The sequence below is a fragment of the Lampris incognitus genome, chromosome 8 (assembly GCF_029633865.1).
Source record: "Lampris incognitus isolate fLamInc1 chromosome 8, fLamInc1.hap2, whole genome shotgun sequence".
In the NCBI taxonomy this organism is placed as follows: domain Eukaryota; kingdom Metazoa; phylum Chordata; class Actinopteri; order Lampriformes; family Lampridae; genus Lampris; species Lampris incognitus.
Window position 1 is genome coordinate 51,489,131 of NC_079218.1, and position 71,543 is coordinate 51,560,673.

The 71,543-nt window shown below is 42.7% G+C and overlaps 3 protein-coding genes across 5 annotated transcripts; 2 read left to right on the plus strand and 1 right to left on the minus strand.

The window, feature by feature from the left end:
* The first annotated feature begins 589 nt into the window (after nucleotides 1-589).
* On the plus strand, nucleotides 590-19,877 carry taf6 (TAF6 RNA polymerase II, TATA box binding protein (TBP)-associated factor). Of its 2 annotated transcripts, XM_056285064.1 has the most exons (15): nucleotides 590-761; nucleotides 1,440-1,597; nucleotides 1,738-1,824; nucleotides 1,984-2,137; nucleotides 2,238-2,294; nucleotides 2,394-2,513; nucleotides 2,635-2,756; nucleotides 3,617-3,694; nucleotides 4,216-4,317; nucleotides 4,413-4,595; nucleotides 11,882-11,956; nucleotides 12,047-12,172; nucleotides 12,377-12,550; nucleotides 18,474-18,665; nucleotides 19,330-19,877. In XM_056285064.1, the coding sequence occupies exons 2-15, from the start codon at nucleotides 1,442-1,444 to the stop codon at nucleotides 19,618-19,620; spliced, it is 1,917 nt and encodes a 638-aa protein (XP_056141039.1). In that variant the 5' UTR covers nucleotides 590-761; nucleotides 1,440-1,441; the 3' UTR covers nucleotides 19,621-19,877. The 2 variants fall into 2 exon arrangements, with proteins under 2 accessions (XP_056141039.1, XP_056141040.1); XM_056285065.1 differs by lacking the exons at nucleotides 18,474-18,665; nucleotides 19,330-19,877 and adding an exon at nucleotides 15,921-16,208.
* Nucleotides 19,878-25,159: 5,282 nt separating this feature from the next.
* sat2b (spermidine/spermine N1-acetyltransferase family member 2b) lies at nucleotides 25,160-36,746 on the plus strand. 2 transcript variants are annotated; one of them, XM_056285302.1, is made up of 6 exons: nucleotides 25,160-25,301; nucleotides 25,426-25,477; nucleotides 30,245-30,328; nucleotides 35,508-35,609; nucleotides 35,699-35,739; nucleotides 36,049-36,746. In XM_056285302.1, the coding sequence occupies exons 1-6, from the start codon at nucleotides 25,239-25,241 to the stop codon at nucleotides 36,226-36,228; spliced, it is 522 nt and encodes a 173-aa protein (XP_056141277.1). In that variant the 5' UTR covers nucleotides 25,160-25,238; the 3' UTR covers nucleotides 36,229-36,746. The 2 variants fall into 2 exon arrangements, with proteins under 2 accessions (XP_056141277.1, XP_056141278.1); XM_056285303.1 differs by having other exon boundaries at nucleotides 25,429-25,477.
* Nucleotides 36,747-55,172: 18,426 nt separating this feature from the next.
* Nucleotides 55,173-59,724, minus strand: LOC130117108 (claudin-15-like). The gene is made up of 5 exons (XM_056285255.1): nucleotides 59,508-59,724; nucleotides 57,614-57,778; nucleotides 55,678-55,759; nucleotides 55,390-55,500; nucleotides 55,173-55,272 (listed from the first exon to the last, which is right to left on the minus strand). Exons 1-5 carry the CDS (start codon nucleotides 59,722-59,724, stop codon nucleotides 55,173-55,175), a joined length of 675 nt encoding a protein of 224 aa, XP_056141230.1.
* Nucleotides 59,725-71,543: the final 11,819 nt, after the last annotated feature.

Genomic DNA, 71,543 nt, shown 5'->3' on the forward strand with positions numbered 1-71,543 from the left:
TATATATATATATATATATATATATATATATATATACTATATATGTGTGTGTGTGTGTGCTTATATATATATATATATGTATGTATATATATATGTGTGTGTGTGTGTATATATATATATATATATATATATATGTGTGTGTGTGTGTGTGTGTGTGTGTATATATATATATGTATATAAAATCCAGTGAGTCAAGTAAATTCTTTAAGAGACAGTACAACTGTTTCATAAAGAATTTAATTGACTCACTGGATTATTTTGCTCCTTATTTGTTGAGCAATTTCCCTACCGTTCAGTGTTTCTTTTAACAAAGTTTTTACATACGTATTTTATATAGTTTTTTTCATATATAGTTTTTCACTTTTTTCAGTATCTTAAGAGAAAAAGGTTGATTGATGTAACATGGGGGTGTTTGGAAACTTTAAGGAACACTACGCACAATACACTCAGTACCAGTTGGTGGCGGTAACGTGCCGTTTTGTTTGATAACCACCACAGAAATATAAGGAAGAACGAAGAAGAAAGGCGCTTGATTGTAAAGCTCGCGATAGTCTACGCTAACGTTAATCAAAATGGCGTTAGTTTGGAGAGGGAGGTTGGAGCTGCAGTCAATTAAGTAGTTATTTCAAGAAATGGATAAAGATCGTGCTATGCTACCTGGGCCGAATAATTTTCGATGTAGAAAATAATACTTGGTTTGTTTTAGGTATTATAAATTCTTGACTTCGTAAAGGATATAACGGTAGAACAAGTTTACACAGGTAGGTGAACGTTAACGCTAGCTACATTACTAGCATACTTGCTAACGAGCTAACTTACCTCCCAATAATGTAAAATGTGTATATATGGGCTATGAAGTGGGATAATATCTGTTTATTTTTTGTGTGTGAAATTGATGCGTGTACGTGGATACTTTGGCCGTTCTTTTATTGACGTTTCTTGTGTTTTAGCCGATTAATTTTCCTCAGACACTTCGTGTTTACACCTGGACAAACTACCACGTCAGAATTTGAAGCATAACTTGGGGAAAGAGCGGGTCGCTTGTCACGTTGCATATAATTTAGCGTTTAGTCAGATGTTGATGGATGTATTGCAAATAATTCTATGTATAATAAACGCGTAGCGAATCAAGAGTTAAGTCCACATTTTCCTCAGACCTTGGGCACATTTTTTTCCCCATTACGATAATGAATTTCGTGGTATGATTTTTTAAATTATACTATAAAACCGACAGACATTGTACATTAACATAGCTGATGTGCGTCACCCGCAGTCATCAGTTTTTCATTCCTCAGAAATTGTTTTAGCAGAAAGAATTGTCACAGTAGAAGAGTACATAAAAGTCTGTTGAGTAGGTGGAAGTGTGGTATTTGTTGTAAGTGTACATGCTGATAGTAAGGGGTACGTCTTGGTAATCACAAACCTGTATGTTGTGACAGTCATGGCAGAGGAGCGACGGCAAAAGCAGTGCTCCGTGGTTCTGCCCACAGAATCTATGAAGGCGATGGCAGAGTCTGTGGGAGTGGGGCAGCTGCAGGAGGAGAGCTGTGTAGCCCTTAGTGAAGAGGTTAGCTACAGAATAAAGGAAATTGCTCAGGTAAGAGTCAGTGAATTTAAGTAGTGTTTACATCTGTAAAATCTTGCATGTTTTTATCTGTTTTAAATCACAGTAAAATTGTAATTAGAATTGTTGGTGACAAGCTTTTAACTGTATTTTCCTTTTTCCCTTTGCCACAGGATGCTCTGAAGTTCATGCACCATGGGAAGAGACGTAAATTAACTACAAGTGACATAGATAATGCTCTTAAGCTAAAAAATGTAGAGGTGAGGGACAACCATCGTAACTTGAAAGAGTCAACACAAAGTGCTTATACGTGGTAATTGTTTGCACTTGACAGGTGTTAGCTGTTAAAGAAATAAATGGGTCCTCTGCCACAGATGTCACCTAAATCATGCATTCAAAACTGTTTCCTTCCCTTGCAGCCCCTGTATGGGTTCCAGTCACAGGAGTTCATCCCCTTTCGCTTTGCGAGTGGGGGTGGGCGGGAGCTTCATTTCTATGAAGAGAAAGAAGTGGACCTTAGTGACATCATTAACACGCCCCTCCCCAGAGTTCCCCTAGATGTTTCTCTTAAAGGTACCCATGTCATTACTAGCTGAGAAATGTTAATGTCTTGGTTTCAAAAGGATTAAGCTTGATTTAAGACATCCTACTTTGTTTTTTGTTTTTTTCATAGCCCATTGGTTAAGTATTGAGGGTGTACAACCTTCTATACCTGAAAATCCACCACCAGGTAAGACCTCAGCCTGTTTTGTCTCTTGGAGATACATATTGAGAAAAACACTTTAATTGAGTTGCCAATAACTAATCATTTTCATTTACTCTATCATAGCTCCAAAAGAGCAACAGAAGGCTGAATCCACAGAGCCCCTCAAAGTTGTAAAGCCTGGTCAAGAGGAGGATGGTGCCATCAAGGGTAAGAGTCAGGGGGCAGCATCTGCAGATGGCAAAGGTAAGTGTCTTTTTTTGTATGACATCAAATGGGAGCTTTTTGTTCATTATCAGTCTTCCTCCTTCTTTCTTTGTGGTGGTGTATGTCTTATTAATATGTTGGTTGTACTTGACCCAATCAGGAAAGGAGAAGGGTCTGATGAGAATGAAGCCCCGCAGCACTCATGAACTTTCAGTTGAACAACAGCTGTACTACAAGGAAATCACAGAGGCTTGTGTTGGCTCTTGTGAAGCTAAGAGAGCTGTAAGTCACTTCTTTCTCCCTGAGCACATGATGTGCCTGACATCCACAGAAACAATGCTGAAAATAATTTTATACCTGCCTGGACAAGTCATTGTTTGTCATTACATTGCTCATACGTAATACAAATAAAGCACCTAGGCCCATATATGTCATATTTAAAGGTATTTTCTGTATGTATATTTAAATACGGTAATGCTCTTAAGATATGGAATTTATGGCTAAAGTGAGTACCCACATGTCACTATGTGGCGCTTTTTCACAAAATATGCAAAACCTACTCACGTGATGAATGTTTCCGGCCTTAGTTATCAAGTAAGATATCCATAGAAATACATTCATGGTAGCTGCAGTATGTAGACCATATTTGCATATTAAAAATTTTAGGATCAGTATCTTATGTAAATGTGATCAACTACTGTCCTATTTTCTGTTGTTGGTGTGGTTAAAATTTGACTGTAACCTTGTTGTCATGAAGTTCTCTATTGATTTCAAAATAAGTGCGTTATTAAAATCACCCATTATTATTTTGGCCTCATGAAAGTTGATCAAAATGACAAACTACAATAGTCAGTTTTTTTTTTGTTTTTTTTTTTGAATAGGCCAATTTTTTATGATAGAAGTCTATACAGCACAATAAAATTGTGGCTCGTAGGCTGAACATTAAACATTATGGGTTCCAAGTCACTACATGGCACATCTAGAATGATACAAATGATGTGGTTTTTGTGATAGAAGTAATGCTCTAAGATATGGAATTTGTGGGTACAACTGATATGGAATTTGTGGGTACAACCAAGAAAAAGTGGGGTACAACTGCAGCTACAGAAAATTTGTTTTTGTTTTATGTTTTTCTCTTCCAGGAAGCTTTACAGAGTATTGCTACAGACCCTGGATTGTACCAGATGCTTCCTAGATTCAGTACTTTTATTTCAGAGGGGGTGAGCATATCATCCTGTTCTTCTCACTTCATCTCTTCTGACATTTTTATTGCCTTGTTATATAACATGACCCAAGTTCAGCCTGGACATTTGTAGACTAATTTCCTAGCTATGGAAAGCGCCTGGAAAATGCTAATCTTAAACAAATGTTCTTGGAAATATTGAGGTAATTGAAAATTGTAAACTTGGGTTATAAAATCGTATTTGTACGTGGTCGGATTGCAAATTTTAGCTCAATTCTTAGCCATAATCTTTGCTGCTGAGATTGCACATTAGTGTTTGAAGTCTGGGTGGTATTTTTAGTAGTCAGCTAAATGAGAGAGTCCATTTAGAGACCATTGAGGCTTCCACTAATTTGTACTGAAAGATATGATCTTCTGTTAGTAATGACTGTCATGAATATCCAGGCAAAAGTACTGAAAAATGGACTTGAAAAGTCCTGGAAAGGGATTTCCTCAAAAGAGTGGGAACCTGCAAGCTGTTCACTGCCACAGGTGCTAACTTTATGCTCTTCTCAAAAGGTGCGAGTAAATGTGGTGCAAAACAACCTGGCTCTGTTGATTTACCTCATGCGGATGGTCAAAGCTCTAATGGACAACCCGACCCTCTACTTGGAGAAATACGTGAGTGAAAAAACAGCATATTAAGCTTCGTTGTTTCACGCTAAGAGCAAAATCTCAGCTAATATTCCTGTGTTCTCCCTCTGATCCTTTTGCAGTTGCATGAGCTGATCCCGGCTGTGGTGACATGCATTGTAAGCAAGCAGCTGTGCTTGCGGCCAGACGTTGACAACCACTGGGCATTGCGGGACTTTGCTGCTCGCCTCATGGCCCAGAGTTGTAAAACCTTCAGCACTACAACCAACAACATTCAGTCACGCATCACCAAGACCTTTACTAAGGTGTGTATTGTATATGGTCTGTTTTTTAGGGGTCCAAGCCGCAGGAGCTGGGAGCAACATGGTGCAAAGCAGTGTGGCTTCCAGTACCAGTGATGATGGGCTCGTTATTGTAACTGCTCAGAATTTTATTATTCTTCCATCAGTAAATGTGGTATTATGGTAAATGTGGTATTGCAGCATACATTGTAAAAGTTATGTACGTAAAGTTTTCAGGGGAGGTATAGAATGGTGTACACGTCAGACACCAAAAATGACACAGACAGTCTAAGGACAGAATGTTGTGTTGCTGTTAAGCCCACTGAGGCAAATTTGTAATTTGTGATATTGGACTATATAAGTAAAATTGATTTGATTTGATTTCCACCAGCAGGTGGCAATGTAATCAAGGCAAGTGCATTTTGGCCATTAACTCCCACATTGTACGTCCTACATTCAAAAACCCTACATCTCTACAGGCCATGCCCATTTCCACCTTTTTTTCCCCCCACAAAATTGTGACATAGGCGAAACCTACTTTTTTGAACTCCTCCTAGGCTGTAAGTCCAATCTGACTTTGCACCTAGAATCTATGTACCCTTATGATAAAGTTATCGAAAGAATTTTGATAATCTAAAAAATGCAAAAATTACAAAGGAACAATTTCCTCTAGGTTGCAGTCAAAAAAGGAAGTGTTGCCTATCTCAGCAACAATCTGTGCTGTTAACATGAAACTTGACTCAGTAATTTCCCATGTCCCACCGAGGCGTTGTGCAAAATTTGGCACCAATTGGCCAATGCTTTTTTTTTTCTACAAAATTGCAAATTGTGCAAAACCTACTTTTTCGAATTCCTCCTAGGCTGTAAGTCCAATCTGCACAAAACTTTGCACCTATAATCTATGGACCCTCATGGTGAAAACTGATTAAAAGAATTTTGATAATCCAGAAAATGGAAACGTTATAAAGGAACAACTTCCTCTAGGTTGTAATCAAAATAGGAAGTGTTGCATATCTCAGCAAGACTCAGTTCTATTAACACACAGCTCAGTAGTTTCCCATGTCTCACTGAGGCTCTGTCTAAAATTTGGCACCGGTCGGCTGCTAAGTGGTGCTTTTTCATAATATTTTTCAAAACTCATCTTAGTTTACATGCACACGTTTCCTTAACTAAGCTGACTCTTGAGCAGGGTTCGAAATTTGTTGTTTTTAGGGCAAAGCAACTTTGCCTTGGATGACACCTAATTTTACCAGGGCACCAAGGCAAATAGCCAGGGCATCAAAGGCAACTGAGAAATCCAAGCCCACAAACACCATTGCGCAAATAAATACAAGAAAATATTACAAGATTGAAAAAAATTGACAATTATTCTTACCAATTCGTTTAAACACACCATATTATGGTAGCTATGTGGTGTTTCCATCAGTCTGTTCCATTTTAAATACTTCTCAATAAATTGCTAGTTTGGTTAGCTAGCTAGCAGCATATAGCAGTTGGAGACATAACAAAAGCATTAAGGCAAGGGAATTACAGCGGGAAAACACATTTGGCGGAGGTAATGTTATAAAGGAATATTTGCGGAGGCTGAGTTTATTCAGAGCATGTAATCAGTTTATTCGGAATATAGGCTTAAGTACCCGAATATGGACCTAATATAGTCACATATTATGATTGATCGGAATATGGTAACGTTATGCATGTAACTCATCTTCAAACTCACCTGTTAGAGCTGCTTAGCTAGCTAGCTAACGTAACGTTAGACCATGCATTACACCCTACACCGCCGCTTGCCAGCCCAGCAGTGGCGCTGGGCAATCGTAAATGAGCGCACAGGGTCAGGGGTTGCGAGTGACGTAAATGAAATGGGAGGAATGTGGGGGCACATTACAATACAGTCATTTAGCGAACGCTTTTATCCAAAGCGACTTACAATAAGTGCATTTAACATAAGAAATCAGGAGAACTACTAGTCATCAGAGGTCATAAGTGCATCTAAACAAGCATCTAAGAGCAAAACCAGTGCTAAAGTAAAAGTGCAAGAAAGAGATTTTTTTTTTAAATGAGTGAATACAATTAGTGCTAAGAACAAGTAACAGGGTAGTAGTTCTTAAAGAGGTGAGTTTTCAACCTGTGCCGAAAGATGGGCAGCGACTCCGCTGTCCTGACATCAGTGGGGAGTTCATTCCACCACTGTGGGGCCAGGACAGAAAAGAGCCTTGACCGGGTCGATCGGCAGCAAGGGCCTCTGAGTGACGGGGCAACCAGGTATCCGGAGGCAGCAGAGCGAAGTCGTCGGGCGGGGTGTAGGGCTTGACCATGGCCTGGAGATAGGAAGGAGCTGTTCCTTTCACTGCCCTGTAGGCTAGCACCAGAGTCTTAACCTGGATGCGAGCAGCTACTGGGAGCCAGTGTAAGGACATGAGAAGGGGAGTTGTGTGAGAGAACTTAGGGCGGTTGAACACCAGACGAGCTGCAGCTTTCTGAACAAGTTCCAGAGTTCTGATGGCCAATGCTGGGGCACCAGCAAGGAGGGAGTTGCCGTAGTCCAGCCAGGAGATGACCAGAGCCTGGATGAGCACCTGTGCCATCTCGTCGGTGAAGAATGGGCGACTCCTCCTGATGTAATAGAGGAGAAATCTGCAGGAGCGAGCAACCAATGCAACGTTTTCAGCAAACGACAGTTGGTTGTCCAGGATCACACCCAGATTCCTCACAGTCCGAGTTGGCGTCACCACAGTGTTGTCAATGGTGATGGCCAGGTGTCGGTGCGGGCAGCCTTTCCCCGGGAGGAACATCAGCTCTCTCTTGTCCAGATTGAGCTTCAGGTGGTGTGTCGCCATCCAGTCCGAGATGTCAGTCAAGCACGCAGCAATGCGTGTCTCTACTTGTGTGTCAGAGGGAAGAAAGAACAAGATCAGCTGGGTGTCATCGGCATAACAATGGTAAGAGAAGTCATGCGAGTGAATAACAGAACCCAGGGATGTCGTGTACAGGGAGAAAAGGAGAGGACCCAGATCCGAACCCTGTGGAACCCCTGTAGTCAGTCTGTGAGGCTCCGACACAGATCCCCTCCATGTCACCTGGTAGGTTGCAAACATTGAGAGTGCCGAGCCTGTGACACCCAGCCCCTCGAGGGTAGAGAGGAGGATCTGGTGGTTCAGAGTGTCTAACGCAGCTGACAGGTCCAGAAGTATCAGGACAGAGGAGAGAGAGTTTGCTCTCGCAGAGTGCAGCGATTCTGTCATTGCAAGGAGGACCCTCTCTGTCGAGTGACCCACCCTAAACCCAGACTGGTTGGGGTCCAGCAGGTTGTTCTGGTGGAGGTACAAAGAAAGTTGGTTAAAGACGGCACGTTCAAAAGTTTTGGATAGAAAGGGTAGAAGGGAAACTGGTCTGTAGTTTTTGATGCTAGAGGGGTTAAGTGATGGTTTCTTGAGAAGGGGGGTGACTAGCAGTCTTGAAGGCAGATGGAAAACATCCTGCCTGGAGGGAGGTGTTGATGAGGTGGGTTAGATAGAGGAGGAGTTCAGGTGCTATAGACTGAAGAAGAGAGGAGGGGACTGGATCAAGGGAGCATGTGGTGGGGCGACTGGATGTGATGAGGTTTAGAACCTCGTCGGGGGAGAGGGGATCGAAGTGGGATAGGGTGGGACGTGGAGAGGTGAGGGAGGGTGCAGAGGGTGGGATAGTGCAAGCAACACTAACCGGGTGGTGAGAAAAGAAGGATCTGATGTCGTTTACCTTCTTGTCAAAGAAGTTGGCGAAGTCGTCAGGGAGAAGGGAGGAAGTAGGTGGAGGAGGTGGGGGTTGAAGAAGTGTAGAGAAGGTTTCAAATAGTTTCTTAGGATTAGAGGCAGAGGATAGGATTTTGGAGTGATAGAAGGCAGCCTTAGTAGCAGAAAGGAAGGAGGAGAAAGTGGAAAGAAGAGACTGGAAGTTGAGAAGGTCCTCTGGGAGTTTGCCTTTTCTCCATTTGCACTCTGCCACTCTCAGGCTCCGTCTGTTAGTACGTGCTGAGTTGGTCAGCCAAGGGGCAGGTGGAGTTGGGCGTGCAGGCGTGGAGGTGAGGGGACAGAGATTGTCCAATGAAGAGAAGAGGGTAGAGTGAAGAAGATCAGTCACAGTGTCAGGGGGTAGGAGAGAGAAGGATCCAGGTGTAGGGGGGATAGAAGTAACAGAGGAAGAAAGATCAGTGGCAGAGAGAGAGGGGAGGTGTCTATGGGTGGAAACCCTGTGGGTAGGGGAAGGGGCTGAGGGGGGTGAAGAGAGAGTAGGACATGAAATAGTGGTCAGAGAGCTGGAGGGGAGTAACAGAGAGATTGGAAATAGGTCAATGTCTAGTAAAGATAAGGTCCGGCTGGTTGCCGGCCTTGTGGGTAGGGGGAGAGGGTGAGAGGTGAAGGTCAAAGGAGGAGAGGAAAGAGAGAAGAGGATCTAGCTTGTTAGTCTGGATGTTGAAGTCACCGAGAAGGATAAGTGCAAAGTCTTGACAAGTGTGTCAAGCTCCTCCAGAAACTCACCAAGGGGGCCTGGTGGGCGGTACACAACCACGATGGTGAGTTTGACTGGATAAGAGACAGTAACAGCATGAAATTCTAAAGAGGGCGGAGAAAATTGTGGAATGGAAACGAGAGTATTTCCATTTCAGGGAGATTAGCAGGCCAGTACCACCACCTCGCCTCCCAGCTCTGGGAGTGCGAGTAAAAGAGTACACATCAGACAGAGCTGCAGGTGTGGTAGTGTTTTCTGGCATGATCCAGGTCTCCGTTAGAGCAAGAAAGTTGAGGGAGAGCAAGGATGCGTAGCCTGAGATAAAATCAGCTTTCGGCACTGCAGACTGGCAATTCCAGAGCCCTCCAGTCACCACTTGCTCAACGTGAGTGGAGAGACTGGGATAGATGAGATTGGTAGGGTCACAGCTCCTAGGAGTGACCCAACCTCTATGCCAGCCCCGGGAAGAGGAAAGGACAGGAATGCGAAGGAAACACATAGTCTATACTAGGTACACAAGATACAGATTACTGACCGGATCTAAAAGAGCAGTCCGTGCTTGACGAAGTCTTGGCTTGAAAAAGTTGCGCTTGCCTTTGTTCACTCTAGCCTTCGTTCAACCTAGGCTTGTTTGCCTGACGCTTGGAAGCTAATGCTTCCAAGTAGCAGCAGCAATTTAAAGAACACTGATTGCTAATTGTCTGCCAGGAGTGCAAGCCATACCCTGACCACTTAACACCCAATTGGCCAAAGACGTACATTGAAAATAGGCTCATTGCCCAGAAACTGGACACTTATGTAAAACTCTGTCAAACCTCACACAATACTATTAAAACTGCAAACAGCAAATTACCAAGGAATATATTTATAAGCTAAAAGGATAACTAAGTCTAAACAGCTAGGCAACAAGAAATATTTAAGGACACACTAGGTGAAAAACAGCTACAGCTAGAATAAGTAAATAAGACAAGTAAGTAAATAGAATAAGACAGCTACAGCTAGAATAAGATCCCACTAGGAACCAGCAGCAGATGTGTAGAGAAAAAGACCAATACTCAAGCAGTTGGAATAAGACTAATAGCAGCTTGTTAAGCAAGAAAGATGATACTTACTCTATTCTAGATGAATCAGCAATTCAGAATCACTCCAGAAGTTAAAATGCACACTGGATTGAAACTGAATCAGGTCAGACTTGTAAATCCCTGTGATGTTCTGGCCACACCCTGGTCACTTAACACCCAGTTGGCCAAAGAGGTACACTGAAAATAGGCCTGTTGCCCAGAAACTGGTCACTTATGTAAAACTCTATCAAACCTCACACAATACTATTAAAACTGCAAACAGCAAGTTACCAAGGAATATATTTATAAACTAAAAGGATAACTAAGTCAAAACAGCTGGGCAACAAATATTTAAGGACACACTAGGTGAAAAACAGCTAACAGCTACAGCTGGAATAAGTAAATAAGACAAGTAAGTAAATAGAATAAGACAGCTACAGCTAGAATAAGATCCCACTAGGAACCAGCAGCAGATGTATAGACAAAAGGACTAATACTCAAGCAGCTGGAATAAGACTAGTAGCAACTTGTTAAGCAAGAAAGATGATGCTTACTCTATTCTAGATGAACCAGCAATTCAGAATCACTCCAGAAGTTAAAATTTAGACTTTCGCACAGACAGACAGCAGAAAATAGGCTTGAAACTGGTTACAATGAGGAAAACGACTGCTACGAAGGGCACAGCGGCAACGTTGCCTTTACAACTAGTGCTTTTTACAAGGGCATTGATGCTAAACGGGAGGGCTTCCACGGCAACTGCCGTGGATGCCGTGGGGAATTTCGAACGCTGCTCTTGAGACATAGGCCATGTCAATTTCCGCTTGCAAATCTTTTTCACAAAATTGCGAAATATGTGAAACCTTACTCAAACTCCTCTTAGGCTGTAAGTCCGATCTGAATGAAACGTTGCACCTAGAATGTATGGACGCTCATGATCAAAAATTATTAAAAGAATTTTGATCTTTAATTTTGATAATCCAAAAAAAAAAGCCCAATTGTAAAGGAGCAACTTCCTCCGGGTTGCAGTCAAAACAGGAAGTGTTGCATATCTTGGCAACAATCAGTTCTATTAACACTAAACTCGGCTCCGTAGTTTCTCATGACTTGGTGAAGCTTTCTGCAAAACTTGCCGCCAATCGGCCACTAGATGGCGCCTTTTAAAAAAAGAAACGCGTAGTATACAAAAACTTGTTTTTCCAAACTCAACTTAGAGGTTGTAAGTCCAGTCTGCGTAAAACTAACCCTTAAAAAATCACAATGACAGCGTCACCTTCAAACACATGACAATCCACAAACACTATTGGCCTTATTATTGAAACTTGTACTGTGTGACACTTTGCTGCACTTTCACCTAGGGATTTATCGATACCAAAAACTCACAGTATGATAATACTGCAATTAAAAACTCTATGATACGTGAACCTTTTATTGAGTAATAAATCTGATATGTACAGTATTTTTTTATTCATATAAATTTTGTTCATCCTTTTAAACGTAAAGTCTGTAACTTTCCTTTTTTTTTTTTGGCTTTTTCCCCATTTTTCTCCCCAGTTGTTCCAAATATTTCAGTTTACTGCTGATGAAATAGAAAATCAGAATTAGAATATTCATGGAGGCCAGTGAAACCTTTATTGCATATCATTTTTTCTGGCCTCGGGTTAACTGATCCATGTGATCAGTTAACCTTGGTCATTGTTTTTTTTTTTTACATTGATTCCATATGTTTGAGAAGCTAAGTGTGTCACTGCTTTTTCACAGAGCTGGCTAGATGACAAAACTCAGTGGACGACGCGTTACGGCTGCATAGCTGGGCTGTCTGAACTAGGAGCTGACGTAAGAGTGATTCTGTTTCACAAAGCCTTCCATCTTCACCGTCCTCTCTGCCGCGCTGGCATTAACCAAGCGCTTCTTGCTCTTTTGTAGGTGATAAAGACACTGATCCTTCCTCGTCTTAATGTAGAGGGTGCTCGCATCAGAGGCGTGATGGAGGGACCGGTGGTCTCCAATATTGATAAGATAGGAGCTGACCATGTTCAGAGCCTCTTACTGGTAATAAGTACATGTTGTTTAATTAATATTTGTTGATGTTTTAAAATTCTGTGGATCGATACAATTGTAAAATGGTGTTGGCATGTCTCATAGTGTTAGACTACACTGTTTAAGTACTTTTGTGTTCATATTAAAACATAGTGTGATTTACCTCTTGAGTATTAAAAATTGAGATGGTCTTTATTTTCTGTCATATGCTTTCAGAAACATTGTGCCAGCGTTATAGCCAAGACTCGGCCGTTACCTGACAATGTAGAGCAGTATCGAACTGACTACGGTTACCTCGGACCCATGCTTTGTTCTCATGTAGTGAAGGCCAGGACCCAGGCAGCACTGCAAGCTCAGCAAGTCAACAGAACCACATTAACAATCACACAGGTACATGTACATGCGTACACAGTTTTACACTTACAAAGGCCTGCATGTGTATATATGTATGTGTGTCTGTGTATGTGTGTGTGTAGTTTGCTGCCACCGTGACCCAACCCTGGAGAAACGGCTGAAGATGAATGAATGAATGAATAAATACATATATATATATATATATATATATATATATATATATATATATATATATATAGTGAACTCGGAAAGTATTCACACCCCTTCACTTTCCCCACATTTTGTTATGTTACAGCCTTATTCCAAAATGGATTAAATTCCTTTTTTTTCTCATCAATCTACACACAATACCCCATAATGACAAAGTGAAAAAGGTTTTGTAGAAATTTTTGCAAATTTATTAAAAATAAAAAACTGGAATATTGCATGTACATAAGTATTCACACCCTTTGCTATGACACTCAAAATTGAGCTCAGGTTCATCCTGTTTCCACTGATCATCCTTGAGATGTTTCTACATTGATTGGAGTCCACCTGTAGTAAATTCAATGGATTGGACATGATTTGGAAAGGCACACACCTGTCTATATAAGGTCCCACTGTTGACAGTGCATGTCAGAGCAGAAACCAAGCCATGAATTCAAAGGAATTGTCTGTGGGCCTCCGAGACAGGATTGTATCGAGGCACAGATCTGGGGAAGGGTACAAAAAAATGTCTACAGCTTTGAAGGTCCCAAAGAGCACAGTGGTCTCCGTCATTCGTTAATTGAAGAAGTTTGGATCCACCAGGACTCTTTCCTAGAGCTGGCCGCCCAGCCAAACTGAGCAATCGGGGGACAAGGGCCTTGGTCAGGGAGGTGACCAAGAACCCGATGGTCACTCTGACAGAGCTCCAGCGTTCCTCCGTGGAGATGGGAGAACCTTCCAGAAGGACAACCATCTCTGCAGCACTCCACCAATCAGGCCTTTATGGTAGAGTGGCCAGACGGAAGCCTCTGCTCAGTAAAAGGCACATGACAGCCCGCTTGGAGTTTGCCAGAAAGCACCTAAAGGACTCTCAGAGCATGAGAAACAAGATTCTCTGGTCTGATGAAACCAAGATTGAACTCTTTGGCCTGAATGCCAAACGTCACGTCTGGAGGAAACCAGGCACCTCTCATCACCTTGCTTAATACCATCCCTACAGTGAAGCATGGTAGTGGCAGCATCATGTTGTGGGGATGTTTTTCAGTGGCAGGAACTAGGAGACTAGTCAGGATCGAGGGAAAGATGAATGGAGCAAAGTACAGAGAGATCCTTGATGAAAACCAGCTCCAGAGCGCTCAGGACCTCAGACCTGGGCAAAGGTTTATCTTTCAACACGACAACGACCCTAAGCACACAGCCAAGACAACGAAGGAGTGGCTTCGGGACAAGTCTGTGAATGTCCTTGAGTGGCCCAGCCAGAGCCCAGACTTGAACCCCATTGAACATGTCTGGAAAGACCTGAAAATAGCTGTGTAGTGATGCTCCCCGTCTAACCTTACAGAGCTCGAGAGGATCTGCAGAGAAGAATGGGAGAAATACCCAAATATAGGTGTGCCAAGCTTGTAGCATCATACCCCAGAAGACTTGAGGCTGTAATCGCTGCCAAGGGTGCCTCAACCAAGTACTGAGTAAAGGGTGTGAATACTTATGTACATGCAATATTTCAGTTTTTTATTTTTAGTAAATTTGCAAAAATTTCTACAAAACCTCTTTCACTTTGTCATTATGGGGTATTGTGTGTAGATTGATGAGAAAAAAAATGAATTTAATCCATTTTGGAATAAGGCTGTAACATCACAAAATGTGGGGAAAGTGAAGAGGTGTGAATACTTTCCGGATGCACTGTATATATGTGTGTGAGTGTGTGTGTGTGTGTGTGTGTGTGTGTGTATTTTGTGAGGACTGAACACTATTTTTATCCTTAAAGCAGCATTTATTTTTGTGTTCCAAACAGAAATTTTAATGATTGCTCCGATTGGGAAGCTCATTAATCGATCTACACACATGGCAAACATACTTAGGTTAAGCTAGTCATCTGACTACTTCTAAGTTGTACTTAATCCAACTTTTATTTTCTCTACTAGTGTGTCATGATGTTGCTGTTAATCCATCATAAAATACATTTGAAAATAAGATCAGTAGAATAATCCTCTTCACAGCAATTAACTTGAACTGGAAACGAGATTCTATTTACAGCCCCTTTAGCTATGTATCTTGGATTTACATAGGCTTTCCTTTGTAGGGTTTCTGGCAAAATTTAATTTTTAAACCGCAAATTTATAATCTCCAAAATGCCTCCTGTCATTCTTTGAATCTTACTTCTACTTTTGGCTGCTCCCATTTGGGGTCACCACAGTGGATCATCCGTTTCCATTTCTTCCTGTCCTCTGCATCTTCATCTATCACGCCAACCACCTGGGTGCACTAGACTGCCTCCCATGGGTTAAATTTTGTCCCTGCTTTCACCTACAGTGCTGCAGCCTTAACTAGCAAATTCCTAAAATCAGTCATTTTCAGCCTTACCTTGGCATATTTGTCTAGTCAGTGGTAGCTCTAAGATTCCCTTACCACATAAAGCTACACTACTTAGACTCCATTGCAGCCCAAACCATTTCTTCTTCTTTTTCTTCTTCTTGTTGTTCTTGATTTTTTTTTTCTTGTTCTTATTCTTCCCCTTCTCCTCCTCCTCGCTTCCTCTCCTCCTCTTAGGGGTCGCCACAGCGGCTCATCTGTCTCCCGTCTCTTTCTGTCCCCTGCATCTTCCTCTGTCATGCCAACCACCTGCATGTCCTCCCTCACTACATCCATAAACCTCCTTTTTGGCCTTCCTCTTGCCTGGCAGCTGCATCTTCAGCATCCTTCTTCCAATATACCCAGCATCTCTCCTCCACACATGTCCAAACCATGTTAATCTCACCTCTCTTGCTTTGTCTCCAAACAGTCCAACCTGAGCTGTCCCTCTAATATACTCATTCCTAATCCTGTCGATCTTCATCACTCCCAACAAAAATCTTAGCATCTTCATCTCAGCCACCTCCGGCTCCACCTCCTGTCTTTTCATCAGTGCCACTGTCTCCAAACCATATAACATAGCTGGTCTCACAACCATCTTGTAAACCTTTCTTTTAACTCTTGCTGGTACCTTTCTGTCGCAAATCACTGCTGACACTCTTCTCCACCCACTCCACCCTGCCTGCACCCTCTTCTTCACCTCTCTTCTGCACTCCCCATTACTTTGGACAGTTGACCCCAAGTATTTAAACTCATCCACCTTCATCACCTCTACTCTTTGCACCCACACCATTCCACTGTCTTCCCTCTCATTCACACATATGTACTCTGTCTTGTGCCTACTGACTTTCATTCCTCTTCTCTCCAGTGCATACCTCCACCTCTCCAGGCTGTCCTCAACCTGCACCCTACTCTCGCTACAGATCACAATGTCAACCGCGAACATCAGAATCCTTGGAGACTCATGCCTGATCTTGTCTGTCAACCTGTATCACCGTTGCAAACAAGAAAGGGCTCAGAACTGAGCCTTGATGTAATCCCACCTCCACGTTGAACCCACCTGACATTGCAACCACACACCTCACCACTGTCACTCTTCCCTCATACATATCCGGCACCACTCCTAAATACCTCTCTGCCACTCCTGACTTCCTCATACAATACCACACCTCCTCTCTCGGCACCCTGTCATATGCTTTCTTTAAATCCACAAAGACACAATGTAACTCCATCTGGCCTTCTCTAAACTTCTCAATCAACATTCTCAAAGCAAACATTGCATTTGTGGTGCTCTTTCGTGGCATGAAACCATACTGCTGCTCACTAATCGTCACCTCTCTTCTTAACCTAGCTTCTATTACTCTTTCCCATATCTTCATGCTGTGGCTGATCAACTTTATACCTCTGTAGTCGCTACAGCTCTGCATATCACCCTTATTCTTGAAAATCAGTACCAGTATGCGTCTTCTCTGCTCCTCAGGCATCCTCTCACTTTCCAAGATTGTGTTAAACAATCTAGTTAAAAAACCCACTGCCATCTCTCCTAAACATCTCCATGCCTCCACGGGTATGTCATCTGGACCAACTGCCTTTCCAGTCTTCATCCTCTTCATAGCTGCCCTCACTTCATCCTTGCTAATCCACCACACTTCCTGATTCACTATCCCCACATCATCCAACCTTCTCTCTCGCTCTCATTTTCTTCATTCATCAGCCCCTCAAAGTGCTCCTTCCTTCCACCTTCTCAACAGACTCTCCTCGCTTGTCAGTACATTTCCATCTCTATCCTTGATCACCCTGACCTGCTAATATCCTTCCTAGCTCGATCCCTCTGTCTAGCCAATCGGTGCAAGTCCTTTTCTCCTCCTTTATACTACTCGCCACATGCCTTTTCCTTTGCCTTCGCCACCTCTCTCTTTGCCTTATGCTGCATCTCCTTGTACTCCTGTCTACTTTCTTCATCTCTATCCCACTTCTTCACCAACATCTTCTTCTGTATACTTTCCTGTACTTCCTCATTCCGCCAACAAGTCTCTTTGTCGTCCTTCCCCTGTCCAGATGTCTACATACCAAGTACCTTCCTAGCTGTCTCCCTCACTATTTTTGCAGTAGTTGCCCAGCCATCCAGCAACTCTTCACTACCACCCAGTGCCTGTCTTGGCTCCTCCCGGCACTCCCCACATCAGTCTTCCTTCTTCAAGTTCCACCATTTGATCTTTGGCTCTGCCTTCACTCTCTTCTTGTTCTTGGTCTCCAAAGTCATACAGACCACCGTCCAATGCTGCCTATCTACATTCTCCCCTGTCACCACCTTGCAGTCTCCAGTCTCTTTCATATCACATCATCGGCATAAGATATAGTCCACCTGTGTGCACCTTCCTTCCACTCTTGTACATTATCCTGTGTTCCATCCTTTTTGTAAAATTCACCACCATCTGTCCTTCCACATTCATCTGCTTAACAGTCACCTCCTCATCACCTCCATTGCCCTCATTATCATGCCCATTGAAGTCCGCTCCAGTCACCACTCTCTTCTCCTTGGGTACACTCTCCACCGCTTCATCCAGCTCAGTCCAGAATTCTTCTTTCTCTTCCATCTCACACCCAACTTATGGGGCATATATGCTGACAACATTCATCATCAAACCTTCCATTTCTAGCTTCATACTCATCACTCTGTCTGACAGTGTCTTCACCTCCAGTACACTCTTGACATACTCTTCCTTTAGGATTACCTCTACCCATTTCTCCTCCCATCCGCACCATGGTAGAAGAGTTTGAACCCAACTCCGATGCTCCAGGTCTTACTCCCCTACCACCTGGTCTCTTAGACACAGTATATCTACCTGCTCTCTCCCTTTACCAGTCATAGTGACAACATTTAAAGTTCCAACTCTCACCTCCACACTGCTACCCTTCCTTCTCTCTCGCTGCCTCTGGACATGCCTTCCCCCTCTCCTTTTCTTTCGCACAACAGTAGCATAGTTTCCACCGGCACTCTGCTGGCCAACAGTACCGGTGGTGGTCATTGGTAACCCGGGCCTCAACCGATCCAGCATGGAAATCTGATTCATAATCCGCATAAATGATTGGGTAAAGGTTTTGCGCTGGAAGCCCTTCCTGATGCCACCCTTCCCATTTATCCAGGCTTGGGACAGACATTAAGAATGCACTGGCTTGTGCATCCTCAGTGGCTGGGTTTCTGTCATTCATTGTAAATTCATGCATTTTATATGACCCTTTATATGACTGAAATGCACCACTTCTGTTTTTACTTAATATTTTTATTTCTGTGGTAGAAGTTACAAATATCTTGTTCAGGTGTAGGGAGCCACCAACACCTTAAAGTGTTGCCAAGCACAATGTAGACTCTGAAGAGAGCATAGCCAGACACTAAAATGGACTTTTGTGTTTCTTTCAGCCTCGTCCCACTCTTACAGTCTCACAGAGTGGGCTAAGTGGTTCTGGTGGGCCGCGTACTCCCGGCATTATTAAGGTTCCCGGCCCCCTCACCCTAATGTCCCCTCGTCCAGGTACTCCATCACAGCCCTCTCCCCCAGCAACAAAATACATCGTCATGGCAACCAGTGCAGGAGCTGCTTCGACCCAGCAGGTAATTTGAGTAACACTTTGTAGATTAGAACTGCTCAAAAATGACAGTTGTATAACAGATATAAAATTTGTGAAAACACATCACAATATAATTAGGGCTTATCTGGGCCTTGTCAAAATCAAAGGAACTGTTTTCTAGTATTTGTGTGGGACACTCACAGTGCTGGCTCTGCATGGAAGTTTTAACTTAAAACTTTGAGACAGCCACCACACAAACGCCAAGTGAATTCCTCTTCTGTTTTAAATATATTATGTAACATCACATTCCTGCAACAAAAGTGTAATTCTTTCATGATTCTGGATATATATTGGTAGTTCTGGCTATCTAGTCATATTTATGGTTGAATATACCTGGAGATGGAGTACATTCCTAAACTGGTCTTACCTCCTCTACTGCTCCTCTCTTAATCATACACAGCCAGTATGCAGTTCCTGCCTGGTTTGGTTAGTTTGCACAGCTGGTCTAAACTGTGTCTAAGAGCAGGTTTTAATGAAGAATTATTCCAAGACCAGGAAAGCATGAAATTACTGCACCTTCAGGGTGAATGGCAGTTTCTAATGTGCATTCACCTCCCAACAATGAATACTCCAAATGACTAAGTGGACTTGTACAAAAGGCAGAGTGGAATGCGCTGAATAATGTCTGTCCTGTTGTCATGTCTCAGGTCATCACCCTCAGCTCTTCCCAGTCAGCCTCCCCAGTAACAAGCACTGTTCCCAGTGCAACTTCCACCTTGCAACCCCTGGTAAAATTGGAGTCAGGAGGGGGCCCAGGGTTGACGAGTTCACGGCCTCTGCAGAAGTACATAGTGGTGTCGCTGCCCTCGTCTGCCTCTTCCAATCTGGAGACCAAGAGCTCCGTGCTTCCGACTTCCATTTCCTCAACTTCATTAGAAGCGGGGATGAAGATGGAACGCTCTGAATCTCCTGGAGTGAGCACACAATCCCCGCACTGAGACTGCAGTCTCGCAGATTTTGGAGATGCACCTGGCTAGTGCAGCATGGACATACTAAAGGAAGCTTGAGGGTTTGAACTCCATGGACTTGTCCAAAGGGGAATCATACGAACATGAGTGGTTAAGAACAGATGCTACTATAAATTGTAAATATTTTGGTGCTCACTGAAATCTGAGGAGGTCAATCTGTGGCATTTTGAATGGTTCAGCTTATACACTTGATTTCCTTTCTTTTTTTACTCTAAAATAAATCAGATTTTCTAAGAATTTCTTGATGTGGATGTATTTCTTTTTAAATTAATTGGTTGTAATTGATAAAACACTTTTTATTATTCTTAATGTAAGAAGTTTTAACTGTCACATCCACGCTGTCTTCCTGGGAGCCTATTATAGCTAGTACAAGTGCAGGGACTTTTCATGGCAAAATATGCAACTGCTGGCAGCAGTTGTATAGCACACATACTAGCCATCACAGCGCAGCAGGGTAGATTATGTGCAGCTCATCCAGGTAGCAAAGAAGTAAAAACAATGGCAGGTGTAAAGCACCTTGTGCCGCTGTCCCTGTCCGTTGGTAAAACGAAAGGGCTTTAAATGGTAACAACTGTAAAATGAGTATTGGATGATACAAACAGGATGACATGAAGAACACTGCAGTGCCCCAGCTAATGGAGGTCAGGTCACAATCCTCAGCGGTTTGTCAACAGCTTGTGTACTTTAGCTAACTTCAGTCATGATGACCAAATCTGACTTAATCATATGACATGTATGACGAAGACGAGGGATCGGCATCATCTGTTCACAAATATTTTTGTCTAGAACAAAAAAAAAAAAAAAAAAAACACTTGTTAAGAAGGGTTTTGTCAAAGGTCACTGTTTTAAACAGGTTTGAAAAATTGTCTTTACCCTTTGTTCTTCGTGTTTCAGGGCCCAAGTGCAGTGTATGGGGAACTGTGCTTAACCTAAGTGAAATGAGTGAAATAGGTTTTTCAGAATATATATATACACACACACACTACGTGGCCAAAAGTATGTGGACACCCGAATATCACACCTATGTGCTTGAAGAAGCTGACGTTAGAAGGATAGGCATTGCAGAGGCTCCTCAACCTTTTCCCAGCGGAGCAGCGGGACCTCCAGGCCCTGACCACGGAGCTGGAGAAGCGATTCGGGCGGCGACCCTTTGCTGACCAGAGCAGGGAGCAGCTAGCCAGCCGCAGCAGCGGAGGAGCTGGACTCCACGCTTTCCTGCAGGGGCTCATGCTGGAGCGGTTTCGCCAGCATGTTCACCTCGCCATGCACCAGTCCTTCAGCGAGGCTCTCTGCGAAGCTGAATGGGCCGAGGCGGTACTCTCCACGCTGCTTACCCAGCAGAAGGCCCCCGCTCTACGACCGCATGTCAGGTTGGCTGACTAATGATGAGGAGGAGGCAAAAGAGGTCTACCAAGTTTGGCCTTCAACATCCAGGCGACGTTCGCCCTGGCCGACTGACTGCTGTTACCGGTGTGACGAGCCTGGTCACATAGCCCACAACTGCCCTGCACTGAAAGCCAGAGTCACCCAGCCGGTGGAGAAATGGCCTAGTTAGGGGGCCGTCACTCCAGTATCCAGCCCCCCTTCAAGGCCGATGCACGCTGGTTGGCCACATAGGTCACACCAAAGGACTGTATCTGAACTGCCAACTTGACGGTCGACCCCGCCAGGCCCTGGTGGACACAGGATCTATCATTTCCCTGGTGCGACCTGGCATCCTCTTGGGCACCACCGGCCCACGCTGTGGCATGATCACCAACCAACACCCAGCTGATGACGGTGACAGAAGAAAATGCCTGCATGAGAGGGAAGAACTAACTGCAAGTCCGGGCAGGAGACCAGGAGCTGGCACACGAGTTCTGGCTCGCCAACATCCAAGACCTGTGTATCATCAGCCTGGACCTGCTGATCCGCTGGGGAGCCTGTGTTAACATGTTGGGGGCAACTATCACCCTCGTCATGAAGGCTGTGTTGCTCCAGTCCGGTCAGGGGAAGAACAGGCCCAAAGACCAACGAGCCAGTTGCCAAGCAGCTGCCAGCCAGCAGGCACAGAGCCCCCGTGCGGCATTGGAATGCTGCTACTGCCAGCGGTAAGAGGAATGGGACCAGATGATGCCGATGGTGGCAGCTGTCCAGACCGCCAGCAATGAAGAGAGGTGGTTCCCTTTGACCACGCAGCAACTGAGGCAGCAGCAACGGGGTGTTGCCCCGAGTGGACAGAGGTGTCAGCACTGGGGCCTGAAGTAAAGGCCTACCCCTCTCAATGGGACAACTTTGAGCTCCACGATGGGTTGGCGTACCGGAGGTGGCAAGCTCCCAGATGAGGCAACGACCTCTTACAGCTATTGGTGCCCCATGTGCTCCGTCCCCAGGTTCTCCTTATGGTCCACGGCTTGGTGGGAGCGAGGCACTATGGGAACGCCAAGACCCTCCACCGCCTCAGGGAGCGGTTTTACTGGCCTGGCTGTCGACAAGACACGGGGCTACGCATGCACTGCTGCGACTCCTGCACCCTGGGCATTTGAGGGACTATGTGTTGGGTGGTGGGGTTGTCGAGGATGACTGACCTGTCAGATGGGGGCTATGTAGTGACCGGAGGAGGTGGTCGCTCTGACTGTCGACGGTTCTGCGCTGGGGGAGTGCAAGGGCTCATGGGACTGTTAATGTCCGAGTTGGAATTGTTGTTTTAGTGATGTGGTGTTCATGTCTTAATTGTTGTGATTTGTGTTGTTTATTTGGGAGGTTCCCGGACTGGGTAGAGGACTTTTTACTGACTGACTGACCTTAGGATCGTGACTTAGACTGACGTCAGCAGTTGTGACTTGGGGGGGGGGTCATTGTAATGTTGGTTCTGTCAAATGTTAAGAGGTGTCAAAATAAAAGCCACTTCTGTTGATCGTGTGATGAATGGGACGCATGTTTGGCATTAAGAGAAATCTCGTCTCTGTCATCCATTCTGCCGCGCAAGCTCGCCACTATATATATATATACAGTGCATCCGGAAAGTATTCACACCCCTTCACTTTCCCCACATTTTGTTACGTTACAGCCTTATTCCAAAATGGATTAAATTCCTTTTTTTTCTAATCAATGTACACACAATACCCCATAATGACAAAGTGAAAAGGGTTTTGTAGAAATTTTTGCAAATTTATTAAAAATTTAAAACTGAAATATTGCATGTACATAAGTATTCATACCCTTTGCAATGACACTCAAAATTGAGCTCAGGTTCATCCTGTTTCCACTGATCATCCTTGAGATGTTTCTAATTCTTGATTGGAGTCCACCTGTAATAAATTCAATTGATCGGACAAGATTTGGAAAGGCACACACCTGTCTATATAAGGTCCAACTGTTGACAAAGCATTTCAGAGCAGAAACCAAGCCATGAAGTCAAAGGAATTGTCTGTGGACCTCCGAGACAGGATTGTATCGAGGCACAGATCTGGGGAAGGGTACAAATTTTTTTTACAGCTTTGAAGGTCCCGAAGAGCACAGTGGTCTCCATCATTCTTAAATGGAAGAAGTTTGGATCCACCAGGACTCTTCCTAGAGCTGGCTGCCCAGCCAAACTGAGCAATCGGGGGAGAAGGACCTTGGTCAGGGAGGTGACCAAGAACCTGATGGTCACTGACAGAGCTCCAGTGTTCCTCTGTGGAGATGAGAGAACCTTCCAGAAGGACAACCATCTCTGCAGCACTCCACAAATCAGACCTTTACGGTAGCGTGGCCAGACAGAAGCCTCTGCTCAGTAAAAGGCACATGACAGCCCACTTGGAGTTTGCCAGAAAGCACCTAAAGGACTCTTAAGACTATGACAAACAAGATTCTCTGGTCTGATGAAACCAAGATTGAACTCTTTGGCCTGAATGCCAAACGTCACGTCTGGAGGAAACCAGGCACCTCTCATCACCTTGCTAATACCATCCCTACAGTGAAGCATGGTGGTGGCAGCATCATGCTGTGGGGATGTTCTTCAGCGGCAGGAACTGGGAGACTAGTCAGGATCGAGGGAAAGATAAATGGAGCAAAGTACAGAGAGGCCCTTGAGGAAAACCTGCTCCAGAGCGCTCAGGACCTCAGACTGGGGCGAAGGTTTACCCTTCAACACAACAACGACCCTAAGCACACAGCCAAGACAATGAAGGAGTGGCTTCGGGACAAGTCTGTGAATGTCCTTGAGTGGCCCAGCCAGAGCCCAGACTTGAACCCTATTGAACATCTCTGGAAAGACCTGAAAATAGCTGTGCAGCGACGCTCCCCATCTAACCTTACACAGCTCGAGAGGATCTGTAGAGAAGAATGGGAGAAATACCCCAAATATAGGTGTGCCAAGCTTGTAGCTTCGTACCCAAGAAGACTTGAGGCTGTAATCGCTGCCAAGGGTGCCTCAACCAAGTATTGAGTAAAGGGTGTGAATACTTATGTACATGCAATATTTCCGTTTTTTATTTTTAATAAATTTGCAAAAATTTCTACAAAACCTTTTTCGCTTTGTCATTATGGGGTATTGTGTGTAGATTGATGAGAAAAAAAAGGAATTTAATCCATTTTGGAATAAGGCTGTAACATAACAAAAAATGTAGGGAAAGTGAAGGGGTGTGAATACTCTCCGGATGCACTGTATATATATATATATATATACTAGAAGAACGGGTTCTTCATCCTGCCAGCTAACCGCCTTCCCCCTGCCCCTAAACCCCCCCCCCACTCCAACTCCCTCCCCCAAATGCTCATAATCATCTGAAATGCCAAGAAAAGTGGTTTTTAGCCATTTTTAGAAAATGCATATTTTGCATAATTATGCATAATTATTATAATTATTTTAATTTTCTGCCATTTTTCTAGTCCTCTCTGGAACAATACCGACCACCTCCAAAAAATTAGGATCATAAGTGCATTTTTGCAAAAATGCATATATTTTGCATAATGTCAAAACATTTCTAAGTCCCAGAAATTTTTTTTTATATAGGTGAAAAAATCAAGATGCTCAGAATCATCTGAAATGCCGAGAAAGGTGGTTTTTAGCCATTTTTAGAAAAATTCATATTTTGCATATTTATGCATAATTATGCATAATTTTTTTTTTTTTTAGATTTTCCCCTTACTCTCTGGAACAATACCTACCACCTCCAAAAAGAAGTAGGATCATAAGTGCTTTAGTTTTCGGTCCCGCTATCTACACTAACTAACACACACACACACATTCCGAAAATATATGAGTGATATAGTATATGTGCAAACATATCGCCTCTGCCTTTTGACTCCCCCCCCCCCCCCCCAGCGTCATTGCCCAGTGTGTGGACCTGCTTGTGACTCTTATGCATTGCTCGAACCGTAGAACATAAATAATTGCACTCTCGCCTTTCTTACAGTTTCACCGGGTTCGCCGTGGTCTGCACCACATTTCCGAAGCGACAGAGTGCGCGCTTTTATTTTGAAAACCAATTCGATCAGTTGCCCCTCTTACGGACCGGCTTGGCCCGTACTTGGATAGCTCTGCGGGACCTGCCTCCTCCTCTCGCCGCGGCCCCTATCGTCGGTATCCCTGGTGGACCGCGTCACCGTCCGCAGCAGCTGCCAACATGAACTTCAGAATTCGTGCTGCACAGCGAGAGGACTGCAGAGACATTTCCAGAATGATCATGGTGAGTCCGGTGCCGCCGTGAGCGGGACTATATGGGGGCAACTCCTGCAGCTTTGGGGGTCGATGTAAACTCGGAGAGGGCCTACAAAATATCTTAAGTAAAATATCTGTCATCTTTTTTGCAGGAGTTGGCTGTATTTGAAAAAATGGCTGAGCAGGCGACGCTGTCTCACGAGGGTAAAGTTGTTTTGTCTTTGCTCGACACGTGCAGTTTTGTATGCAGTAATGGTCCGAACTGGCGTTTGATTTGCCAGCTTGTTGGGAAGAAAGAAACCCACGAGGGGCGAATCGGAAGCCTCCGAGGTGCTTGTTAGAATCTTGGGACTTCTGGTGTCGTTTGTCGCGGTTTCAACTGAGGGGGCTCAAGGAAGGTTGAATGAGTTCATCCGGACACGACGCTGATTGACAGATGCCTTTCGCCACTCATGTAAGTGACGTTTTCAGTCATCCTATTTCCAGAGGTGAACACCCCGGCTTCAGAAAGTAAAAAATCCTACCGGGTATTTGTTCTAGCCATTCACTGAACCGCCTCACTCCACCTGGCTGGAAAGTTGTGCTACTTAAAATTCCACCGGTGTCGTGCACGGTTGGAACAAATACGTGGCAGGACTTTTACTGTCTGAAGCCGGGGTGTTCACCTCTGTCTAGTCATGCTAGACTGGAGAGGTCACTTAGATGAGTGGTGAGACGTATCTGTCGATCAACGTTGTGTCCAGATGAACTGATTCAACCTTCATTGATTTTCTAACCTGGATTACTGAGCATGCGTCAAGACATTCCGTTGGTTACCCTGCAGGAAAACTGTCACTGAATCAGTGGAAGCAATGGTGTCCGTTTGCTGATGAGTGTGCTTTATCTTGCATCTCTTGACTGGCTGACAAAATCTGTGGTGTGTGCTGCGAGATAGCATGAAATAGATGACAATCCAGCGTACAAAGGACAACAAGATGCATGCCTGGCATTTCATGGCAAGTCAAACGAAGAGTCAGAACGGCTGTGACCTAAAGCTGAATCTCTGTTGACGGTCCAGCCAAACAGGCAGTCTTGCAAACATGCTCATGAAATTAGAATTTGAAGATCTTCATGAGATGAAACAGACTTGGAGGCATTTCAGATGATCTGCCTTTAGTACAGTCCACATAGCGTACTGACCTGCACTCGGGTTGAAGTCATTACAACTCATTTTTAACCACTCCACAGACTTAGTGTTAACAAACTACAGTTTTAGCAAGTTCAAAAATACACAATACAATTGCTGATGTACCATTCACTTACCGCATTAGCTAACTTGTTAGCTAGCCTACTCAGTGAACAAACGTTCAAGTGGTGACGTGAACGTTTTATTTATTTATTTTTTAGTGCGCCGCCGTGCATGGATGGCCCCGGCAGGAATAGACACACATGGTTATTATAGTGGAGACAAATGTTTGGAAATTGGGATTTTGAATAAACACAACACTGGCATGTTTTCAGTTTTATTATTCATTTAAGGAACTTTAATGTACAGAAGAATAGAAATCTGTAACCTGTGACACAAAAATGGACGACGTTTCAGAGCTCCCCTTAAATTTCTCAAAGTAGGGTTTCAGGGGAGCCGAGCTCCCCTTAGCTCCCCCATAATTCGAACCCTGGCTACATCTCATTTCTAAATTCAAACTCCATCAAACTAAACTACATCAGACGAAATTAAACATCGTTCATAAAGTTAACACTTGGAATTCTTATCCCGATAAACATGAAGTTAAACTATCTTCACCCACTGTTTCTCCTCGTCGGTAAAGCCGATACTTCAACTATCGCAGGACAGGAGTGAAGAGAAGATTGTGTATTCGAAACATACAGGAGTTCATGTGATGTGATGGGGCAGGTAGATGCAGGTGCAAGAGGAGATAAGAGTACACAAACAAAACGTATGGCCATGTCAAGTTTTATTTTATCTTTTGCTTGTGGGTAATGGTGGCCACTGGCGACTGATTGAAAAACTACTACTACTACTACTACGTTTGGCTGCTCCCGTTAGGGGTCGCCACAGCGGATCATCCATTTGCATCTCTTCTTGTCCTCTGCATCTTCCTCTGTCACACCAGCCACCTGCATGTCCTCCCTCACCACATCCATAAACCTCCTCTTTGGCCTTCCTCTTCTCTTCCCCGGCAGCTCCATATTCAGCATCCTTCTCCCAATATACCCAGCATCTCTCCTCCACACATGTCCAAACCATGTTAATCTCACCTCTCTTGCTTTTTCTCCAAACCGTCCAACCTGAGCGGTCCCTCTAATATAATAATTCCTAATCCTTTCCTTCTTTGTCACTCTCAGTGAAAATCTTAGCGTCTTCAACTCTGCCACCTCCAGCTCCGCCTCCTGTCTTTTCATCAGTGTCACTGTCTCCAAACCATACAACATATCTGGTCTCACTACCATCTTGTAAACCTTCCCTTTAACTCTTGCTGATACCCTTTTGTCGCAAATCACTCCTGACACTCTTCTCCACCCACTCCACCTGCCTGAACTCTCTTCTTCACCTCTCTTCTGCACTCCCTGTTACTTTGGACAGTTGACCCCAAGTATTTAAACTCATCCACCTTCATCACCTCTACTCGTTGCACCCACATCATTCCACTGTCCTCCCTCTCATTCACGTATATGTACTCCGTCTTGTGCCTACTGACTTTCATTCCTCTTCTCTCAAGTGCATACCTCCAGCTCTTCAGGCTCGCCTCCACCTGCATCCTACTCTCACTACAGATCACAATGTCATCTGCAAACATCATAGTCCACGGAGACTCCTGTCTGATCTTGTCCGTTGAAGTCCGCTCCAATCACCACTCTCTCCTCCTTGGGTAGCCTCTCCACCATGTCATCCAACTCACTGCAGAATTCTTCTTTTCCATCTCACACCCAACTTGTGGGGCATATGCGCTGACAACATTCATCAACACACCTTTGATTTCCAGCTTCATACTCATCACTCTGTCCGACACTCTCTTCACCTCCAGCACACTCTTGACATACTCTTCCTTCAGAATTACCCCCACCCAATTTCTCCTCCCATTCGCACCATGGTAGAAGAGTTTGAACCCACCTCCGATACTCCTGGCCTTACGGTTCTTCCACCTGGTCTCTTGCACATGCAGTATACCTACCTTTCTTCTTTCCATCATATCAGCCAGCTCTCTCCCTTTACCAGTCATAGTGCCCACATTCAAAGTTCCGACTCTCACCTCCACACTCCTACCCTTCCTCCTCTCCCGCTGCCTCTGCACATGCCTTCCCCCTCTCCTTTGCCCAACAGTAGCATAGTTTCCACCAGCACCTGACTGACCAACAGTACCGGTGGTGGTCATTGATAACCCGGGCCTCGAGCGATTCGGTATGGAAATCTGATTTATGATCCGCATATTTGATTTGGCAAAGGTTTTACACCGGCTGCCCTTCCTGACTCATCCATCCTCATTTATCCGGGCTTGGGACCGGCACTAAGAATGCACTCACTTTTGCATCCTCAGTGGCTGCGTTGGTGACTCAGAAAAAATGGTTGCAAAATTAAAAAGTTAGTCGCATTGGCGAACATTTTAGCCTGGAGCTCTGTGACCCCAAGAATACATCCAAAGTATGGACAACAAAGTCAAAGTATTTGAGTGACCATCACAAATCCCTGACTGACCTCGGTCCAATAGAATATGCCTGGGCAGGACTAAAAACAATGTGTGCACAGACCTGACTCAGTTACACCAGCTCTGTCAGGAGGAATGTACCAAAATTCCAGCAACTTATTGTGAGAAGCTCGTATAAGGCTAGCTGAAATGTTTGACCCAAGTTTCAAGGTAATGCTACCAAATACTAAGTGTATGTAAACTTCTGAGCCACTGGGAATGTGATGAAAGAAATAAAAGCTGAAATAAATAAATCATTCTGTCTATTATTCTGACATTTCACATTCTTAAAATAAAGCAGTGATCCTAACTGACCAAACACAGGGAATGTGTGCTAGGATTAAGTGTCAGGAATCGTGAAAAACCAAGTTTAAATGTGATTGGCTAAGGTGTATGTAAACTACCGACTTCAGCTGTACATAACTGAGTAATATGGGTGTGAAAACAATGCAAGTCATATGCCATTGCACTTCCAGACCTCCTCCAGCACTATCACCAGTTTGCAACTCAATGACAGAAAGTCAAGTCAAGTCCATTTTATTTGTATAGCTTTGTATCACAAATTACGAATTTGCCTCAGGGGGCTTTACATCAACACAACATCCTGTCCGTAGACCCTCACACTGGATAAGGGACAACTCCCTAAAAAAAAAAAAACCTTAAACAGGGAGAAAAAATAGGAAGAGCCCTCAGGGAGAGCAACAGAGGAGGATCTCTCTCCCAAGACGCACAACGTGCAATGGATGTTGTGTTTACACAATTTACACAATACAACATTGGAAGAGGATAACACAATGATAATGGAATTATAAAATATATGAAGAATATGATGCGCATGATGCCCCCGGAACAGCCCAGGACCCGAGCCACGCGACCACCATCATCATGTAGACAAAAAAACAAAACATAACACATTAGTCACACATCTGAGTGAGGGAAGGATATAACATTAAAACAGGAGAATTAAATTATATGGATTTATAAGGTATATAAAAAGAACATGTGATGAGGGGGATGGATGTCATGTCGACTGATAATTTCATGCCAGACCACCATCACCCGCCCTTTGTGTGTGTCTCTTGTTGTCTTTGTGTCTGAACAAAGTACCAAATATGCACGGTGTGAGTGGGCCTCTCGCTCTTCAACACAAACAACACAGTGAAACCCTCCTGATGCTCGGCTTTCTTTTAGTTGGTAGCAAAGCCTGGCTTGTCTGTGTGATGGGCTAGTGGATGACAAGTAGCCCTTAATGTTGCTGACAATGTCTTTCTGTCTTGTTACACCTCAGACTTGGAGCGTGATGGCTTCTGTACAAATCCCCTCTTTGAATGCCTTGTAGCAGAAGTCCCAGAAGAAGATGACCCTAAAGTGGGTAAGATCTACATCTGAGAGGGTTTGTCTTATGTAGAACACTTCAACTCTTCATCGGTCATATTGAACATGATGATTTATCATGTTTTGATGAGGCACTGGCAGCCAACATGCTGCATGTAACTGCAGCACATAATTTATTACCTCATGTTATAAAAACAACCAACTATTAAATGTTCACTTCTTCAACCTGGACCTCATCAAAATGTTGTCAGGTGTCATTTAGAGTCAGACAGACTAAGTCTTCACTGTGGCTTCAGGATTGAGACTCTCACCGCTTTGCTGAATCAACAGTGTAATGGGGCAGATGTTTACAGGCCAGTCTGACTTACTGTCTGAGTTGGTCTGAGTTATGAGTTATTGAGTTAGTCTGAGTTATCGAGTTATCTGAGTTAGTCTGAGTTATGGAGTTATCTTAGTTATCTGAATTAGTCTGAGTTATGTAGTTATCTGAGTTATTGAGTTATCAGAGTTAGTCTGAGTTATGGAGTTATCTTAGTTATCTGAGTTATTGAGTTATCTGAGATATTGAGTTATCTTAGTTATCCTAGTTAGTCTGAGTTATGGAGTTATCTTAGTTATCTGACTTATTGAGTTATCTGAGTCATTGAGTTAGTCTGAGTTATTGAGTTAGTCTGAGTTACTGGATCAGAAGACATGGAGGTAGACTTCTATTCAACATTTAAGAGTTTGAGTAATATATTGAAAATGGGCATTTTGTGTTTTTCTCAACCAATCATAATTAAAAGTACGGGTCTGTTGTACTCTTATCTTTACAGTAATTAAAATTTTAACAGCACCAGAGAACATTAGAAAGTCAGATTTAGTTGTTTAGTGCTGATCCGTCTGTTGGTGAGGGAGTGACGGCAGCTTCCAGTCCTGTGTTTTCTGTCATGGCAGCACGGCCACCCTTTTATTTTCATTTAATTCGGAGTTTGGTCAGAATAGGCGACTGTCAACTTTTTTTTTTTTTTTGGATTTAAGATTTTTTTTTTTACAATATTCCAAATGGATCTGACTAGTTTTTTTTTCTTATATTAAAACAATGTAATAGATCAGAAAAATATATGTAGATTAGTTTATGTAAATTTGGCCACATCAGTGTTGAAACACTTGTTTGTAAGGACTGTGTTACTTGCCGTGACGCATTATGAAGCAAATAAAACATAGATGAATGATGTACCAGTTTTTATATATGCATCTTTATTGTGAAAGTGTGTAGGCAAGATAGTGATCATAAGTCTTCATTAAAACAAGCAGATCTGGGGAAAATTGAGCCAAATTAATAGGGCTCCCTTGAGATTGACTAGTCGACTATTTCCTCAGACAACCTCTGGACAACTCGAAAAAAACTGACTTTTGTAAATCCCTTATTTGAAATAACAATTGTACCCTTAAGCCTTTGATAACCATGATATACCTCATTGTCAAAAATAGAAAGCCACAGTACAATCACACCTACCTTAATAGTGATTTAAACAAAGTTCTACTGACAAACCATGCTTTGTTATGACGTTAGAGTGACCTGTTCTGCACCTGTTGTGTTTTCCTGACTGAATCCACGTTGGCAGCAGGACTTCTTGCTCTTGACAAGATAAAAGTGGTAGGATGGATCGCCGGTTCAAATCCCCGCATTACCTCCGGCTTGATTGGGCGTCCCTGCAGACACAATTGGCCGTGTCTGCGGGTGGGAAGCCAGATGTGGGTATGTGTCCTGGTCGCCGCACTAGCGCCTCCTCTGGTTGGTCGGGGCTCCTGTTCGGGGGGAGGGGGAACTGGGGGGAATAGCGTGATCCTCCCACGTGCTATGTCCCCCTGGTGAAACTTCTCACTGTCAGGTGAAACTCCTCACTGTCAGGGGAAAAGAAGCGGCTGGCGATTCCACATGTTTCGAAGGAGACGTGGTAGTCTGCAGCCCTCCCCAGATCAGCAGAGGGGGTAGAGCAGTGACCGGGACTGCTCAGAAGAGTGGGGCAATTGGCCAAGTACAATTGGGTAGAAAAAGGGGGGGGGGGGTCCGGGGAGAAAAAAAGTAGTAGGATGAATCTATAACATCGTTTTAGCCCCATTTGGGGCTAGCAGTGGTGTCAGACAAGGGGGAATTCTGTCTCCAGTTCCCTACAATCTATATATTGATGATTTGTCCAAGCAGTTGAAAGCCTCTAACACTGGGTGCATGATGGGTAATGCCGTGGTAAACCATATTATGTATGCAGATGACCTCGTCCTTCTTAGTCCCTGTAGCGCTGGTCTCAAGCAGCTCCTTAATATATGTTGTGTGTCCTGTGTGGAGCAGGACACTCTATACTACACACTTGTGGTCACACCACATACAGTACACACCTGTGGTCACACTACATACTGCACACCACTTTATACTGCACACCTGTGGTCAAACTACATAGTGTACACCACTTTATACTGCACACCTGTGGTCGAACTACATATTGTACACCACTTTATACTGCACACCTGTGGTCAAACTACATAGTGTACACCACTTTATACTGCACACCTGTGGTCACACTACATACTGTACACCACTTTATACTGCACACCTGTGGTCACACTACATATTGTACACCACTTTGTACTGCACACCTGTGGTCGAACTACATATTGTACACCACTTTATACTGCACACCTGTGGCTAAACTACATAGTGTACACCACTTTATACTGCACACCTGTGGTCACACTACATACTTTACATCACTTTATACTGCACACCTGTGGTCACGCTACATACTTTACATGACTTTATACTGCACACCTGTGGTCACGCTACATACTTTACATGACTTTATACTGCACACCTGTGGTTAAACTACATAGTGTACATCACTTTATACTGCACACCTGTGGTCACGCTACATAGTGTACACCACTTTATACTGCACACCTGTGGTCAAACTATAAAAAAGCAAGCTTACAGAGGCTTCGAGTAGCTTATAATGATGCAGTGAGAATACTACTAAAAAGACCTAGATGGTGTAGTGCAAGTGAAATGTTTGTGGCTGCAGGAGTACAGCCTTTCAGGCTCTTCTAAGAAATCTCATGTATAAATTTATTTGCCGGCTCAGTGACTCTGATAATGTAATCATCAAGGGTTTAACTAATATAAGAGTCAGTGCCACACGCTACCAATCCCGGCAGTGGGACCACTGGTATAGCTGCCTTCTTATAAGACACTGACTTGTTCCTTTTATGTTATTTTGCTGTGTTTACTCTGTGTATTGTCTAGGGTTTATCTTCTACCAATGGTTCCAATCTTTTATGGCTTTATTCTTTCTTCTCTTGTTTTTTTTTTGTTTTTTTTACCTTGTCTTTGTTTGTTATGGACCCTGAGTCTGCAATAAAGTGTTGAGTTGAGTATAATGTATGTATGAAAGAAATTGATAAATGTTTGAAGTGAAACACTGGCGTAGACTTCTAATACTTGTGATGCACTGTGACGACCACAAAAAGTTGTTTCAACTCAGAGTTGACTCATATTCAAAACATCTAATCTGAAATCACAGAAATGAAAGTTCCACCATAAATCAGTGTTTTTGGGCCAGTAGGGGGCAGTCTTCCCTTTGGTCCTGATAAAAACAACAAATATCAAATCCCATTGCCCCAGTGCAGTGACAGGGACACTGTGCTGTAGGAGATGCCGTCCTTCGGGTGAGACGTTAAACCGAGGTCCTGACTCACTGTGGTCATTAAAGATCCAATGGCACTTATCACAAAGAGTAGGGGGTCCCCCAGTGTCCTGGCAACATTCCCAACCGGCCTCTCTCCATCTGGCCACCTAATCACCCCCATGTAATGGGCTCAATGATTCCTCCCTCTCCACCTCAAGCTGATGTGTGGTGAGCATTCTGGTGAGAAATGGTTGCCGTACACCACCCAGATAGTGCTACACATTGGTGGTGGTTGAAGTGAGTTACCCCTTCAATGTGAAGCACTTTGGGTGTCTAGAAAAGAGCTATATAAATGTAATGATTATCATTATTATTATTGTTATTATAAGTAACCTCCTAATTTTGATAAGGAGCTATATCATAAGGTTTAAACGATTGCCATGTGGACTGTGTTGAAGTCCAGGGACACATTTCAGCAAAGTAGTAAGTTTCTCACTCATTCATTCATCTTCAGCCGCTTCTCCAGGGTCTGTCTGTGAATGTTCTCATTCATCCAGGTCATGGTTATCCAAAGGAGTTGAATCAAGTGCAACTGGACTTGGTATATATCCGTGAAGACGTTTCGCCTCTCATCCAAGAGGCTTCCTCAGTTCGTGCCTTTCTGACTAGACCAAGCTAGTCTGACTGGCTGGTGATGAGACTCAGAATTTATCCTCCAGGAGTCGTTGTCAGAGCTATTGATATGCGTGGCGCTTTGTGATCAGATTTTTACCAACGCCCGTTGCTAACGCCCGTCGTTGGTAAACATCGGATATATACCAAGTCCAGTTGCACTTGATTCAACTCCTTTGGATTCTCCGGGGTCGGGTCGCGGTGGCAGCAAGCTAAATAGGGCACTCCAGACGTCCCTCTCCCCAGCAACGCCATCCAGCTCCTCCTGGGGGATCCCAAGGTGTTTCCAGGCCGGATTGGTCATGTAGTCCCTCCAACGAGTTCTGGGTCTACCCCGGGGTCTCCTCCCAGTTGGCCATACCCGGAAAACCTCCAAAAGAAGGCTGAAGTGAGTTTCCTCCGTAGGGTGTCTGGGCTCAGCCTAAGAGATAGGGTGAGGAGCTCGGACATCCGGAGGGAGCTCGGAGTAGAGCCAGTTGAGGTAGTTCGGACATCTGATTAGGATGCCTCCAGGGTGCCTTCCTTTGGAGGTTTTCCAGGCACATCCAACTGGGAGGAGACCCCGGGGTAAGTTTCTCAATACAGAACTAATCAGTGAATTTTTGTCTGTAGGATTCTGAATGATCGCTTACACTTAAATAAGATTTAGGCAACAAAACAACAACAACGTGATCTTGACGGCAGTGGTTCTCAGTCAGGTCCTGCTGGGTTTCTCTTAACTGGAATAACAGGTGAATGTAATGAGCTATCTGGCAGAACAGAAAACTTGCAGTGATGGAGATACCTGAGGACCTGATTGAGAACCACTACATTTTAATTAATCTTTTTTTGTTTACTTTTCCTTGTGTCTTTGATGGTGTCTGTGTCTTTGTGCATGTATAGGATACAAACTTGTTGGGTATGCCCTTTACTTCTACACCTACAGTACGTGGAAAGGGCGGTGTGTGTATGTGGAGGACCTGTACGTGATGCCAGAGTTCCGAGGTAGTCTTCTTCAAGTAGTGCTGATATTCTGTCCATATCACTGAAAATATAATCGAACTTATGTTAATTTTGCACAAATCTATCTACAGGAAAAGGAATTGGAAAGGGTTTAATCAGCAAAGTTGCACAGGTAAGAATGTTGTTGTTTTTTGTGCTCCCGTTTTTCTTTCTCCCTGAGCAACACTGATTCTTCCTTAGCAACGCTGTTTCTTCTTGAGCAGCACTGTTTCTTCTCGAGCAACACTGATTCTTCTTGAGCAACACTGTTTCTCCTTAGCAACACTGTTTCTTCTTGAGCAGCATTGTTTCTTCTTGAGCAACACTGTTTCTTCTCGAGCAACACTGATTCTTCTTGAGCAACACTGTTTCTTCCTTAGCAGCACTGATTGTTGAGTAAAGTAACAAAGGTGAACCTGACAGTAGATTTGTGTGTGTTCAGGTGGGGAAAGAGAGACTGTGTGCGAGGCTTCAGTTGTCTGTGTTGGACTGGAACACTTCCTCTCTGAACTTCTATGTCGCCAAAGGGGCTCAGGACCTGACCGCCGCTGAAGGGTGGCACTTCCTGCGTTTTGACGGAGGGGCCCTGGACAAGTTGGCAAATGAAGCCCCTAAAGATTAGACAGTTGCCTGCCAATTATTTTTGCTTATTATGGTCTTATAGGTGTTGTATGTGTGTTATCTACTGTATATACAGAAATATTTTAAAATGAAATGGCAACGCCAAACCAAGCGTCATTACAAAATAATTAGGTTGGTGATGGTATTATTAGGTACAAATGAAAACAAAGTCAAAGAAAGGCTCTTTTTTAAAGTAACTTGACTTTAGCCACTTGTGGGCTGCATGTTTTTTTCGTAAACTTGCAATATTGCATATATGTGCAGCAAGCTTGCGTGGTTCATTGGCATAAAGCACTAATAATCTGATTTCTAATATCTTTCTTGTGCCTGAATATGACCAGTTTGCTGGACAGGTGCGGGTAGGGTAGACGGTGCTACCAGCAAAACTAGGTGAATTCAATTTATTGTCTTAGTCTACTTAAATGCCTTCTGAATCCCAAAAATACTAAAGGAACAAGAATAAAACTAACAGAGTCAAAATACTGTGCGTTTTCACTGTTCAATCTCTGTGCACTTGGCTGTCTATGGGGACAAACCATTTGCGTCAACAGATGATTCCCAGCTCTTTTTATTACAATTTATACTTGCACATTAACATTCCTTTAAGTACAAGACAATTGTTCTGTGATTTCTCCAGGTGAATTTACATTGTATAAAAACACAGTTGCAGGTTTAGAAATTACACAGCCAAATTTTTAAAGAATGTTATCTCGTTGGCATGTATGCCTACATAATTCGGCCAATAAGGAAACTGAATTTTGCATTGTTTTTGACTGTCCAATTTGAGAACATTGCTCCTTGTCATTAAATTTTATCCAATTTATATTTCATCAAACCCTGCCTCCTGCTCTGGGATGCAAGCTGCTGCCTGGGCGCTTTGGGTACCTCCCCGTAAGAGGTTCGCTTAGCGCTCTTGAAGGGGCTGAGGTCAGGAGATGGAACATGTGGAGGCGTCGAGGGCAGGACTTGTTGGAATAGAGGTTACAAAAACGTGCTTCCTAGAGCCCACATTCCAAGTCTTGTCAACAGTGAGACTTTTTTCCCCAGCAGGTGGCGTATTAAACCAGTCACTAGGCTCTGGCTTCCCCGCGACCCTGAGAGCAGGAGAGGCGGTTTGGATAATGATGGGGAGTAATTGGCGTTTACCAATCGACTCTGTGCATAACTGTAGTCCGCCGACTTCCGGTTTCTACTGCCGCAGTCACACCAGTTTCCTGTTTATTGGCGTGCGTTATTGACAATGGCTTCTTTTTTTGCCTGTAAGATTTACCATGGATAAATGTCGTCGACATGTACAGAACGGTCGACAAACTTTCACCTGCACCTCCCAGCAAACGGGTGCAACGTTTCAAGTTGCGTCCACAGTTGTGAGGATGAGCGGACGGACGGAATTGTGGACGTAACTTGACGTGTACAACATGAAACAGTCAACGCCAGGCCGCCCTCGGTGTTATGGGAACTTCCGGTCTGCGGGGGCTCGCAGTTAGCTTAGCCTGCCCCGCTTCCGCGTCCTGTCACACCGCCCTCGGCCTTTCCCTCTCAGGCGCAGCTCCGTGGTCCTTGGGCCCACAGGACGCAGCAGACCAAGCTCTCCCAGCCGATCCAGCACCTGCTGTCCCAGCCATCAAACGAAGACGAAACCTAGACGCAGGCGTGGACAAGGACACTGCGTGGGCGGTCCTGGGTGAGGCCGCCGCAAACGTGAATTCGCGCCGCCATCTACGTAGTCTTGCAGAACTCAAATACTACACTTTATTAATTAAATGGTGGGGCAGGGGGTGGGGCTGAATCAAACCGCCGTTCCTCCTGGCCGGGGTCCTGGGAGACTTGACAGGGGTCGCTCTGGAAGACAGAAAGGAGAGGGGGTGAGACACGAGAGGAAAACGAGGTACCAAGTCGTCTTTATCGTTCGTCCATTGTCCATGGTCGTCTCTCGCTCCACCGTCTGGTTGCCGGGGTGACTCTTCCTCCAATGCCTCTGTCAGAATATGGTCAAAAACCCATGTCTCCTTTTTCAATAAGCTGTACTCACGTTTCTCTCCTTCACTCTGATCCCCCCCTCCCAAAAGTCTTGGTCTTTGTGGCTTGTGTAGAGTGATTGCAGACTACGTGCAGCTGGCGGTTAATTGGATATGGCCGTCAGCTGCTCTCTCCAGGTCTGCCAAAGGTAGACTGGTAGCATTCGGAGTTCAGGACTAGTCCCAATGGCTTCCTTCTAGGCGAGCCCTCACACGTCCTCCCCATAGCTTCATGCCAGTGCAGGGAGTGACAGCCAAGAGGCACTCACCCCTCAAGGGGAGGGCATCCACATTGGCGTGGTCCTTCCCAGCTCGGTGCTGTCAATACCCTTTAATGTAGTACCGAGGCGTTCCACAGGGGGAACCTTAAATGTTTCTGTACCTCTGTGTGACCGAGGGAGGTTTCTCCTTGATACACTGGAACAGAATGCATTGTCTCGCTAGACAGAGAAATTCACCCATTAAAAGCAGTGTCCAAAGGACAAAGACAACTGCCCCGAAGGTATAATGTTCATATTATATAAATAAATATAAGTCGAGTCAGTTTTATTTCTGTAGCCCAATATCACAAATTACAAATTTGCCTCAAGGGGCTTTACAGCAACACAACATCCTGTCCTTAGACCCTCGCATCGGATAAGGAACAACTCCCTAAAAAAAAAAAAACCTTTAACGGAGACAAAATAGGAAGAAACCTCATGGAGAGCAACCACAGGATAGAGATCGAGCAACGGAGGAGGGATCTCTCTCCCAAGACGAACAACGTGCAATGGATGTTGTGTTTACACATCCATCCATCCATCCATCCATCCATCATCTTAATCGCTAGTTTACACACTACAACATTGAAAGAGGATAACAGAATTATAATGGAATAATAAAATATATGAAGAAAGTGATGAGGAGGATGCCAAGCAGTGTCCAGATGCCACCGGCACAGCCCAGGGCCTGAGCCACCCGACCACCATCACCATGTAAAAAAAAACAACAAAAAAAGTATGAAAGAACAAATGAAATTATTTAAAAAAAACGTAAAAGAGCCAATATTGGTTCCATCTTTACTGTTTTGAAAAGTTGAGCTGCTCCTTGGCGAAGTTTTTCCAGTGCCTGGATATTAAGGGGCATTGCCAGTGGTAATAAGTTCCTACTTCTTTTTTTACATTTCACCAGAGGGGAGAGATCTGGGGATTTTTTATTTTTTTATAAAGTGAGGGGTGCGCTGCAGTCTATGTAGTATCCCGTACTGGCTCTCTCTCAGTCTGTTACGTGTAAATGTATTTGTTTTTTAGCAGATTCAAAGTCATCTGACCACACAATGGCATCAAATTCAACCTCCAAGTCCTTTTCCCACAACACCCTAGCTCTGCTGCTATGAGCACGGTTAACGGAGTACAGTTTTCCATCATAAAAGGGAAATGAACTTGTTGCTGTTAAAGGCACTTAAAATTGAGAAGGAAACTTTCAGCTGAGTTTTTCATTGGTTGGTGTGTTGGGAATATGAGATCGAATTTCACAAAATGCCTCACCTGAAGAAAAGCAAAGAAGTTGCTGGGTGCTATTCTGTATCTAGCCTGAAGTTGTGTGAATGACATGAAATTACCACTTCCAAACAAATCAGCAACAAACCTCAGCTCCTTTGAGTGCCAGTCATTGAAAATACTTTTTCCAACACCGGGGGGGGGGGGGGGGGTCTTTATTTTGAGTTAAAGGTTGTAACGCTGATGGAAAACCTTTCTGGCCAACATGATTAGTAATATCATGCCAAATATTAAGTGTGCTGGACATGATAAGATTGTTTTTAACCGCTGCTGGAAGTCCCCATGTCAGTTGAAGTAAGGCTGAAAAGAGAACGGGGCACAACACCATGCATCCACGGGGGGTCCTTGCTGTAGAGAATGTTTGAGCCAGCCTGATATTATCTGGGCATGGCAAGCCCAGTTATAATACAGAAAGTTGGGACAGGCTTGACCCCCCCCCTCCCCCGTCTATTGGTATTTGTAAAGTCTTCCTCTTTAATCTAGATTTCTTTCCATGCCAAATAAACTGAGATAAATCGTTCAATGTCTAAAATGCCTGATCCATTGACCTTAAGTGGAAGCGTTTTCATTGGCTATAACACAGAGGAGGTTTCTATAAGACAACAGGTGAAGCAATGCTTCACCAAAAAACAAACAAAAAAAACCATAACATATCACACAAAACATCTTTTTTAAATGCCAACGTTTCATTAGAATGACTATTTCCTCTGTGACTCAAGCAAAACAAGTGTCACCAGGAACACTCTAGTAGAATTCGCCACAGTAGTGTAACGTGCATGGATAAGTAGACACGTTGGCCACTGGCTGACGGGTCTGATCCTTTAGTCGAGCGGTTAGCGATGTCTCCTGCGGTGCGGGTGATACGGATTCGCGCCGCGGCAGTTCCTGTGGTTGCCCCCCCCCCCCGAATTCGCTACATTGGTGTCAGAAGTGGGATGGGATGCGATGGGATGTGGAGTCCGTAAGGCCATCGGAAGCGTATGCACCCAGAGGCGTGAAGGAACTGATACGCTTAAGCGCGGGGACGCGGTTCCCGAAGGAGGGGGCTAATGTAACGTGCATGGATAAGTAGATACGTTGGCCACTGGCTGACGGGTCTGATCCTTTAGTCGAGTGGTTAGCGACGTCTCCTGCGGTGTGGGCGATACGGGTTCGCGTCTAGGCCGCGGCAGTTCCTGTGGTTGCCCCCCCGAATTCCATACAGTATGTTAAAAATGCAGGATTGCTAAGAAGAGACGGGTTTAAGTGCCAATGTCTGGATAGGGGGTAAATAGTAGGGTAGTAGGAGTTCAATAGCTACTGAAGAATGGCCTGAAAGGGCACGTGTTAATAGAACAGGCTTTGGTCCTGTTTAGAATTAATCTTGACACAAAAATATAAACAATTACTAGAAGGGTCTGACCCTTTAGTCTAGCGGCTAGCGATGTCTCCTGCGGTGCGGTCGATACGGGTTCGCGTCCGGGCCGCGGCAGTTCCTGTGGTTGCGTTGTCCCCCGAATTCGCTACAATATGCATCGTGTTTACGTTCTAAGCTTGGCTACTTCTTCAGTCTTGGCGCGGACGGCTGAGCTCGAGCAACGTCGCAATTTTAAATGGAAGTTATAGCGGCCGCCACTGGGCCGGATCCGCCCACAATCCGGCAAATCCGCTTCTGCGCCGAATCCGGCGGATCGTTACAGCGATCACGTCCACCCCTAGACCGCCCCGCGCCTCTGGCCGGAGTGTGGCCATTTTAGGAACCCATTTTTAATTTAGACCTTGTGGCGCTAAAATGAGTCAAGACTCAGCGCCTGAATTCCCAATTCTGGCATCTTTTTTTTTTAGAAAGAGATTTCCGTGTTTAAGAGAAAGACCGTTTACAATCCTTGAATATGCCGCCATGTTGGTTTGTTGTTGTTTTTGGTACCGGTGTCATGGCGTCACCGCGTCACCGCGTTACGATTAAATTCCGATTTTAACCGCCAAGGCGCCAACGCCATTCAGCACGAGACAGAAGTCCGGGGAAGAGCCCACAGTTGCTGGTGAGTGCAACGTTTAAGTCATTTGTTTAACAAATATAACGTCACAAAAATAGCTATTAATGTGCTTATGTTTGACGTTTTAATCCTGGCGATCCAGCCAATTAAATTGGCTGTAGAATAACTGTAAGCTTAACGTTAGGCTAAAGGTAACGTTAGCTGAGCTTGAGCTTGTGTTAGCTAACTAGCTAACTTTTAGGGGTTTGCTAGCAGTTGCGCGCCGTTTTGCTAGCTGTCGTTGTGTTGCTCTTTATAGCGAGTTAACGTTATCGAAATGTGTATTGACAACGAAGGATTTCTATTAAGGATGAAGATCTGGGTTGGTTATCCTAACGTTAATTGCAAGCAGGCGTGAGTAACATAAGTTAAATTAGCCACGGGCATGCATGCAAACGTTTTTGTCGGCTAACACTGCTGGATTAACGTCAACGTTTACTGTTAACGTCAGATGAGACACGTTGATTCGTTCAGATTTGGCACCGCTGCGACAGCCCTCAAATGAGTAGGATCAGGTTGAAAAGAGAACCGCAAGGAAGGGCACTTGTTTTGGGCATATAAATTATAATTTGTTTGAATTCAGTTTCGATTGCTGTAGCTACTCCAAGAGAGTGTTTGTCTGAATGAACTATTGTGGGTGCTTAGCCTGCAGCTACAATCGCTATTTAGGAAGAAAATAAAACCCACACAGGTGGAAATAGCGGCACTTCAAAAACTCGCTTCACTATCTGGGGTGATGGTGATGTAACGTGTGATTGTATGCGCTATTTAAGATGGCCTTATGTAGGTGCCCGGTCTAAATCGGCAGCCATCGATACGTACTTCTTTCAAATTATAATTGATATGCCCGTTGAACAATAATGTGCAGACGACCCGTTTACGAAACACTGAGCACAGCCATGGAAACGAACTACAAACCCCAATTCCAATTAAGTTGGGACGCTGTGTAAAACGTGAATAAAAACAGAATACAATGATTTGCAAATCCTTTTCGACATATATTCAATTGAGTACACCACAAAGACAATATATTTAATGTTCAAACTGATAAACTTTATTGTTTTTTTGCAAATATTCGCTCATTTTGAATTTGATGCCTGCAACACATTCCAAAGAAGCTGGGACAGGGGCAACAAAAGACTGGGAAAGTTGAGGAATGTTCAAAAAACACCTGTTTGGAACATCCCACAGGTGAACAGGTTAATTGGAAACAGGTGAGTGTCATGATTGGGTATAAAAGGAGCACCCCGGAAAGGCTCAGTCGTTCACAAGCAAGGATGGGGCGAGGTTCACCACATTGTGAACAACTGCGTGAGCAAATAGTCCAACAGTTTAAGAACAACGTTTCTCAACGTACAACTGCAAGGAATTTAGGGATTTCATCATCTACAGTCCATAATATCACCAGAAGATTCAGAGAATCCAGAGAAATCTCTGCATGTCGGCAAGGCCGAAAACCAACATTGAATGACCGTGACCTTCGACCCCTCAAGCGGCACTACATTAAAAACCGACATCATTGTGTAAAGGATATTACCACGTGGGCTCAGGAGCACTTGGGAAAACCATCGTCAGTTAACACAGTTCGTCGCTACATCTACAAGTGCAAGTTAAAACTCTACCATGCAAAGTGAAAGCCATATATCAACAACACCCAGAAACCCGCCGGCTTCTCTGGGCCCGAGCTCATCTGAGATGGACTGAGGCAAAGTGGAAAAGTGTGCTGTGGTCTGACGAGTCCATATTTCAAATTGTTTTTGGAAATCATGGACGTTGTGTCCTCCGGGCTAAAGAAGAAAAGGACCATCCAGATTGTTATCAGCGCAGAGTTCAAAAGCCAGCATCTGTGATGGTATGGGGGTGTGTTAGTGCCCATGGCATCATGGGTAACTTGCACATCTGTGAAGGCACCATTAATGCTGGAAGGTACATACAGGTTTTGGAGCAACATATGCTGCCATCCAAGTGACGTCTTTTTCAGGGACGTCCCTGCTTATTTCAGCAAGACAATGCCAAGCCACATCCTGCGCGTGCTACAACAGCGTGGCTTCGTAGTAAAAGAGTGCGGGTACTAGACTGGCCTGCCTGCAGTCCAGACCTGTCTCCCATTGAAAATGTGTGGCGCATTATGAAGCACAAAATACGACAACGGAGACCCCGAACTGTTGAGCAACTGAAGTTGTACATCACGCAAGAATGGGAAAGAATTCCACCTACAAAGCTTCAACAATTAGTGTCCTCAGTTCCCAAACGCTTATTGAGTGTTGTTAAAAGGAAAGGTGATGTAACACAGTGGTGAACATGCCCCTGTCCCAGCTTTTTTGGAATGTGTTGCAGGCATCAAATTCAAAATGAGTGAATATTTGCAAAAAAACAATAAAGTTTATCAGTTTGAACATTAAATATCTTGTCTTTGTAGTGTATTCAACTGAATATAGGTTGAAAAGGATTTGCAAATCATTGTGTTCTGTTTTTATTTACGTTTTACTTGAATCCTTGCCTAATCTAGGTGTAATGATTTTCAGATTAAAATACTCTTGAAACCATCCAGAAATGCAGTAAATAAGCTTCAATCGCTATAAAAAATTATAGACCTCACTAACTTCCAAACCCTGGCTATTGCCTTGTCACCATGTGTTTGCTATAGTTGAGCCATAACAGCAAATTGGCTTTATGGGGCTAGGCTACATCACGGTAACAATACATTCTTTAAATCACAGGCCTAATTATGTGAGGCATAGGCTAGCCTATGTTTTTTGCACCCACTCTTGGATGCAGTTAGCTACCAAGTGCACCAACCAACTACACTGACAATTAAAGCCTAAACTATAAAATCAACTTTTAAAGTTAATTTAAAAGTTGCCATCAATATCTTCACAATAATACAACCTACATTGAATGCATAGGTAAGTAGCAACTATGGTACATCTTAATCCAAATATAGGCCTAGGCCTACCCACCGTTATGCACGGCGGGAAGGCCTACTTGGACGGTCTTTACTAAAGACGCACAGCTAATTTTGGTGAAGAATTTATGCCAGGCTCCATTATTTTTAAAACTTTTTTTATGTGATTAGCTAAATTTCCAATAAGAAATGTGATGCACTGTATGTTGGGTTTTGTAAAGCAATTTATTTATAGAAAAGGCATGCATTTATGAAACATCAATCTAATAGTTTTGATTTTAAAAAAGCCATTTCTAATTTATTGAGGCTTGTCTGTTTTTGAAATGGCGGAACAGGTGCAAAAGTGCTCTCCCCCAGTTTTAATGTCTTGCCCAAGCCACGCCATGTTAGATTTGGTGCTTTTGGCATATTTAAATCGGGGATGTGAACTACGAAAAAACGCTAGGTTACAAGCTTGTCCTTTTGCTAATGTTAACCCTTTTTTAAGCTCTATATTGATCAGCCCCAGCTGATCTATATAGAGCCTCATGAATCGTAGCTCTGGGTTCGTACTCAGGTCTGGAAAGTAGGCTATGAAAAATGATTTTGATAATTTCGAAGTCTGAAAAAGTATGGAAATATGAGAAAAAACTTTGTTTCCAGACTTGTTTCAATTAACGTTATATATGTAGATGTAAGTGATGTTAAAGGCATGTCTTTATTTTTGTGGGAAAGATAAATTACTCCACTTTGTCCCTGAGCTCGCACACATTTTAACAGTTGTGTAGCCTGGAAGCAGGTTGACGGGGGCTCTCCTTAATGTGTGAATCACAATAATTTAATAATCATTCCTATCACAAGTGGTGGTGAAATGTGCAACGAAGTACCTAATAATCTACAGAACCGAACATCTGATTTTATCAAGTGTGACCACACATCGTTCAAAGCGTAGGTCTTCAAAATTGTCAACAAGGTGTCTAATTCCAATTAATATTTCATTTGTTTGTAGCTCTGAAGTACCTACTACTGATCAGTTAAAAAAGACGCTTAAATTTGGTGTCATAAATATCAGATCACTGTCTACTAAAGCCATACTGATCCGATTCTTGAACATAGTTTTGTTATGATTGGGTTATGTGAAACGTGGCTGAAACCAAATGTTTTCCTTCCCTTAAATGACACTTGCCCACCTGACTATACTTATGCCCATGTAGCTCAGGCAAATAAACAAGGTGAGGGTGTCGCCTTAATATTTAAGTCAATTTTCAATTTAACTTCTAAACTTGAATCTAAATTCCAAACTTTTGAGGCTCTTATACTAAGTCTATCTCCCTCAGCCACGATCAGACTGCTCAGTCCAGATTGTGATACACTGTCGACCTCCTGGCCCTTACTATTTATTGAAGAATTTGGCTGCTGATCCTCTAAGTAATGCCTTTTTGGCGCTTGTTGATACTTTTGGTTCACTCAGTTTGTCTAAGAATCGACTCATTGCAGTGGTAATGTCCTTCATTTGGTTTTATCTAAAGGGATAGTTTCTGATCTGACTTTCTTGCCAACCACACCTATTTTGTCAGATCCTTTTCTCATTAAATTTGAAACATTATTGGCCTGTCTTGTTAAAGTTGGCACAGATGTATTTGCCACTCGCCACATTGGTCCATCCACTGTAGCTGCATTTGTCCATCAGCTGCCTGGAGTCTTGGGTCCTTTCACGGTAAAGTCTGACTGTTAAAAATGTCACTAGTGACTTAAATGTGGCCCTCTCTAGTCTCCTTGGTTCAGTTGTACCTCTCACTACCAGAGCTAGGCAACTAAAGAGACCTACACCCTGGTTTAATGATGAGACACATACTCTTAAGAGGGCCTGCATGAAACTGGAACGTAAATGGTGAAAATCGAAATTGGAAGTTTTTTACCCTTCTTGGCATGAGTGTTTATTGAAATACAAGCGTGCTTTAGCTGCTGCGAAAGCAGTGTATCTCTCTCGCTTAATCAATATTAATGAACATAACCCCAGATTTCTCTTTAACACTGAAGCTAAACTTACTTAAAAGCAGCCGTCTATTAGCTGCTCACCATTCACGGCCCATGAGTTTCTAGACTGTTTCTGCAATAAGGTTAATGAGATCATAAACAAAATTAGTTCTTCAACTCCAGTTACACCTCCAGATCCTGTCTTACCAAATTCATGTCTAAACAATGAGTCACTGATAGTCCCTGTTATTACAGCTTTTGAGACTATCTCTCTTGATACTTTGACTGAGCTCGTGTCAGCTTCTAAACCAACTACTTGCCTACTTAACCCTTTACCAGCAAAACTTTTTAAAGACCTCTGGCCTTTCCTGGGACCTACAATACTAGACACTGTTAATTTATCACTTAACCCCAGTCACTGAGGATGCACAAGCCAGTGCATTCTTACTGCCGGCCCCAAGCCCGAATAAACGGGGAGGATTGCGTCAGGAAGGGCATCCCGTGTAAAATCTTTGCCAAATCAAATCTGCGGATCATGAATCAGATTTCCATACCAGATCGGTCGAGGCCCGGGCTACCAAAGACTGCCACCAGTACTGTTGGCCAGCAGGGTGCTGGTGGAAACTATGCTACTGTTGGGCGAAAGAGAAGGAGAAGGAGAAAGGAAGGCATGTCCAGAGGCAGCGAGAGAGGAGGAAGGGTAGGGGTGTGGAGGTGACAGTTGGAACTCAAAATTTTGGCACTATGACTAGTAAAGTGAGAGAGCTGGCTGATATGATTACCCCAACCTGGTTGTTGCTCCACCCCCCTCTGCCGATCCGGGGAGGGCTGCAGACTACCACATGCCTCCTGCGATACATGTGGAGTCGCCAGCCGCTTCTTTTCACCTGACAATGGGGAGTTTCGCCAGGGGGACGTAGCACGTGGGAGGATCATGCTATTCCCTCCAGTTCCCCCTCACCCCGAACAGGCACCCCGGCCGACCAGAGGAGGTGCTAGTGCAGCGACCCCGGACACACACCCACAACCAGCCTTCCACCCGCAGACATGGCCAAATGTGTGTGTTTTTTTTCTTTCTCTTCCTTCACTGTTGAGGTAAAAAAAAAAAAATTCTAGGCTCCAGTAATACCATACAGGCAAGGTGTTTTTTTTTTGGAGAGGTAGTGCTGAATTGCATTTAAGTGAGACTTACATACAGATCAGAATCAGAAACACTTGTCATTTCATTTAATGCGCTTGCACACATGAAATGAACTGAAACACCATTTCCCCCAGCCCACAGCAGTGCAACACAAAGACAAAAACACATCCAACAACTACAAGAACACATATATCCAAACTAACACATATATCTAAACTAAATGAAAAAATCACTGTCCAGGACAACGACGCCAGCCAGGATGACTGTTGGACTGTCTGCATGGGCTAGCAGTTAGCTTAGCACAGCTCCGGGCAGGGCCGTGGTCCCTGGGCCCACAGGACGCCGTAGACCAAGCTCTCCCAGCCGGTCCAGTGCCAGCCCTCCCAGCCATCAAACGAAGACAAACGTAGACTCAGACATGGACAAAGACACTGCATGGATGTACTGGGTGAGGCCATCGCAAATGTGAATTTGCACCACCATCTTCCCACACTGGTACTGGGTGAGGCCGCTGCAAACATGAATTTGCGCCGCCATCTTGTATAGGTTTTCACAATTGTGAAGACAAATCTAACGAATTCCAAGGTAGAAGCTTTTTTTTTGTAAATATATTTTATTGATTTTCAGATCTTTTATCCCACAAGAATTACAAAACATGTATAACATCAAAGCAGCTATTCATCCCCAGACACAAAGTTATTCATCACAAGTATTAACAAATAGAAAACCCAATTCCCATCACTACCATACTCACCCAACCACCCACTCATAGGATCACAGGTTACAGAATACATTTCGATAAAGAAGGGAAACCATAAGATAATCAAATAATTGTATTAATTATTCAAACAAAAGGAAGGAAAGATGAAGGGGGAAAGGAAAAAAAAAACTAAAAACGGGAAAAAACGGGAGGGGGGGTGCTCATTACTGTAATAGGACATTTATGGCTTCTACCCTACTCTTTCAAGGGGTTCCTGTAGAGAGTCATAGAAACCCAAAAAGGGCTTCCATATCTTAGCAAAGGTTCCAGATGACCCTTTTAGTGTGTATTTAATTTTCTCTAAATTTAAGAAATGCATAACATCTTTAACCCAATGAGAAAAGGATGGAGGAGTGTGTTGTTTCCATTTTAAGAGGATCAAACGCCTCGCAAGCAATGTGGTGAAAGCTATGATCACATGGGCTTTATTTGGTAAGAGAGCACGGGATTGCTGTGATGTTAAACCAAAGAGAGCACAGATTGGGTCAGGGTCAAATTGGATTTCAAACATCTCACTAAAGGCTTTGAACATTCTTATCCAAAAGTTGGAGAGATTCGGACACAGCCAAAACATGTGCATTAAATCCGCCGGCTGGCCTCTACATCGAGGGCATAAAGGCTCAATGTTTGGATGAATCTTTGCCAATCTAGCATTAGTAAAATGTACTCTGTGTACAACTTTTAATTGTATTGAGCCATGTTTAGCAGATGTAGACGATGTGTGTATCAAATCTAAAATAGAGTCCCATTGGTCATCTTTTAAAGCTATTCCAAGATCAGAGTTCCAGGCCAGTTTTAAATTTTCCATGGAATGTGGATTGATGTTGTTAATGAACTCATAAATCTGGGATGTCAATCCTCTATGGTCTGAATTCAAGTCCAGGATATGGTCGACAATGTGATTTTATGGGTTTGTTTGGAAATGAGTTATATGTGTTTTGTCCAAAATTCCTGATCTGTAAATAACGAAAGAAGTGGTTCTTAGGTAAGTCATAGACGGTGGATAATTGAGGAAAAGACGCAAATATGTCTTCTATGTATAGATTATGGATTAATCTAATCCCTTTGTTAAACCATAAAGTAAATGCAAGGTCTGCACAGGGGGGAATGAACATGTGATTTGACTTAATAGGGCAGAGGATAGAAGTTCCTTGCAGCCCAAAATGCCTTCCAAACTGAAACCATATTCTTATTGAGTGATTGACTATTATGTTTGAACTCAGGTTATTGCTAAGAAGGGGCAAGGCTGCACCAACCACTGAGCCCAAATGGTGTTGGCATGATGAGAACTCTAATCGTACCCAGTCTGCCTTTCCTACAATTGGTTTGTCTTCAAACCAGTGAATTATTTTCTGAATTTTGCATGCCCAATAATAAAAAAGGAAATTAGGCAAAGCCAGGCCTCCTGAGCGCTTTGGTCTTTGGAGATGGGTTTTCCTAATTCGGCTGGACTTATTCCCCCATATGAATGAGATGATACTTTTATCAAGTGTTTTAAAAAAGGTTTTTTTTTTAATTAGGATGGGGATGTTTTGGAAGAGATATAAAAACTTTGGTAATACTATCATTTTAATTAGGTTAATGCGCCCTATTAATTATAATGATAAAGAGGACCAGCGATTCATATCCTGTTTACGCATATTAAAAAGAGCAGTGAAGTTTTTTGTAAAAGTAGCTGGAAAGGAGCGAGTGACCACAATTCCCAAGTGTTTAAAATCATCTTGGACCCTTTTAAAGGGGAAAAGGCTAGGAGGAAGTGCATCTGCTTCAGCGTTTAAAGGGAAGAGTTCACGTTTTTGCAAATTTATCTTGTACCCTGAGATTTTTCCAAATTGATTCAGGATGTCTAGAATGCAGGGGAGTGATAAAGCTGGATCAGAGACATACAGAAGCAGATCATCAGCATAGAGACAAACTTTAAACTCTAGCCCACCTCGGTGTATGCCTTTAAGTCCTTACAGTGTCGCAGTGCTATTGCTAGGGGCTCAATTGCTAATGCAAACAATAGGGGGGAGAGTGGACACCCTCGTGTGGTCCCCCTTCCAAGGGGAAAGTAATCAGACTGAGTGTTATTAGAGATTACGGCCTCAAGGGGAGAGGAATAAAGCAATTCCTGAACAATTTGTTTTTGTGAACCCATACGCTCTAACAGCATTTCCCAAAGCCAAAATAAGTTATGTTTCACTGACTTTTTATTAATAAATTAAAAACTAAAATACAGTGCTTGCCTAAGTATTGAACCCCTTGTGCTCTGAAAGCTCCAAGTTTACACAAATGACAAATTATTCCTAAAAAAAACAACTCAGGTAAACACAATAGACGTGTTCCCTTGTTTACGTGTGCCAAAAGTGCGTGCACAGATTGTGAGGCAAAAAGGAGCCACGAGTCTTGTGTTTGTAAATGTTACGACATTCATTTCGAAGAGATCATCGCAGAGAAATGGATTCAAAATGAAACGAAATGCCTCACAATTGCTGCACTGTCAGTTGTATAAATTGTAAAGATGGTAAAAACAAGCATCTGCATTTTTATCGCATGCCGAAAGGGAAAACTCCAATCGAAAAATGAAGAAGACAGGCGTGGATTCATGCAATCCGTCAGGAGGACTGGAAGATGTGATCAGAAGAGCAAATATCAAACGTGAAGATTTGTGGAGAACATTTCATATCTAGTATGTATCCGTTTCTTACACAAATGAATATTGTGATTGTATATACGTAACAGCTCTAAATGTGATACTGTCCTTGTAAAGCAACTGCCAAACCAAAGTTTGAGTTGTTAATGCCTAGCCTTCCTCAAGTTTGACAATGATTCCATCAGCTTTCTTGTGTCATGATGTTTGAGGTCATAATTTGTTGCAGCCTCAATCTCATAACCATACAAACAGTTCAACTTTCTACTGGAGACATATGACAAAGGTAGAAACAAATAACGTTTTTGTTCAACTTGATTTAAAAGTTTTCTTAATTTTTCAGGTGAGAGATCAGATAATCCAGAGCACCCAGACTGGATTCCAAATGTGTTTAAACACACAACTGCACAGAACAAAGCTATAGTTGAGAGGTTATAGTTATCAAAGACCATGATTATCCCAATATAAATTATTTTGTTTGGCCTAAGATATTCTAAGGACGATTGGTGATATTTTTCTATCCTTTGTGTAAATTTACACATGTGGCCTAAAAGGACCGATTAAAGTACGAGGGCTTACTTTTGATTTGATGAAGCAAAACTTGTTTTCCTTCGATAACTGATGGTAAAAGCAGTCATGGGCATGTCCACCAACAAAGTAATTGTACGACTTGTATGCCTTAATTGATTCTTTTGTAAATATACTTGGTGTTTCTATGAGGTATTCAGTCACACCCCTCCAGCTGATGTTTGGCAAATTTGTGATATCACTTGTCCACTGAGCTTCAGCAAGCATAAACGGATCAGGAAGTTTTTTTCTCCAGTGCTTAGCATAAGTTTTGACTCATAATGCTTTCTGTCTTCCTTGGTTAGACCTTCAACATGTTCTGAGATTTCCATTTTCTCAAATTTCTAACTTTTCTCCGTTTAATTCTAAGTTTTATACACTTTCATCTGTTAGTTTCATAGGTACACTCGTTGTTTCTCAGCCATGTTTTGCCACACGTTCTGCGCACACATCTGTTTTACAGTGCAGCTTTTGTGTCACACGATAAGGGGTTTATTGGACATAATTAGTGCGCACCTGTATGATATTAAAGTAACGGTCTCGTTTATGGGTATAAAAAGCACTCTGTGTAAAGTTCATTAGCCAGGCGTGAACTCCATCAGAAAAAGGAAAACAACAGAGCATAATACTGGCGTAAGAGACAAAGTAATTAAAATGCAGAAGGAGGGCAAAGGATACAAAACAATATCCAAGTATTTGGATGGCCCATGGAACACTGTTAGAGCCATTTTCGGAAAGTGGAAGCTGTATTACACCACCACTTTGTAGGACAGGCCGTCCCTCAAAGCTAAGTGTCTGAGCAAGACGTGGGCTGGTAAGGAAAGCCACAGATGAACCTGCAATCCCTTTGAAGGAGCTCCAGAGGTCAGTGGCTGAAACTGGAGTAAATGTGCATGAGTCAACCATATCACGGTCTCTCCATAAATCTGCCTGATGGGAGGGTGGCAAGAAATAAGCCATTGCTCAAAACTATGCATATAAAAGCATGCTTGGACTTTGCTACCAAGGATGAGAGAGACCCAGTTAGGATGTGGGTAAAACTTTTGTGGTGAAATGAGATGCGATGAAACATGAGCTTATTGGCCAAAACTCAAAAGCATTATGTGTGGCACAACCCTAACACTGCTCATGCACTAAAAAGCTCCCTCCTTACAGTGAAGCATGGCGGCGGCAGCATAATGCAATGGGGTTGCTTTTCATCTGCAGGCACAGGGAATCTTGATCAAATTGAGGAAAGAATGGATGGATCTAAATACAGGGAAATACTGAAAGAAAACCTGTTGCAGTCTGCCATAAAACTGAAGCTTGGGAGAAGGTTCACCTTCCAGCAGGACAATGATCCTAAGCACAAGGCTAAAGCAACAATGGCATGGCTCAGCAACAAAAAGGTGAACGTTTTGGAGTGGCCAAGTCAAAGTTCAGACCTCAACCCCATTGAACATCTGTGGCACAGACTGAAAATCACAGTCCAGATGCGCCATCCCACCAATCTGCAAGACCTGAACAAATTTTGCCAACACAAATGGGCAACAATTACTCCCGAAGAATGTGTAAAGCTTGTACATACTAACCCTAAGAGAATCATGGCTGTTATTGCAGCAAAAGGGTACTCTACAAAGTATTGATATGCGAGGGTTGAATACTTATGCAAGCACTATATTTTAGTTTTTAATTTATTTACAAAAAGTCAGCGAAACATAACTAATTTTGGCTTAGGGAACATGCTGTTAGATCTTATGGGTTCACAAAAGTAATATTGTTCAGGGACAGATGTGTGAGGATCTTTTATGATCCAGAAAATACTGATGACTGTCAAACGGGTTGATTTGCAAGGCACTGTAACTCTTAAATACTGGTGTTCTCCCTTTAGTGCATTTTGCTCTTTTACGCTATCAGTAGGGAATTCACTATTCCACCATCCTGCTCCTTTCGATTCACATGCTGCAGTCTGACAAGTTTTAATTTAATTTAAGTTTCCTTTATTAATCCCCTTGGGGAAATTCAGTCACTGAAAATTAACCCATCCTAGCTGTGATCTGTGTAGCTTGGAGCAGTGGGCTGCTGCATTCATGCTGCACCCGGGGACCAACTCCAGTTCTTTTTCCATTGCCTTGGTCAGGGGCACAGACAGGAAGGAGTATTAACCCCAACATGCATGTCTCTTTTGATGGTGGGGGAAACCGGAGCACTCGGAGAAAACCCAGACACAGGAAGAACATGCAAACTCCATACAGAGGACGACCTGGGATGACCCCCAAGGTTGGACAACTTCAGGGTTCGAACCCAGGACCTTCTTGCTGTGAGGCAACAGCGCTAACCACTGGGCCACTGTGCCGCCCAAATTGTCTGTCGTTTGTGCAAAGGCGACTCTACACGTGTCCTCGCCGACTGAAGCCACAGTGGCAGATTGTCTTGTAGTTTGAAAGGACTCATCTAAAGAGTCCTCCCCGCTGAGTCCCGACCACATGACTGCTTTTAAGCATGTTTGATTTGGTCAGGACTCTGTCTCAGTGTGAACAGGTCAAATACTGAAGTCAGACACCGGCTCCAGCAACGGTCAATCAGATGGAAGCTTTGGAACATAAACAGAAGAGGATGTGCAGTCACTTTATCAACAATAAATTCTAACAGCACACACAGGAAAAAATACATTTAATGACAGCGGTCAAGACCATGACTATGTAAAGTAGCTTTTATAATCTTTGCAGTGGCCACCTCTCAAGCCTTCTTCAATGTGCAATGTCTTGAATTTTGCTTTTGTTCATTTTGAAGCTCAGTGACAGCAGTACAAACTACACTAAAAAGTAATTGTTCCTGCTCCGTATTTGGTTATTTATTTGTACTTTGGCTGAATTTTGACTCTAGTCTGCCAGTGGTCTGCCTCTTTGAGCCGACATGTTTCTGCAAGATTTGAGACGAGACATGAAGAATGGGACTGGTTAGTCTTCAGGTGTGAAACCCTCAACGTGTGTCCTGTCTGCTTGTGTGACTAGGATGAAGACTGTCCTCAGACCAGTCTGTAAGTCTGAACAGCCTGTGTCAGCAGACTGGTTCAGCCACCAAATGTAGAGCCGCCTTACCAATGTTCCCTGACCAGCTGGAGTATTCGTTAGTAGTCTATATGGATCTTACAGTTAGAAATGATCACAATTTAAAATATACAGGTCTTTGCTTTTGAAAAATAGATTTGCTGATACAGAAATTGCTATATAAACACTCACACATAAGATAAGCCACGGAAAAGCCATTGCACAAGTGATGAAATGATCTAGGGTCAAGTCTTTAAAGCTGTTAAATGCTTGCCATAGCGGGAAAGTGACCAAGATTCTTGTGATTATGTCCGTTGTCTTAAGAAAACACAATCAATCATACGGCTCATATCAAAACAGGTTTTGATTGTATGCCACAGCGTCTCAGACATATGCATTTCGTCCATAGTGGCTGGGGACAGACTGAGATGTTGGCGCAGCAGAGCGTGTATGTCCTCTGGCAGATGGCTGGTATGGATAGGGTCTGAAGCAAAGCAAATGTGGAACAATTAGGTTGATAGGAACAATCGCCACTAGACCCAGAACCTTGTGCCAATAGAAATAGTCAACAATACTGAACCATTCAGCAGATTATACTCACGTCTTTTCAGTTGATGTTCCCAGTTTGCAAGCACACATTAGACATGAACCTCCACAAATGGCAAGTGTTGCTGAAGACCAACCAATATACAGGCCCTCTCCAATTTCATATCTGTAATGAACAGCCGTTCATTCAACACACATGCTACATTTATTTAATGACTATTGTTTAGTTCAGACTACATGACAAATAACCACGCAATGGCCAAAGATGTTGTTTTGTGTCATTCAGCTATTTTTCAGCTATTCTTATACTTTCAATTCCCCGCACCATTTTGAATTTACTTACTTTGTTCCTGGATAGAATTCGTCAAAGAACTGTTGTGTAATGTTGGCTGCATACCAAGACACAGCGATCATAGTGCATAATCCTACAAGAAGCAAAAAGGTTATGAAAAGTCTTGTACATTTCTAACAAGTGAAATGCTGTTGAATAATAGGTGAGGAACTTGAGTAATAATCCAACTAGGGGGAAAGAAAGGAATGGATAAAAAGTTCTTGGAGCATAATCAATTGGTGGCTATATTGGTTATACGAATTACAATGATTCATAGCAAAAGTGCAATTATCTGTAGGTGGTACAAAATTTAGCCACTACTTTCTAATTATAATTAGACATTTTGTCAGTTTTAAAAAAAAAAGAATAGCATTTATATTTACAAATGAAAAGTAACAATTTTAAGAAAGGGTGTTTATTAAATAAAATAACTTTACATTTTCAGTAAAAAAAAAACAAGTAAAGGATGTTAAATGGACCTGTCGGCTTTGGGGCAGGGCTCCAGACCCTGCCCCAGGGGTCCTCCAGAGTAGGACCCCTGATGTCCTACCCTGGTGGCACCAGTGGATCATTTGGTCACACCAAACATCTGTCACTATGCCCAAAGCGCTGCAGAATTGAGTGAGTGCATCTCTGAGTTTGCATTTCTGACTTATTTTTTTCATCGTCCCGATAACACGTGCACATGTAGTATCGGTACTGTATGGTGGATTTACAGTTAACCCAATTTTTTTTTTTTGCAGTATTTTTGGTTTTTCATTTTGTGAAAAGCATTTTTTTTTCTTTGGCAATAAACTTGGTGATATACTTAGTTGTCGTCTTTGCCTTATCATATCTGCTGGCCACTTGTCGAAACACCTCTGGCAGGGGGAGTTTCCTGCAGAACGTGTGCTCATAGCTTTCGTTGCGAACATTTTAGAGTGTGTTTAAACTGGAGCTGCCGACACAAAATTGGAGTTTCCCGCTACAGTCGTTCCGCGCTGTTTATTGTTAACACGGCAGGTGATAAATATAGCCAGGTAGATTCTTTGAGCCGCTCAGGTTGAAAGGTACAATTCCTCTTGGGCTTTTTAGTTGGAGGTGGCTGCTCAGTTTCCTCTGCAGAGGCATGGGCATCGTGGTTGGGAATTTTTCTTACCGAAAAATGAAGGGGGCCTACACTTCATTAGTGGACACATCTCCTCTTGCAGTGAGTAACAATCTGCACATGCCAGTTGACTTGTTTGCATGTGGAGAAGGTTTTCCTAGGTATGGGCTTAGGGGAAGCACTAGACAGACATATTCCGCCAGTAGGAATTCCTACACAGGATTATTAAAATAATGCACAAAAATCAGCTGCCTATTATATCTTATTTTATAGTGCTATAAAAATACATGAAAATATGAAATAGATATTTTTTTAAAATTGACCATCAAGCGAGAGTCAAATATCAGTTATTTTTTTCGTGGCACTGGAAAGATTTGTGGTCGCATATGGTTGAATTTGAGCGCATTCTGCAGCCCTGTTCGCTCGTCTTCTCTATTTACCTTCACAAAGTGTGACTATTATTGACAAACTGTACATGGTGAGGTAGGGCGGCTTTTTACAAAAGGTTTATCATAGTACAAATAAACTTTTGACCTTTCCAACCCAATACTGATTATTTGCCATCTGTACACAGATACCGAAGCATTAAAACGTCTGTTTATTTACAAATTTTCCCGCGTTTTTCTGTTTGCAGATTAGAGGTAATTTGTTGAAAATCAAGATTTTGGTGGAAGTACTGAATAGTAAAGGCTGAAAACATCCCTGTAGTGATGTGTTTCTCTGGGCTGCTGGTGAATGTGTCTGTGCAGCGTGATTTGTACTGTTGCAGACTTCTTTTAGGAAATGCAAGCTCAGGTGCACTCGTCCCTGTTAAAGACATGTGAGTGTTTCACAGACTGGAACACACCCCTGTTTCATTACCCTGTAGAAGAAAGAACATTCCTCCAATTCCAGCAAACCTCCCTTTCAGGATGTAGTTCTCCCCTCCTATTTTAGAGCACTGCATTCCTACAAGCGTAGCCACAAGCCCAAATGTCCCAAATACAATGGCAGCGATCATCAGGGCTCGGGAAGCCTGTATGTATCCTGTATGGAAGCATGAACAAAACTGGTCACTTGAACATTGTAAAGAGAAAAGCAAACAGTGTGAAAGATAGGAAAAAGCCAAATTCTATACATCATAGCAGCAGCAGGATCAATTTGACCACAAAAAAAAAACGTGTACTTGCATTATTTTTTTGTTAACGGGATGACGGCTTGTTTAGAATATTAAAATACCGGTGTAGGCTCCAATTTGACTTGATTTATAGTTATATTATAACATTTATCTACATTGCCAGACAACTTAGCTGTTTTTGAATTTGGACTGCGCTATTTTCCTTCAGTTAATGGGTCCTCCTTACTTTGCAGTCAAATTAAATGTGAATTTCCACACACCTGCAGCTTCATATGTTTATCTACTACTACTACTACTTAAGGCTGCTCCCGTTAGGGGTCACCACAGCGGATCATCCGAGCTTCATATGTTTATATACACACATATACTATTTGTGTGTGTGTGTATGTAGAAATGTATGTATGGTTTAGTGTATCAACGCTAGATGACTACATGTAAACAGTGTTCTATAGGTTACAAAACCAGCCACTAATAATCCCAAATGTCATGGATTAGGTCATGGATCATTTTAGTCATAGTTTCTCATCATTACGTATTCTCCACCTTTATGTCGACTGTTGCCTATTTAGAAAATGTTAAAAGTTGTCAAAGTAATATAAACTTAGTTATGCAAACCAGTTATGAGACATCAGGGAACTCAAGATGGACAAGCACATTGTTAACACATGTAAACCTGAAATGTTCCGCAAGCTATTATTTACCACTTCATATTTGTCTATATGTATGCTCGTTGTGTGATCAGTATGTGTCTCGGTGTTATTTGTGATTGACTATGAATAAGACTCATACATTGACTAATATTTTTCAAACTTGAATATGCAAATTATACCCACTGTATGGAAGTTCAGATGCTGCTTTTTGGATAGTTGCAGTTTATACATGATGAATTGCAGCACCGTCACCGATAAGAATGTGACATGACAGACAGTACTTGTCTTTCCAAGTCGTTTGGTGGATTGCATTAATGTGGCCATACAACCAGGCATGGTAGCACGAGAAGCTGGGTGACGTCAGCTGCAGAGCTTAATCACCTCAAAACAAAACAATGCAGGGAAATACAAGAGCAGTTTGTGTAAATCACTTGAAAGTGATTCATGGTTTTATGAGTATTTTTCTAGTTTGGGTGTGGTTGTGCTGCCTCATCCCATTTTATCATGTTTTCTATAACTCAAATTCACTACAGATTATAGTCTGTATACTGTAAAACTGCCATCTTTTTGTTTAATTTGATCTTTTAGCCAGTTTTTCAACACGTAATGTTAAGGGCAGTTTTTCCCCCATTCTTAAATTTGATCCAGCAGTGGTTGAATATGAGGTTTGTCTGACACAACCAGTTCTCCATTGTATTAATGTGCCCACTAACGAAACATTTATACAATGGAAAAAAGCTCAAAGGTATACCTTTTTCATGGAAAGTAGTAAAGATTTCTTTCTTTGTTTAGTTAATAAATGAGATTTCAGAAAACAAATACGAAGTTATAACTGCTATCAGTTAAGCTGTTTTGTTTTTCAAGAGTTGGAGACCCTTGAAAAATGATCATATAGCACAGTGTCCTAACAGCATGCAGCACGTCTAAGCCTGCAGCAGGTTTAAGCCTGCAGCAGGTCTAGCAGAATTATCTGGTTTCAGCTACATACCATTAAGGGCAAGCAAAGATGGAAAGTCACGGCAATTGTGAACCCCTGTGGAGTCAGTAGCGCAGGACATCCATAGGTTTTCATAGATAGTCGATGTGGTGATAACGTTTCCTTCCACTGTGGAGATTTTCCAGTATCGGTTTGGAAGGGCAACCCCAACCATCACCCAAGCCAGAAAGCCCAAGAATAGCGCAAAACTTTCCACTACTGCATTCATGTTTCCTTGATTCTTTAAAAAAAAACGATGGAATAAAACAACAACAACAATTGTGCAGAGTTACCGAGAAAAGAGCAATGGGACAAAATCGATCTAAAGTGTTGCTTCTCCAAACTCTGTGAGCCCCAAACTGTGGATTTCCTGTGGCTGCACGATGTCAGCACAACTTCCCAGCAAGCCCTCATGACAAATGCTGCGGAATACTGAAAAACTAATGGTTCATTTCAGAAATCTCATTTGTTAGTTTTGCTTTGTTCTCAACTCTATTGACCCCTTTTCAAAGCCTGCAAAGTGTTTATCCAGGAACAACAGGAAAAAGGTCCAGCTTTCAGACCTGCTAACTAGGTCTATATACTTAAAACCATTTGTTACTTTTTGACATTTGCTTTGAACGTTGTGTCAATAAAATCAAATGTGTATTGATGGGATTCAAGTCCTGTTCTGTCCCCCATTAGGGATGCCTGTCAGGGGGACATTGATATCATCTGTGACCTTAGTGGGCTAGGTTAAGGGTAAACACCACGTTCCAATATCTCAGAACCAGGCTCAACAGATGTGTCTACGCGAGTCTGGCAAACCCGCAGGCAGCCGTGCTCTCTTCCCCAGCACATCCCAGCGGTGAATAAACACTGCTAATATCTTCTCCGATCGCTCACACAAGCAAAGCCCATTTCACCGACCTTCTTATTCTGTCACATGGTAATCTCGTCTTTTTCTCCAAAAAAAAATCTACTTGGCTTTTAATTCAAATGTAGCCACGTTTTAATTGCGGTAGTTAAAAGAATCAAAGAATGTCCAACTTACGTGACATGAAATATGGACCTACATCTGAGTGAGTGCAACATAGTCGGTTTACCTTTACATTGCTACTATTGGTATATCCAAATCTTAAAGCAGAAGACATAATTAATGTCAGCGATACAGTGATTTAAAATGAGCATTTCTGTCAGTATGGTTTATCAGTGACAAACTGCATACTCAGCTTTTATGTACAGCTTATTAGCTGAATCATCACAGAATTTGAAGGCACTCGTGATGATTTGAAGAATCGAAACCACTTATCTGACATTAAGAAAAAATAATCACCCTTTCCTTTTTTTTAAAGTTAAATCTGACTGAAGGACAAATAACTTTCATAGACACTGTAACAGTATATAAAGCTATAATGACTTCACCACTTCTAAAGTTTCTTACCCGGCAGTGCAAAAAGGGATGGAAAGTCCCAACAGTTATAGATCCCCGTTGAATCACTTGCACAAGACATCCAGAGGTTCTCATAGATTGTGGACGTTGTAATGACGCTACCATCCGTGGTAGATTCTTTCCAATACTGATCTTGCAGAGACACGCCAGCCATTATCCAGGCTGCAAAACCTAGGAAAAGTGCTATAATCTCAATGATCTCATTCATCTTGGCATAAATTTACAATTAATAATTAGCAATGTAAATAGTTATTGCCTGTGTGAGGAGGTCTATGAACAACTTCTGTGTCAGATATACATTTTACGAGTGAGACGTTACTCCCAGATTTTTTTTCACGTACACTCAACATGGACGAATTTGAACATTGATTTTGTAGGCCACAGCTACACTATAGTGTGCTATTCCCGCCCAAAATTGCTGACCTTTCACGTGCAAGTTACCATAGCAATGTAAGTATACAGTGTGCATTTTTTAACCGCCGAGAAGTTGCAGTGCTCAACAGACACTCATTTAACAGTAATCGTGTTTTCACACCCATCAGCCTAGGGGTCCGAAATGATTGAAGTTATCTTGGTAATTTGGACGTGCCCTCGTGATAATAAGGAGCCGCTTAACTATGTTTGAAAGCCACGTTTTGTTCAGTCGATATGTTTCGATAACCCTGGCAAGAAGATAAATTCATATAACCTAATTAACAGGCCTAACCCAAATGAATTACTAAATGCACTAACTATCTGTATTAATGAGGACACGGGCGGTTATGATGTGTGACAACACACTTGTCCAACTTTGTCAGGAGATGTTGCCTTTGTGACGGTGGTTTTTGTTTGTGTAATTTTCTTCTCTTTAATGGTTGACCATCACCTTGTCTTCTCGCCTGGATCTCCTCTTTAAGAATTGGCAGCCTTGGCTATCAGGGAGGTCACCGCAGGTTCCACAAGTAAATACTTATGAGGAAATACTGCATAGAGGACAAAGCAAACACAGGAGAGCCGGCTGAAAAAGTATTTGGTGGGTGATTTACTGGAGACAGAAAGGGTCTAATATTAGCAGTGGTTAAGCATTAACGAGCCTGAGGAGAGACAAAAGATGCGTTCAAACACTTGCTCTCTTTCAGCACATAATAAGCTGTTTGTACTTCGGGGTATGGATTAAAGAAGGATGTCTGCTCTATGGAAACAGTTTGTTTGGATAGTACAGTACTGTCCTCTGAAATAGAAGTATGGTGGCGAAAGGCCATGCAACTGTACCTGAAATACCTCAGTGAGTTATTGCTCGCCCCTGTGGAATAAATAATGACAGGTAGAGAAATGTGCAAACAATACAACATTTAGGCTAGGTTTGATGCAAAAGTGTCTGAATTTGGAGTGCAGTAATATTCCATTACATAGCCTATGACTATACTGTTGTGTTACTGTAAAAGTGAATTGAGACGCTTCCTTGCTTCAAATAATTTTATGCTGTTTGTGGCACATTTCAAACAAGGAAAGTTGCAGTTCTCGTCTTATCAAAAGTGTATTCCGTATAGCCAACCAGTAATCACACGCAGAGTTCAAAGTTCTATCATATGCTTACAGTGTAAGACAGATGCTAAGCTTGAACTCAAATTGCTTTAATCAGCTTTAACTGATCATTTGTCTGTTAATGTTTTATTTTTCTGCCCTTCCTTAAGTCAAATGAAATATTTACAGGAGAGTGTCCGCATTGACCTCCCCGCTTAAAGGGAAAGTCAACCCAACCTTGATCCTACATGTGTTTGTCTTTTATCCTGGCAAAATTTAACATATGTACCCATGAGTCATGAATAGTCACCATCTGACTTCAGCACTCTTACTGCTATTTCACCTTTTTCTTTGTTTATTCATTTTTAATTCATTAATTTCTTTTATTTCATTATTAGTAAATACAGATACCTAGGATTGCAGGAAAATCTCATTGATTATGATTGTAGCAATTATTATCTATGAACGAGCTAAACCATGGATACAGAAAAAAATGTCATATAGATATATATTTATATAACTTTGTTAAAAGAAACACTCAACGGTAGGGATAGTGCTAAAAAATGAGCAAAATAATCCAGTTAGTCAATTAAATTCTCTATGAGACAGTACAAGCCTGTTTCATGCTATAAGCAATCATCAGCTGTTGCCTATAGCATGAAACAGACTTGTACTGTCTCATAGAAAATTTACTTGACTAACTGGATTATATCTATCTACTTTTTTTGTATATGTATATATGAATATATATACGCACACATATATCTATATGTATCTATATATAATATATATTCATATATAAATATATGCAAATATTTGAATATATGTATATATATTCCGCTCCTCATTTGTTGAGCACTTTTATCAACACCATTGATGGTTTCCGGAAAGAAAAAAACCCCGCTATAAATCATATATATATAACTGTTTAAAGAAACACTCACTGGATTATTTATATATATATAGTATATATACTATATATAAATAAAACTTTGTTTAAAGAAACACTCCCTGGATTATTTATGTATATATACTTAGCACAAAAAGTAAGGAAATGTGTGTTTGGTATATTATTTCTTTGCTGTAACAATGCTTCTTAGCAATAAATCTTATACCGTTGGAAAGCCTGTTTATTTCCCTTTTAAATGGGGCCACATTTGTAAGGAACATGCATTTGTGGGATGAGCAGCAGAGCCGAGTATGTGGGTTGCGCCCATGAAAAATTTGCCAAATCTTCTCTGCCAATGCCAAACAGCTTATTTTGCTGTTGCTATTGACTCTTGTTTTGAGCTTCTGCTACCCCAGGTGCTGACAATCAGCTGCCTGATATAAGATTTATTGCCAAGAAGCATTGTTACAACTAAGAAATAATCTACCAAACACAAATTTCCTTACTTTTTGTGCTAAGTTTATATATATATATATATATATATATATATATAATCAACACAGATACAGAAAAAAAAGGGACAAAAAATAAAACTTTTTTCCTGTATCCATGTTGACATTCCGCTCCTCATTAGTTGAGCACTCACAACACCATTGGCGGTTTCGGAAAAAAATTATATATATATATATATATATATATATATATATATATATATATATATGTGTGTGTGTGTGTGTAAATGTAAATGTAAATCATACATATATATTCCGCTCCTCATTTGTTGAGCACTTTTATCAACACCATTGATGGTTTCCGGAAAGAAAAATAAACGCTAAATCATATATATATATATATAACTTAGTTTAAAGAAACACTGGATTTTATATTTATCTAAATGAAATCCTTGTAAATTACCATTGTTCACATATGGGTTAGACTTGGTGTTCAAGACTCGTATTCTTGTGTTTGTTTTTGTTTTTTGTTTTGTTTTGCTTTTTTTTGTTGCTTTTTTCATAAAACGTGAGCCATTGAAGGATGGATTCCTGTAGTAATATAAGAATATTGGTAGGTCCTGACCACAGTCTCATAAGGATTGATGCGAAACAGCTTTAAACAAATAACATTTGATATTTGATATGCTTACTCATGTGGCTTCTGAAAAACAATATCCCCCCTGCAAAGTGTGTTCATCATTTATGTTTGAATCAAATCTGTTTATGAAAAAAAATGTTTATAGTGGCACTGTTGATAGATATGGAGGTCAGTTATTAAAAGTTGAGAAACTGCTATAACCACGTTAAGACTGAAAACAAAAGACATTATTTCAAATGCAATTCATGTTAAAAATGTGCAGCCAACCAAGTCTGGCACCCAAAACCACAGAGAAATCAATTCATGTGGAATTAACCTCTTAAAGGGGGTTTCTTATAGGACACTGGTGTCGAATTTTTCTTGAGAAGGAACAGAGTTGAAGATTTGTGCTAAATGAAATCAATTTAGGCTTAATTCCACTGGACTGAGCGTTCTCACTCCAGTGGAATTAAGGTTTTCATTTCAATTTCAATTATTCCGCATACAGCAACTAACAAACTCTATAGAGGGTTGTTAATTTACTCTACTATGATGCTGTCCACTGTCATTTTCATAATTATGTGATTTTAGCATGGATTTGTCAGTGACTTTTAGCGTACCGTGTTTTACTGGGCCAGCTTGTAGAGACCTGACTGATAAAATATATGTTCCATGCTGTTATGCTGCTTGCATGTGACAAAATGCGGGTGATAGTGACATGACATTTTCCTTTTATTGCCAAGCTCTAAATAATGCCGTATCTAAATGTTTCCATTAAGATAAATACAAAGATAAGTTTTACAAATTGAAACCTTATAACCCCTTCCTTCACACTCTGTCCTCTTTTCCAGTGAACTCACCAAAAGGGATGACTCGGGTGTGGACCAAGAGTCAAGTACAATGGTGTTCTTACAACCATTTAAGAAATATTTGTCAACCTTGAATCAGTGTTTGTGTACTGTATGTAATGGAGTTTCGGTTTTGTAACCGTCGCAGTACTACATTGAATCAATTAGCATAATTGATTCATTACTAAGGCAAAATCTAGCTCTTTGTATTACATGAATAAACACACAGCTACACTATTTTGTGCTAATATTTTGGGGGGGGGGGCTGTTGTGAACAGAAAAACCTGTTGTAACAATGGGTATTCCTTTTAATTACACAGGTCCTGAATGAAGCAGAAAAATCCTGTTATTGTTGTAGGGATTTATTTTGCCGCACAAGAAAGTACATTATCCAAGCAAGGATAATGGAGCAACTTGGCAGTCTAGGGATTTTGAGTAACATGATATTTTCAAAGTCATTTTTATATACACTAACAATTCCAAGACCAGGTCTACTCACCATTTCTTAACGCCACATCAGAATACCCAGGCAGTGTTGAATATACAGTTCTTCATGTTCATGTTGAAAATATAGGGGTTGATTGCACCTCATTTGCACTGATGTCATTTGTTTTTGTAAGGTCTCCCTATGACTTCATATTGGAGATAATTTCTCAAGAGACTTCCTCCAAAAGCGAGAACTTCTCTTGTGAGACCTTCTCTGTTTGAATATCTCTGAACATCCCTGAACTTGAACATACCCACACCAGGTTTGTTTTCAAAACAAGACAGGAAGGGAAGATTAGCATTAAATAATGGTTTGAATTTAAGTCTTTTCCTTTTTCACCAGTCTCTCGTATGGCTTAAGAAGACTTGGATAGTGCTACAAGAGCTCTTTGGAGTACTTTTATTGTCACATTTTGCCATTTTTGGAACTCTTAACAAATCAGTCACTGAAATTGTTTAGAAGAAAGCTGCTCTGACATCTTTTGGATAACTCCTTCAGCGTTGAATGAAAACAGAACACTAATCCAGGTGTCTACTGGCATGAGGATGGATAGATAATGACAGAATATTAATCTTGGGGTGAAGTATCACTTGAAGGCCATAATGTTTACTAGGAACATGATTTAATAGTAATCCTATCTCCTTATCTAGTCTTGCTTGCCAAAGGCATGAGTTGCATGAGTTGATCAAACCTCTGGTCACCCTCTTCCCAAGAGCAATTTCACTCTGTGTCATTGCTCCCTTGCGGTATGCTAAATGCTCAAGTCAATAAGGAGTCAAATGATACAGGCCATTGTGTTGAGCACTTTCAAAAAGGTTTGTCAGACAATATATAATAGACAGTGCTGTTGTAAGTGGTAAAGTAACAGAAGATTTTACTTGCTTTCATCTAAGCATAGATTTCATTTGATTTTGTCCAGTAACTTGGATATCCCAAACAAGCCCAGAGGTGTAGTGGCCCACCAGAAATCTTCAAGAGTCTCTTGTAGCCTGTTTCTTCAAGTCCAGTTCAGGTTTGAATTATTAAAAAACGTTACAGCTGAAGTGTAACGATTGAGATACAAACTTTAGCTCTCTCTACCTGCATTGAAATCAGCTGCATAATCACCCTTAATAAATGTTGTCATTCCAGATTATCAATGAACATTGTCAACATGTTGGCTGCTGAATTGGAATTTAAAATAGCTTATCCTCCTGTTTACCTGGCTCTTGTTCTGCTTTGACCACAGATTATTTTAGGAAATTTGCCACAAAGATTTAAGTTTTGTGATGGGTAGGTTTTGGTCTATGCATGGATTGATCAATTCTGTGTCACACATAATTTTTAAGTGTTTTCCATAATCTGAGCTGGCAAACCCAGTGACAGCTAGGAAAGACTAGTTGGTGACCGAGGAAGAACGATGACAGCTAGGAAAGACTGCTGACGTTTGGGAAAGACCAGAGCCAGAGTCTGGATGCTTGGCAGGCTGAAGCACATCCTTTGTGAGGAGGAACCCATCATTAAGGGCACCTTGTAACATTGTTTAGAAAGGTGTGATAAAGATAAAGTTTATTATCATTATTATTATTATCATTATTATTATCATTATATGGCCTGGCGGCCTGTCTGGGGTGTCTCCCTGCCTGCCGCCCAGTGACTGCTGGAAATGGGCTCCACCATCCCTGCGACCCTGAGAGCAGGATAAGCGGTTCAGATAATGGATGGATGGGTATTAATTGCTATGAAAAGATATATTACAAGATACCCCCAGGGTCAGGTGAGAGTGGGGTAGGATGATCTACCCACAGGACAGACCAGGGCTATGACCACCCATGACGGATAATCGACTACGGAACAGCTAAGTGATTTATTCCAGGTCTGCAGATGTGGGAAGATGTGCAAAAATGAGAGGGGTGTCAAAATACACCAGTCAAAGATGAAGTACCTGAAACCTACCAGTAATGTGCAATGCACAGGTGAGATGGAGGAGAGGGCGGGGCAGGAGTCAAACCACAGTCCCAAGAATCTCCAGGCACGTGATGAAGAGGGGGGCAGGAACAGCATCGCTGATATGTCAGAGGAGACAAGGCACCGGGGGAGAGTGAAGACACTCAGGAGGCAAGATGACCTATGCAGAACACCTGCACAGGAGATACCCAGAAAGAGCCAGTTAACTGGCCCGCCACAGCAGCAAAAAGGGAATGGGAGATGTTTGATCACAATTTGGACCAGCTATTGGAAGCAGTGATTGCAGGAGACGTGGGGAAGAAGCCCTGGGCCATGTCTTCAATCATCTGGGGCATTGGGGCTGATCGCTTCAGGAAGAAGGAGCGGAAAGCCAGAGAAAACACCCAGACAAAGGAAAACAGACACCTGGAGGAGATAGCAGTCCTGAGGTGATCTGCGGAGGCTGAAGAAGGCTTTTTGTGAAGACACAAGAGGAGAAACCAGCACTCACTGAAATCCGAGCCAACCAGAGGGACACTTCAGTTCAGAAAGGTGGAGTTCCGGTGGCACCAGGCTGTCTTGAGCACACCAACACAATCTCTTAAGATCATTGAGGATGTGAAGAGGAACCACGGTGACCTGACCGTACTATGGCTTGATCTAAACCATGCCTATGGAACAATACCCCACAAGCTAGTGGAAGCAACACTGAAGATCTACCATGTCCTTGGGCGATTCCAGAAGCTCTTGTTGTGCTACTTTGACTGATTCAACATGCATTTCACCTGCAGGGATTTCACCAGTTATTGGCAGAGACTGGAGGTGGGCATTGTCACTGGGTGCACAATCTCAGTGATTTTGTTTTCTGCAGCAATGAACCTTATCGTCAAGTCAGCAAAGAAGTTACATTGGGGTGCAGCACTAGCAAGTGGCATCCAGCAAGCACCCATCAGTGAATTCATGGACAACCTCACCATCACAACAAAATCAGTACTTGAAGGAAGATGGGTTTTGGAGGACTTGGTCGAGCTCACCAATTGGGCAAGGATGGAGTTCAAACCTGCAAAATCCAGAAGCCTGGTACTGGGGCGGGGGTCATCCCAACAGTCCAAAAGAAACCGGTGAAGAGCTTGGGGAAGTAGTACAGGGCTGACCTCAATGACAAGCACAGCGTGAAGAAGATGCTCATTCAAGCAGAAACCTGGATAACATCTCTGGAGAAGAGTGGCCTACCTGGCAAGTATAAGGCCTGGGGATACCAACACAGGGTGCTTCCCAGACCGCTCTGGCCACTGCTTGTTTACAAGGTACCCGTCTCCACTGTTGAGGGCCTCGACAGGAAGATGAACACCTTCCTGAGGAGATGGCTGGGCATCTTGAGAAGTTTCTGCCCTTATTGGCCTGTACAGCACAGGCAGAAAGCTGCAGCTGCAAGTAACATCTGTAGTTGAGGAGTAAAAGTTAACAAAATCATGCCAGGCCATGAAGCTGTGAGACAGCAAAGATGCAAGAGTACGCCAAGCAGGAACTGGGGTCAGAACAGGCCGCAAGTAGTCAGCCAGCAGAACACTGAGGGAGGCAGAAGATCACTTGCATCATGCCAACATGGTCAGGTCAGTGGCCTGGGGCAGGCTGGATCTGGGCTGCTACACCAGGGAAAGCTGGAACAAGGTTAACCCAAAGGAGTGGCATAGCATGGTGCAGAGGGAGGTCCACAAGGCAGAGGAGGAAACCTGACATGTCAAGGCTGTAGCCATGAACAAGAAGGGTAGCTGGACAAGGTGGGAGAGTGTGCGAGAGAAGGCACTGACCTGGCATGACATCTGGCGCATAGAAGGACACCCGATCAAGCTTCTGTTGTTTTTCGTGTATGATATCCTGCCTACTCCATCAAATCTCCACACATGGGGTTTGGCAGAGAGCCCCAGGCAAGCCAACATTGAGCATGTCCACTCCACATGTTGGTCAAGTCTGGCAGATGGGAAATTCTGGTGGCGACATGACCAGATTCTAACATAATTGGCTGCTGGTGTGGAGCAGGCAACAAAGAAGCGAATGCAACTTTCTAATGGCCTTTGTTTAATCCACTTCCTCAGGTCAGGGGAGAGTGCAGCAGCAGAGATGAGGATCAAAGGGGTCCTGGCCACAGCAAGTGACTGGGAGATGCAGGCGGATCTTACGAAGCAGCTCAAATTCCCAGAGGAGATAACCCACACTAGCCTCAGACCTGATATTGTCCTCTGGTCTAAAGGTACCAAGCAGGTGGATCTTATTGAGCTTACAGTGCCCTAGGAAAAGAGGGTGGAGGAGTCACATGAGCACAAGCTAAAGAAATATTAGGCCCTCATCTTCGAGAGTCAACAGAACAGATGGAAAGCCTGGAATCTGCCAGTGGAAGTCAGCTGCAGGGGCTTTGCAGGGCAGTTGCTCTGGATAGCTCTTCGACTGCTTCGGGTTGAAGGCCTGGCTAGGGAGTGGTTGATAGCCAACATCACCAAACAGACAGAGGTGGCATCCCATTGGATCTGGATAAAGCGGAATGAGCGGTGGCAGAACCAACCTGGTGACGGGCTAACAGTGGGGGTAGTACCAGGATGCTGGTTCTACTGTCGAGTCCTCCCAAGATGTCACAGGCTTAAATCGACGAAACATCCAGGAAGGGGGTTGCCCATTTGAAAACTTGCAGAAGTCACTCATCTCAGTCCAGTTTGGAGGGAGGTGGCTTGAGGGAGGAAAGGAGAGAGCGATGCCACTGGTTCACAGACGGTGCAGGTGGGAGTACCTGTAAAGGTGAGCCGGTTGCAATAACCCTTATCATATTTTGCATATTCATATGTATCAGATGAATATCATATGCACTGGGGGCTGATGTATAATTAAAGAAAATTACAATTACATAGTGTTAAGGTTATTTTGATTTGAGAAAATAAAAATGGAATTTGAGACAACAAATAAATAAAAAACTAAACTAAACAGTGAACAACTATACTTAAAAAATGTAAAGAAATGGGTATGTAGTGAACAGTCAGGCCTTCCTCACAATGCCTGAGCCAGCTGAAAGCCTTCAGCCACTGAGGGTGAAAAGCTGACTCTATGTTTATTGAATGTTTTGGGGTATGCAATAAAAAAGCGTTCATCCAATTTCCCTTCGGTGTAGGTGCCTTTTGTGTTAAGCCTTTTGATAACAAATAAGTTGTCCTATTACAAGCCTTTTCATTATTTTATGATACTGAAGCAAGGTGGCGCAGTGTTTAGTGCGGTCGCCTCACAGCAAGAAGGTCCTGGGTTCGAGCCCCGGGGTAGTCCAACTTTGGGGGTCATCCCAGGTCGTCCTCTGTGTGGAGTTTGCATGTTCTCCCTGTACCTGCATGGGTTTCCTCCAGGTGTTCTGGTTTCTTCCCACAGTCCAAAGACATGTAGGTCAGGTGAATCAGCCATACTAAATTGTCCCAAGGTGTGAATGTATGTGTGTGTGTGTGTGTGTGTGTGTGTGTGTGTGTGTGTGTGTGTGTGTGTGTGTGTGTGTGTGTGTGTGTGTGTGTGTGTGTGTGTGTGTTGGCCCTTTGATGGACTGGCAGCCTGTCCAGGGTGTCTCCCCGCCTGCCACCCAATGACTGCTGGGATAGGCTCCAGCATCCCCGTGACCCTGAGAGCAGGATAAGCGGTTTGCATAATGGATGGATGGATGGATGAATGACACTGAAGCATACAACATGCATACTCTACAGCTTTGCAAGGTTTTATTAATTTGCTTTTAACTCACATAAATGTCAACCAAAACACTCTAGTAACCTAATACATACACAACAGGTAATTACTAGAGACATTAAAATCATACTACAACAGTTTTCCTTTGGTCAAAAAAATATATGAATGTTTTTTCTATAGAAAA

What these genes read in the sequence shown, in the direction of transcription:
- sat2b (XM_056285302.1), top strand. Translation starts at nt 25,239, where the DNA reads ATGAACTTCAGAATTCGTGCTGCACAGCGAGAGGACTGCAGAGACATT. An exon ending in ACATTTCCAGAATGATCATG is followed by an intron (nt 25,302 to 25,425) that starts GTGAGTCCGGTG and finishes TCTTTTTTGCAG; the next exon opens with GAGTTGGCTGTATTTGAAAA. An exon ending in TAATCAGCAAAGTTGCACAG is followed by an intron (nt 35,740 to 36,048) that starts GTAAGAATGTTG and finishes GTGTGTGTTCAG; the next exon opens with GTGGGGAAAGAGAGACTGTG.
- LOC130117108 (XM_056285255.1), bottom strand. Translation starts at nt 59,724, where the DNA reads ATGAATGCAGTAGTGGAAAGTTTTGCGCTATTCTTGGGCTTTCTGGCT. An exon ending in ATCTTTGCTTGCCCTTAATG is followed by an intron (nt 57,779 to 59,507) that starts GTATGTAGCTGA and finishes GCTTCCATACAG; the next exon opens with GATACATACAGGCTTCCCGA. An exon ending in AATGTTCTTTCTTCTACAGG is followed by an intron (nt 55,760 to 57,613) that starts GTAATGAAACAG and finishes TGCTTCTTGTAG; the next exon opens with GATTATGCACTATGATCGCT.
- taf6 (XM_056285064.1), top strand. Translation starts at nt 1,442, where the DNA reads ATGGCAGAGGAGCGACGGCAAAAGCAGTGCTCCGTGGTTCTGCCCACA. An exon ending in GAATAAAGGAAATTGCTCAG is followed by an intron (nt 1,598 to 1,737) that starts GTAAGAGTCAGT and finishes CCTTTGCCACAG; the next exon opens with GATGCTCTGAAGTTCATGCA. An exon ending in TGTCTGAACTAGGAGCTGAC is followed by an intron (nt 11,957 to 12,046) that starts GTAAGAGTGATT and finishes GCTCTTTTGTAG; the next exon opens with GTGATAAAGACACTGATCCT.